This window comes from Zootoca vivipara, chromosome 16 (genome assembly GCF_965207765.1).
Source record: "Zootoca vivipara chromosome 16, rZooViv2.hap1.1, whole genome shotgun sequence".
Taxonomy (NCBI): Eukaryota; Metazoa; Chordata; class Lepidosauria; order Squamata; family Lacertidae; genus Zootoca; species Zootoca vivipara.
Window position 1 is genome coordinate 28,913,322 of NC_142599.1, and position 66,338 is coordinate 28,979,659.

Sequence of the window (66,338 nt, forward strand, 5' to 3'; positions counted from 1 at the left end):
TCTTATTATGGTGGGATTCAGTTTGGTACCAAAGCACTTGAACTTAAATACCTTCTGTTATTTGATAATAATTTAGACAAATTATTACTATTAAAAGTGAGAGAAGTGCTATTTAACAAATGTTGGCAGGCATGTGATGGTTGTTTGCTAGCACCAGAGCACCTGCGATGTTTGAGTGACATCCAGTCATAGCATTTGGTTGTGTAGTGCATGCATACCCTGTGCTTTTGTTGTTGTTTAGTCGTGTCCGACTCTTTGTGACCCCATGAACCATAGCACTTCAGGCACTCCTGTCTTGCACTGCCTCCTGCAGTTTGGTCAGACTCATGTTGGTAGCTTTGAGAACACTTCCAACCATCTCGTCCTCTTTCGTGCCCTTCTCCTTGTGCCCTCAATCTTTCCCAGCATCAGTGTCTTTTCCAGGGAGTCTTCTCTTCTCATGAGGTGGCCAAAGTATTGGAGCCTCAGCTTCAGGATCTGTCCTTCCAGTGAGCACTCAGGGCTGATTTCCTTCAGAATGGATAGGTTTGATCTTCTTGCAGTCCATGGGACTCTCAAGAGTCTCCTCCAGCACCATAATTCAAAAGCATCAATTCTTCAGCGATCAGCCTTCTTTATGGTCCAGCTCTCACTTCCATACATCACTACTGGGAAAACCATAGCTTTAACTATACGGACCTTTGTAGCTTTAACTATACTGACCATAGCTTTAACTATACGGACCATAGCTTTAACTGTATGGACCCTATGCTTAATTTCTAAAATAAAAGATGCCTGGCTTCAAGCTTAAAAGTGAGGCTCTCTGATATGGGTGCCCAGTAATTAATGTTCATTTCAGTGAGGCTGGAGAGAACTTTGCAGTGAGTTGCGGATCTTCAGTGGAGAGGTGGGGGCAGTACTCCTTGGATTTCTCATTACAAGCTCCAAAATGCCCTGATCCACCTTTGAGGACAATATTTCATAAAACGTGTTTCTCCCCCCCCCACCTCCATCCTCTCCAATCAATTCCCAGAAATACATTCTGTTGAAATGCTTGTCACAAAGTTGATAGGGCTAAAGCATTTTAAATCAAACTGGTTCAGTTTAATTCATTTACAGACTGTGATTGTTCGGGACAGCAATAAATTAAGCTCCTCCGCCCCGTCCCCAGGACAGACGTCAGTATATTTATTCCCATTATACAAAAAAGGAAATGGGGGTCACCAATCTGAGAAGCAACATTGGGTGCAGGGCCCAATAATCTTGGCTCATGGTTCTGTTTCTCTGCTCCAAATCACCATATCTCAGTTCCCAGAGCTTAGAAATAAACCTCCGCCCTCATTCCACAGGCCTTTTACAGAAAATGCCAGTCAGTGAGAAATAGACTGGTGGGGAGAGTCACATGTCTGTAAACACTGGGAACAAGTGGAAAGGAATGCAGGATTGTTCACAGAATCCAGATTCAATGGTTGTTATCCCAAAGTTATTATCTCAGAATTCGTTTACTAAGAAAATAACCCCCCATCTACAGGAATTAAAAAATGGCAGAGCGGGCTATCTCTACTATTTTGGATAATCCCGCAGGTCACCGTGTTTCTCTGTGTAAAATTATGAACACCCATCAAAGGCAACCTGTTAGTGTTTACATCAACGATGGTTGGACTACAACTCCTACCATCTCAGACTACTGGCCATGTTCCCTGAAGGGAGCTGGAGTCCAATAACACCTGGAGAGCCTCAGGTTCCCCATCCTTATCAGGTTCCCTATCATCGCTCACCCCAGAATTGAACTAACTGGGAGGTGAGCCAATAAGACTTCCTAGTTTTTTGGCTGGGATTGGCATTTCACCTTCATCAAGCTTGACCTTCTGAATCAACCCTTGAGATGTCTGTGAGATTGAGGCAAACCCCCATATTATTATTTTTAAACTACAGACACAGAGAGAGAGCACTCAATGGGGGTATTCTCCTATCTGAAGTGGTCTCAGTGTGTGTATGTATGTGCACACACAAATCCCCCCCCCCAAATGAAGCACAAATACTTCTAGCAGCAACAAACACATTTGGAGTGAGCAGGTCAGCGAGTTACTATGCCCTTTCCCTCCCTCCAATTGGCACAGGAGTGGGTCTCATCCCGGGTCAGACATTTCTGTTGGGACAGTGTGCAACACTATGCTCCCCTCACTGTCCAGCTAAGAGGCTCCGCTCTGTTTCCACAAAGGTAGACGTGAGGTCAGCACCGTCGTGGTGAACTGGGGTATCTGGTCTTGAGCTCCTGCTTGAACTGCCGGAAGAGCAGCTTGTTGCGCTGATTCTCGGCATCCTTTTGTGCGTGGAACTCGCTTGCCACCTTGAAGCCCTTGTGGACCAGGAAGGCATTGCTCAGCACAGAGAAACGGTACCCAGCCACGTGGAGCTCACAGGCCTGGCGGAAAAGGACAGTGTAAGGACAGCAGCCCGCCACCAAAAACCTAGATTCTAGAACATGCAAGAATATAATTGCACCTCAAAATACCTCAGGGTTATTTATAGTGATATAAGCCCCTCATTGGACCCGTGAAGCCGTTCTGGGCAAGCTATGCCCACCTGACCTACACCTGATGGTGATATACGGTGTTAGGTGTGGAGCACTTTCCAAGGATAGAGACTCTGTCCCCAAAACAATGCACCAACAAGCATGACCAGTGGTGATGCTCAATAGGTGCTTTAGCCCAATGGGCACAGGTAAGATGTAAGACAAGAATGGGGAATCTCAGGTCTGGGAATCAAGCTTCCCTATCTGGTCCTCTGCCCAGGCTCTACCTCCTCCTTGGCCATCCCCTGCCCTGCTCTCAACAGGCCACACACCCCACACCATCCTTGCTCCACCCCCTCCTTGTTGAGTGTTTCTGCCTGGCTGGAACGTGTTCTTGAAGGCATGACTCTTGCCCACCTGCATGGGTAGCCTACCACACAAAGGTAAAATGTACACCTGTTGCTTCACCTGCTTTTGTCTCTGGTTCCACCCACTGCTGACATATGCCCCCCCCCCATGGCTGACCAGAAGCAAATGTAGTCCTTGAATTGAAAAAAAAAATACCTACCCCTGATATAAGGCTCCCCACCTTTTGACTCAAATGCAGCTTTCCCACTACCTGGCTTGGCCTCTCCACCAACAAAGGCGGCATATGCACTATACCTCCAAAGCACACTGAACACATGCCTTCCCCAAAATAATCCTGGGAACTGTGGTTTGTTAGGGGTGCTGAGAATGGTTAAGGGGTAAGCTACAGTTCCCAAGATTATTTGCAGGGAAGCCAGGTGCCTTCAATGTAGGGTGTATATGCTGCACCAAGTCATGACCCCCCCCCCAGTCATGGCAGCTACCTGGCTGATCCGATTGAAGCCGTACTGCTTGAAGCGCTCATCGTAGGGGGGCACAGAACTAGCCCCGATGTAGAAGGGCTCCCAGGGGTCCCGCCACTCCACCTCGTAGGCCACGCGCAGGGGGCCTCCGACGGGGAGATTCAGCCAGTGGGAGTAGTTGGTGGGCGCCTGGCACCGCGGGCACAGTTCCTCATAGAACGGGCGGATCTCGCCCACTTGGTACAGCTGCAGCAGCTCCGTCTTGGTGCCCGGGATCCGGCGGGTGTGGCGGATCTCGAAAGCCGGCACAACGAAGACCCCTGGCGTTTCCTCGGCAGCAGTTCCGGGCAAAGCCAAGAAGTCCTCCCGCAGCCCCTCGCTGGGCACCATGTCCATGTCCACCGCCAGCATCCATTGCCCGCCGACGGCTCCCCGAGCCACGTTGCGCAGCAGGTTGTTCGGGTACGAGGCGTTGGCGGCGTCCAGCGCGTAATTGCGCCGGCCCGCGGCTACCCGCGCCAGCTTGGCGAACACATCCCCGCAGGCCTGCAGGCGGGCGAACTCGCCGCGGTCCTGCAGCTCCGGGAAAGAGGCCGCTTGGTCGGCGTGGCACACCAGGTGGAGGCGCACCAGCTGGCGGACGGGCGCGCACAGGGCGGCCAGCGCGTACACCAGGGCCGTGGCCAAGCGTACCTCGGCGGCGCCCGGCGCGAACAGGGCCACCGACATGGGGCCCCGCCAGCGCTCGGCCAGGCGCTGCGCGTGGTGCAGGTTGCCCAGGCTGGTGTGCGTGACCAGCACCACGTCGGGGCTGCGCTCGCCCTCCCAGGATCCGCGCACCATGTCCCGATACACGCGGTACTGGCCGCTGGTGTCCAGGGTGCCGCCGCTGGCCAACACCTGCTTGAGGCGCTCCTTGTGGACGTCGCGGGCCGCCGGCGCCCGTCGGCCCTGGAAGAGCTCGGCATAGCGGGAGCGCTGCTCCTGGCCGTGCAGCCCCGACAGCAGTGCCAAGTAGAGCAGCTGCAAGCCGGCCACCAGCGCCAGCGCCGCCACCAGCGCCTGGAAGCAGGAGCAGTGCATGGGCGGCAGCCTCAGCGACGGGCCATCCGTGCCGCCGCCCCTCTCGCCTGCCCCTCCTCCTCGCCCGACCTCAACGGAGGCCAGCCTGGAGGGAGCGCACGGAGAAGCCAGGCCCGACGCCGTGCATCCTTCCCCGCAGCTGCTCAGGCTGCTTTCCAGGCGGGTGCCTGGCGGCTCTTGCAAACAGTTTCACGTCTGGGGGCGGGAGGAGCGAGCTCTCCTCGGCGCCCTCTGCTTCATTGGAGGATGCATTGCAAAAACACGCGCAGGCCAGCGGGCAGGTGCGACCCCCCCCTCCCTCCTTTGCCTTGCTCTCCCCCTTGTTTTCAAAGCAAGGCAGATGCATCGCCCCCTCCCTTGCACACACACCGCACTAAGACGTGGGTGCGTGTTTTCTATTATTATTATTATTATTATTATTATTATCATCATCATCGTCGTCGTCATCAGCCATTTATTATTAGTATTATTTTGCTGAATAGGAAATGTGTGGGATTGCATGGAGAAAGTGCAATGCCACGGGAGGTGGGGGGGGAGGAGTAAACAGATCGTTAGGAAGCGGACTAAGGGATCTAGTGGGAAGAGGCACATTTGCTCCGTGTGACGAGGTGGCCGAGTGGTTAAGGCGATGGACTGCTAATCCATTGTGCTCTGCACGCGTGGGTTCGAATCCCATCCTCGTCGGCATCAACCCTCTCCCCTTTTGAGTTTAAACGGAAAAGTGGATCGATTCTGTTTATCAAGCCCACACTCTGCAAGGTGGTTTCCTCCTGGCCTGTAACCGGAAATTCCCCCTTTGAAAGTGTCTAGGGAAGAGACACCCGCATAAAGGGCAACTTTCACTTAATAGGTGGGAACACCCAAAAAAGGGTGACTTATGGTATTCCTCCTGGAGTTGGAAACGGGTTTCGGGGGGGGGCATTCAAAAGTGAATCCCTCCAGGTAAATATTTTACTCCTACTGAAAATCTCATTCATTGTCTATTCAGAAATAACAATCCCTGCTGGATTCAGTGGGTCTTACTCCCAGATAAAAGTAGGATTGGCACCCTAGCTCTGTCAAAGATGTGTGCAAAGGGCAGTTCCTTCTCAGATGCTTTAGTTTACAAGAAATAAGGCCCTTCAAAATGCACCACACAATTTAATAACCAATCTCTATAGCGGGCTTTAGTAGAGTACAACAAGGAACTGTGATCTTCTCTTGTAAATTGAATCAAAAGCGTAACTGAGGAAGAAAAATGACCAAAGTATTACTCAGAAAGACAAGTATATCAAGGATTTGGTTTGTGGGGTGGTCATAAAAATGCTTTTTTTAGTTTCATCCCCCAATTTTTATTTCTGGACTTGCTTCTAATTGTGAAATGTCCTTAGGCAAATGATGGCTCAAAAATACAGCAATTGTTGCTGGACCCCCAAATCCCACCAGTGAGGGATTATGAGAATGGTAGTCCATCAATATCTGGACAGCTACAGGCTATCCCTCATATGCTCTAGGCTAGGATCTGCTATGATTTTTGCCCTCGAGACAATTATTTGTGTCATTGTTATATTTTTTATTTCTGTCGTTTTCACAATGCGCGGGGGACTCATTGCCACAAGAAGATGTGGTGACCACTACAATGGTTTCAGAAAGATAAGTGGGACCTGGAACAAAATGTTGCAGTGTAGTGAGTTGCTGTTCAGGATTCCAGGCAATCATTTTTTTTAATTAAAAAAAGCTTTATTGCGGGTGGGGGGAATGATAAACAAACCAGAATCCCTCCAGGGTAATGGCAATAGTTCAACATTGTACATGCAGCAAGAATATTCTTTAAAAAATAAAAATGTTTGAGCTTTGAATTCATTAAAAAACAATCACCCACAGGATCTGATAAAATGTCCTTCCCACAAACCGTAAAATAAATTGAGTCGTTAAAAAGAAACACAATTTTCCCATTGCCCTTTGATCCTTAATAAAGTTAGTTATTATGCCAGTAAGTATTGAGATCAAGTCTCTGTTTACAATGAAACACACTTAAATATATATTGCTTAAGTAGGTAACAAGACTGAAACCATTCAAATATACCATAATGAATCTTGCAATCCGATCACAGATCATCATTGCGTCTTGCCTTTTCCTGCAGTGCAGGGGGTTGGCTTAGATGACATTTTAGGTCCCTCCCAACTCTACAATTCCATGATCCTATAAGGCAATATCTGGGGTATAGCCGTGGGGTACCCCCCCAGACTGTACTTTTTGCAGATATATTCTGCAACATCTCACTGACGCAATAGTTGTGCATTCGTGGTGGATTTATTCTGGACTGTCCCCACATCGTTTCACTTCATTGGGTGTTCTGCTACTCTTCCTCAATGTTACCCCTTGACTGATGTCGGGAGGGGCACTCTTGTGCTATATAGCGCTGCAAAAGTGGGGTGAAAAACATCCTGGAACATCTGTAGTATGAAAAGTTACAGGATCTCAGCAAGAAGCTACGGGACACGTGCCGATGAGAAATGAATCTGTATGTCCATTCTGAAACTTTTGCAGGCACACACTGAAAGTGGGATTGCACATAACTGCCCTGATACCGTCATAAGCACCAATAATAAATGCACAATAAAAAGGACACCTAGAGCCCTTAGACTGTTTTTAATAGCTGAGGATATTCCATGGGAGCTATTGGATCAGGTCCATTCAGATGGGAGGCCCTCTGCCACATGGCACTGCTTCCCTGTTCTTAGATGCAGGGCCGTCTTAAGCATATCTGGCGCCTTGGCGCGAAGATCCCTCCAGCGCCCCCCGCCCTGTTTCCCAGCACGGTGCCCCCCCTGGCGCCCTGGCGCATTTCGCCAGCCAGCCTTGCCTTAGGGCCAGCCCTGCTTAGATGTTTGTAGAACCTTTGGCAGATTTTCAACCCCCCCCCCCCGCGCCCCTACTTTGGCCAAATTACACCATTTCCCAGCCATACCAGTAGGCAAATGATAAATTAATGCATTAGTCCCGGAGCAGGGGATTTGTGCCCCCCCCAGATGTTTCTGGACCCCATCCTCCCAGACAAATGTTTGCTGGGGCTGATGGGGGTTCAAGTCTAACCACATCAGGAGGACCACGGTTTCCTCATTTCTCTGCTACTCCCTGCAACCCATCCCCTTATTCCGTTCAGAGAAGCATTTGCGACTGCTGAGCAAGTGCAGGAGGTTTATACTCGCATTTCCTTCCCTTTAAAAACAAAATAGAATCCCCACCCGAATTCCAGTACTTTGAAACCTCAAAATTCTGATTGGCCATGGCTCATCGCTATCGCCTTTTCTCCAGATGTGCTTCCTTTTTAATCTCATCACTCTTAGCATGTTATACACAATACAAGCCTCTCTCAAGCGTCACATGGCCAGACCCCCTTACAGGTGCCTTACTGGAGAGCTGAGGTTGGACAGGGTTTGTGGGACAGAACCACAGTTTTCTAGACCATGCTCCATGACGAGGGGAAGTCCAGCCCTTCCCATACAGAGCTGCCCCTTTGAGTTTTAAAATCAGGACACCTGAGAATTCTGCTAGCCCTTCCTCATAAAAAAATAATAATAACTCTCAAGCTTCCAGCCTGCCGCAAAATAGGACATGGCTTCCATGGTTGCATCCATGCTGCAACAGAGGATGGTGTATGTGTTCTGTAAAATGGCGCACGTTAAATGCCCCTGTGAGTTAAAGGTTGGGATTGTAAATTAGGGTGGCTCATTGTAAAGAGATTCTGTACAGAAAGGCCTGACTTTCCATTGGGACATCTGGTTGGCCACTATGAGCCCAAGATCCTGGATTAGACAGGCCACTGGCCTGATCCAGCTATAGAGTTTTCTTCTTATGTTCAAATTTCTGGAAGGTCTCCAATGAATTTTTGCACCAAAGGGCCCATCGAGTTCATAGTGCAGAAGTCCTGAGCAACAAGCTCTGCAAGAAGAAACTAAATACATGTCCAGCTGTAAGGGTAGAAGATGGAAGGAGAGCGGCTCAGGTGTGAGCAGGTGAGGATCAGCCAGAAGAGATGCTGGCCGAAATCCTGGAGGTATCCTATCACCACCATGACTAGTAGCTATGGATCGCCTTGTAAGTTATACTCCTCTGTGAATTTGTCTAATTCCCTTTCAAAGTTGTCCAAGTCGGTGGCCAACACTTGTCGCTCAGTAAAAGAGCACTCACCTTACATGCGAGAGGTCCCAGGTTCAGTCCCCAGCATCTCTGGATCTTACCTCAACACTAAAGGTAAAGGGACCCCTGACCATTAGGTCCAGTCGTGACCGACTCTGGGGTTGCGGCGCTCATCTCGCATTATTGGCCGAGGGAGCCGGCATACAGCTTCCAGGTCATGTGGCCAGCATGACAACACTCAACACTAAATACGTTTAAAAAAACACATGAAAAAACCAAAACAAAACACTGGCAGTGTCCTCCATCACATGCCAGAGGGAAACAGGCTACTTAGGGAAGCAGGGCCTAGCCCTGCTTTGAGCTTAGCCCTGCCATCCTAAATGAGGCTCCTTTGGCCTGAAGAGAAGCTTGGTCAGATGCCAAATCCGGCGGCCTAGTTTAAAGAGGCTACACATGATATTATTTCTCACCAATCCTATGCCTCTTTTTGCAGAGCCTCCACCACCAGTCTTCCAGGTGGTTTGGGCTACAGGAAGTGATGGTTGGGGCTGTTTGTCCCAAAACATATGGGGAACACCTGGTTGGGGAGGCTGGAGGACAGACCCCCCTGGAAAGCAGTACAGTGGTACCTCTGGATGCGAACGGGATCCATTCCGGAGCCCCGTTCGCATCCAGAGCAGTAAGCAACCTGCGTCAGTGCTTCTGCACATGCATGGGTCATGATTTGGCACTTCTGCGCATGACGTCATTCGACACTTCTACACATGCGTGAACCGCCGAACCCGGAAGTAACCCGTTCCATTACTTCCAGGTTTGGCGCGTCCGTAACCCGTGTTGTACGCAACCCGCAGCATTCGTATCCAGAGGTATGACTGTATCTGACATCTTGTGGACCTCTTTTATCTGACGAGAACAAGTTTTAGCAGACAAGTTTGAAGCAATGCAAGCTGAGAAAACAAAACCATAAACCGGGCAGTGGATTGGGGGGGGGCGGGGAGAGCAGAAAGCTTGCCCTATATGGCTAATCTGATGTGGAAGCAACAAACCCAACCCCATTAATGGACTGGATACAGACTTCTCCCTTCCTTACCTACCGTCACCCTCCAGGAGGATGTTCCGTAGAGCTAATGTGCGTGATGCAACAATACTTCCTCAAGTTGAAAGCAAAGGGAGAGCAAGAGTACGTGTGAGAATACTGCAAAAAAACCCTTTGTTGTGCGTCCTCAGCCAGGCACAAGTGGGAGAGGCAGAGTGGCTCCTCCACCTGCAAAGGGACGTAGGAAGGGGGCTTGCAAATGGCCCCTCCGTACCGCAGCCTTCCCTTGGCTTGGTAAAAATCCAGGAATCTTTCAGAAAAGTCCAAGAGTCTTAAATTAAAAAAAAATACATTCAGGCTCCTGGGGATTTAAAAGGGTAGCTGAGCGAACGTGAACTTATGCATATGCAAGAAAGAAAGACCAAAAAGAGCAGTTCCCTTTGTTGGAAGATGGTGGCAGATGCCCACTTTGCTACCCAGAAGGATATTAGCTGCCACACAGAGGGCACACCTGGGAAGGAGAGAAGGGCAACCAGACTCTCTCTCCTCGAGTCTTCAAGGCAGATGCTTTGCTGTTGCCGAGGTCCAGCAAGTCCTGGACATCAGAGCAAGGCCTTGAGGATGAAGGACAGCCCAGCTCCACAAGAGAGACCCAACGCCAGGAAAAACGTCATGATGGCTCCCGCCAATTCACTCTCATGTGGTTGCACCTGCCTGGGGGCGGAAACAGAGAAGAAGACAGTTTATAGTCTGGTAGAAAAGGCCATGGGCGTAGCCAAGGGGTGCCGGGAGGGGTATTTGCCCCCCCAATCAAGTAAATAAATAAAAAATAACTAACTGACCAACTGTATCTCAGATAACTTGGTTCTGCCACCCCAACATAAAGCCTGCCCCCCCCCAATAACATAAATCCTGGCTACACCCGTGGGAAAGGCCCTTCTTCTTTGCCCAACCCAGAGAGGAAACCAGGGCTGGATTTATGTACAAGGAAGCTACAGTTTACGGCCTCCAATTATGAACGGCCTTTAAATACATTTTTTTAAAAAACTCAATTTCAATTACTTTTCTCTCAAAGAATATCACAAAAGTGTCTTAAGCTTTATGTCCTACGCAGAACACTCACAGTGCACTTTGGGATGCTTCTGCCGTTCAGAGGGTGCTAAAATGTATGGGTCACTGCTACATAGAATCATAGAGCTGGAAGGGACCCCCGAGGGTCATCTAGTCCAACCCCTTGCACCCTTTATAAACTACATTTCCCAGGACTCGTTGGCTATTAAAGTGATATAAGAGAGTGCTTTAAGTGTGTGGTGTAGCCTAAGAGGAGCACAACAAAAATGAGAATAATTTGAGGGCCTGCTGTTCACATCTGGAATTCGGGGAATGCCATTTTTACCCGTTTTTCGAGAATGGCGGTGGCTCAGGTAGCCTTGCATGGAGAAGGTCCCTGGTTCAATCCCCGGCATTGCCAGGTAGGGGTTGGAAAGACTTCCCTTGCCTGAAACCCTGGAGAGCCACTGCTAGTTAGTGCAGACCAGGCACTGCCAACACGGTGCCAATGCAAAATAAACAAAGAGAACTAGAGATCCACTTTTGCAGCCCCCCTGTTCATAATGCTGCTTTTGCATGTTTTAGGAGGGGCAACGACGGCCGTCTTAAACGCCCCTGCCGCTGTGGTGCACCGGATCCCAGCGCGGTGGGCGGGTGGGCGCAGCGGCGGGCGGGCAGGCGGGCACAGCGCGATCTCTCTGGCGCCCTCCCGCCCCGTTTCCCAGCGCGGTGGGCGCAGCTGCGCGGCGGATCGGCCGGCCAGCGGGCGGGCGCAGCTCGCAGCGCCTTTCTGGCAGGCCGGCGTCATGGTGCCCTGCGCCACCGGGGGTCTACCTAGAGCCGGGCCTGGGCGACGTTACTCAGAGCACACTCACTTTGGTGCCAGGCACATGGTGAGGGAGACGAAGTAGCCATTGGAGAGCGAGAAGACGACCATGAAAAGGACAAACCAGGCATCCTGGCGGAACAGCATGGGCAGGTATTCCCGCTGGGGGACATTGCACAGAAGCAGGAGTGGGACGAGCAGCAGGCGGAGGCCCACCACCGCAGGAAGCAGGCGCAGGTGCTTCTCTGGCTGGGAAGAGCAAAAAGCAGAGTTCTTGGCTTCATTGCCCTATTTCCTAATAAATGTCTAAAGGTCTCGCTTTATGACGTGATGGCTGTGAAACTCCATACCCACCCACCCACCCACCTACCCGAGTTTTCTTTTTCTTTCTTTTTCTTTCTGGATTGTTATGTTAACTTCATAAGAACGTCTTGATCTTTTTTTTATTTTAAAAAAGATGTCTAAGTACCGTATTTTCCCCATGTATAACATGCTCCCGTGAATAAGACACCCCCTATTTTGGGGGGCTCAAATTCTAAAGTTCAGAGAGACAGCTATAATGGTTCAGATTTCTTATAAAAAGGAAGTATAGTCCTGGAAGCTACTTAGACCTTTAGGAAACATTGTTTCAAATAGATGTATGAATCGAGCTTCCTGTTGAAGGAGTAGTCTGCCGATATCCCTCCGATTGTATAGATCTGGTCTTGGTTTCCAAATAATAAAGAAAGTGAAATCATCTTCCAGGTGCTTATATTATAGTGTTCCACCAATGGGCCCATGTACAGTACAGTGGTGCCTCGCTTAACGAATGCCCTGCTTAACGAAATTTCCGCTTAACGAAAGGATTTTTCGAGCGGAGGTTGCCTCGCTAGACGAATTCGTTTTATGAAAAATTCGTCTAGCGAATTGCGGTTTCCCATAGGAATGCATTGAAATTCAATTCTTGCGTTCCTATGGGCAAAAAAAAAAATTCAATGCATTCCTAGGGGATTCGCTAGACGAATTTTTCGTTATAAGAAAAGACCCGTGGAACGAATTAAATTCGTCTAGCGAGGCACCACTGTACTATACTACCTTTTTATAAGAAATCCGAACCATTGTAGCTGTCTCTCTGAACTTTAGAATTTTCCGCCAACCAAACTTATACCTTTAAGAAGATTGAGAAGCCTGTTCCCCCCGCCCCCTAGAGACACACATATAAGACAATTAGCTTACCTCCAAATTGAAAACGCATAAAAATATTTAGATACACGCTGATCGCCACAAACTCAGGTGAGGAAACATACAACTATTTGGTGCCTTACATTTAATAATTAACAACTTTTATTTAGACTTAAAACATGCATTATTGTTATTTTCAGACACGAGATTTGAAAAACATAGAATTCTACTTCACAAGTCAACACGACCTCATAAATTAGGTAAGGAACCAAATGCTATATAATGCTATGTGATACTATATAACTTAAGCCATGCCAATTGAGAATTTTTATGTAATCTATGTATTATTTGTTATTATTTGATATTTTTTATATTACCAGCTGACGAAGGCGTCCATATCGAAACAGGGCCCTGTTCTGAATTATTTTACTGAATTGACTCGGCATTCCGGCTCTATATAAAACGACCCTTTTGAACACTTGTGGAATCGGACTGACATTTATGGATATTATTAGTTGATAGCACTGTAATGTACTATTATTTCCTAAGTTGTAACACTTTAAAAAACCTTCTTTTCGGTGTATCTACAATTAGAATTCCTGAGCCTGGTGGCTCAAGCCCACAAAAGCTTTCCTTGAAATAAAAATCTTGTAGGTGCCACATGCCTTATCTGCTTTCGTTATGGGAGGTTAACGCTGCTGCCTCTCTGGAATTCATCCAGAGATAGTCATAATAGTCACACTGTTTTTGGACAGCGTGGAGCCAATCCCACTTCAGACACCAAGACTTACCCAGAGGAAATAGGAGGTAGCGCTGCGGCCCAGCCAGTCCATGACGTTGAACAGAAGGAAACAGCAGACAGGAGTGAAGAACTTGCCTGAGGCATAAGAAAAAGACAGAGAAATGGGAGGGAGATGAACGCAACACTAACCTGTAATTATATTTGCTTTAAAACATCTGGTTTTACTTACGTTTTATGTCTACTACTTTTAAAAAGTTTGGTTTTGTTGGGATTTTCCTTACGAATGTTTCATACTGTTTCAGTAAACCGCTTAGAGGGGTTTTGTCGATAAAGTGGTACGCAAATCTTCTTTAAATATACAGTAAATATAAATAAAACTGAAGTTCTCATATGCCAGGTGTGAGCAAAGCCCAGGTGTCCTTGATTCTTCTCTCCACACTTGCCAGCCTCTCCTGCCACATGCCTTTGAGAACCACTGGTCTAGCCCAGGCACCCCCAAACTTCGGCCCTCCAGATGTTTTGGACTACAATTCCCATCATCCCTGACCACTGGTCCTGTTAGCTAGGGATCATGGGAGTTGTAGGCCAAAACATCTGGAGGGCCGCAGTTTGGGGAGGCCTGGTCTAGCCCAATATTGTCTACTCTTGACTGGCAGTGGCTCTCTGGGGACTGAGGCAGAGAAAATTCCTACATGATCCCTTTTTAACTAGATATGTTAGAACCCTTCTGCAAGCAAAGTAAGTGCTTCATCCCTGAGCCTCAGTCATCTTTCTAGGATGGTAAGCAATTGCCTTAGTAGTAGTAGTAGTAGTAGTAGTAGTAATAATTTATTTCTACTCTGCCCGTCTGGCTGGGTTTCCCCAGCCACTCTGGGCGGCTTTCAAAAAAACCCTTAAAAGCAGAATAAAAACTTCCCTAAACAGGGCTGCCTTCTAAAAGTCAGATAGTTGCTAATTTCCTTGACATCTGAAGGGTGGGTGTTCCACAGGGCGAGCACCACTACCAAGAAGGCCTTAGATGTGGTCCGAGTCTTGCTGTCTGTTTTGCAAAGGCAGTGTCTCTCTAGGGCCTCAGACAAGGGTCTCTCCAAGCCCTCTGGCAGTGCCATTGGGGACGTCTGAGCCTGGGGCCTTCTACATGCAAGGCAGCTCTACCGCTGAGCTGTGGGCCTTTCTGTGGGGCTCCAGCTGTCCACTGCCTCTAGCCAGCTAGGACCGGCCCACCTAATCCCTCCACTGCCCCATTAGGTAAAGGTAAAGGGACCCTTGACCATTAGGTCCAGTCACGGACGACTCTGGGGTTGCGGCGCTCATCTCGCATTATTGGCTGAGGGAGCCGGCGTACAGCTTCCAGGTCATGTGGCCAGCATGACTAAGCCCCTTCTGGCAAACCAGAGCAGCGCACGGAAACGCCATTTACCTTCCCACTTGCACTTTGACGTGCTTTCGAACTGCTAGGTTGGCAGGAGCAGGGACCGAACAACGGGAGCTCACCCTGTCCAGGGGATTCGAACCGCCAACCTTCTGATCGGCAAGCCCTAGGCTCAGTGGTTTAACCCACAGTGCCACCTGCGTCATCCCTCCACCGCCCCCATTGGATCCCCCCATTACTCACTCCAGGTTTCGCTCTCTGACGTGCTGGCGACGCTGGCAGTGATGGCGGGAAACACAGACAGAGTGACAGAGAAGACCATGACGATGCAGAGGGCCATCTGCCAAATCTATAACCGGGAGGAAGAGGAAGAGGGAGCAATGTGAGCGAATTGGGTGCTGGCGAAACCAGCACCCTTGCCATTCCATTCTCCCACCCATCCTAGTCTTGAGGTCTCCCATTACTTCACCACTCTGGCCACAGTCCCTACCTTCCTGAGCACGCCTAGGACTGACGGTTTCAGCGGAGGCAGGCCTGCCCCACTGCTCCCGTTCCTAATCTCCGGGAGGCATTCTGAGTCTTCTTGCTCCAGGGAGATGGCAATCCCATTGCTCAAGCTCAGCGGCTCTCCTCCTTGGGAGGCACCCGGCACGGGGCCAAGACCATCCTCTGGGGGCGAGGCAGAAAGAAAAAAGAAAAGAAGAAGACGAAAACTTATTGGACACAGAGTTTTAAAATGCAGGATTATGCCTGGAAAGAGCAGGGCAAAAGGCAAGTGTGGATAAGTGCTCAGTTGGCTTTTAAGATGAGTTGCAGATTATTTAAAAAGCATTCTGCCTCTTTTATGCTGTTATTTTAAAAAATTTCTGTTGTTTTAATTATTACATGTTGCATTTTTAAATACTGAGTGAAGGGTGGGGTTCTGTTTTGGTTTTTTTTGGTAAGCCACCTCAGGAATCCCATTGTTGGGTTGCCATGTACCTTTATTAAATAATAATAATAATAATAATAATAATAATAATAATAATAATAATAATAATAATGTGCTTTGAGGTTTTTGTTGTTTTAATTATTACATTATTATTACATTTGGAGGTTTTTTTAGTATTGAGTGAGGGGCGTTTTTTATGGCTACCTCAGGAATTCCGTTGTTGGGTTGCCATGTAACTTTAATTAATTAATTATTATTAATAATAATATCATTTGAGCTTTGAGGGGGGCAAAGCTCCACTTGATTATTAAAAAAAACCACTTGATTATACATTATACACCACTTGATTATTAAAAAAAACAAAACAAAACCCTGAAAGCGGTTTACGAAAAGTTAAAACTGTCTAGATGCTAGCCAGGTAGAGGGAGACTTAACTGTACACTTGGGGTGGCCAACGTGTAGCTCTCTAGAGCAGGCTTCCCCAAACTGTGGCCCTCCAGTTGTTTTTGGCCTACAACTCCCATGATCCCTAGCTAGCTGGACCAGTGTCTCAGGGGATGATGGGAACTGGAATCTCAAAACATCTGGAGGGCCGAGTTTGAGGAAACCTGGACTAGAGGTTGCTAGGTTACAACTCCCAACATCCCTAATCCCTGGTCATGCTGGCTGGGGCTGATGGAAGTTGGGAGTCTAACAGCCTCTGGAGGGCCAAATGTTCCCCCCCCCCACCCTGCCCTACAATCTCCATTATTCAATTGGTTCCACAATTTGGGAAGAACTCTCAAGGGGGGAGCCCGGCGGACCCACTTCTTGGGAGGCTGCTTACCAGGGGAAAGAAGCCCCGCCTTGGTCTCCAGCTCATGGCCTGGCTCTTCCTGGGCTCTCTTGTGCAGGTGGTGGCAAGCAAAATCCTGGAGAGAAAGGAGGGAGCTGTGGTTGCGAATGGCAGGGTGTTACCAGATTCCCCCATCTCCCCTTCCCTCACCTCCGCAAGGGAGGCTATTAAGGCTGAGAACACAATATGAGCCTCCTAAAGGTAAAGGGATCCCTGACCATTAAGTCCAGTCGTGACCGACTCTGGGGTTGCGGCGCTCATCTCGCGTTATTGGCCGAGCGTACAGCTTCCAGGTCATGTGGCCAGCAGGACAAAGCCGCTTCTGGCGAACCAGAGCAGCACACGGAAACGCCGTTTACCTTCCCGCTGGAGCGGTACCTATTTATCTACTTGCACTTTGACGTGCTTTCGAACTGCTAGGTGGGCAGCAGCTGGGACCGAGCAACGGGAGCTCACCCCGTCGCGGGGATTTGAACTGCCGACCTCCTGATCGGCAAGCCCTAGGTAGGCCCTGTGGTTTAGCCCATAGCGCTACCCGCCTCCCAATGAGCCTCCTAGATCAGGCCAAAGGGGGACCCATCTGGTATCCTGTTTTCTCAGTGGCTAAGCAGATTCCCATAGGAAGCCCCCCCAAGCAGGACCTCCCCACTTGTGATTCCCAGCAGCTGGTATTCTCAGGCATGCTATACTGCCTCCAACGGGGGGGGGGGGGGAGAACAAATTTACAGCGAGTTCATAGGCTTCACTTCCAGACAACCCAGATTTGTTTGCATAAAGTTTGTGGGGAGGTTAGAAAACGCTGGCAATTTATTTACTTCTAATTTGTTTGTGGGGTGGGGGGTAGACAGCATTGCAGTGCAATGCAAAAAGTAGTCAGATTTTTTTGGGCGGGGGGTGAGTTTGTTGCACAGGAGTGCCAAATTGACTTGAATAGTGCAACCTGAATTTGTCAGAATGTGTGAATGAATCCCACTTGAAGATCGCGTCAGTCTGTAAGCGCCCAGAGAGCAGTGAAAATAAGGAGATGTGTGCATGGTGCAGGGGGGGGGGGAGATCATAATTGTCCACATTGCTTTAGCCTAGTTGGGTTCTTAAGTGGATTAGACCATGCCAGCGCTCACAAATCTCTTCCTCCCCTCCTCAAACCCAGTGGAAAGAGCTCTCCTTCTTATTTTGCAAAACCAGGGTGCAGGAGAAAGGGCTTCGTCTCACCTTGTGGGGCAGCAAGATATAGCAGATGATGGAGACCAGGGTGCCAACACAGGGGGTGACAAAGTAGCTCAAAGCAGAGGTCTGAGCATCCACGCCACCTGAAAAGCCAGAGAAGGATGAGATGAGGATGGGCAGACTACGGAGAGCGCTTTCTGGGCTACCCTTCTGGATTCCTTCCTCACAACCCTGCTATGCATCTTGGCATAAAAGCAAACAAACAAGCCCACAGTTAAACACACTGTCTTGTCACCTCCGGACCTCTACCAGTCACCAGTCGAGCTTCTGTCATGTCACGGAACGTTCACAAAATGTTTGGGGTGAAGATGTCTCAAGACAGAACGTGGAGAAGGGTGAGGGGGGCAGTTTTGGAAAGAGAAGTGATAACTCAGTATGCAGGAAGAAGGAATTCTCACATAGGAGGAGGTGAGGGACAGGAGAGGGGTTAGTAGGAAGGAAGAATTAAAGGTAGGAGTGCTGGACAAGCCATGAGACTGAGCTCGGGAGTGGGTGGGTAAGGGGTGCCAGTGCCACAGCCACATTGCAGCAGAGCGCACAGAAAAACACAGAGCATTGCTGCATTTCTCCCAGCGATGCAAGGTTGTATTCAAAACACCAACGAATTATAACTTGGTGCACCTCAGAGGTCCTTTCTTCTTGTTCCTGGAAGAGGCAAAGGCCTGGATGAAGAAAGAGGTGGGGGAAAGAGATGAAGAAGTGAGAAGCCTACAGAGAAAGGGGCGGTTGGGGGCAGGGTGGGGACTTCACACTGGGCCTAAGGAATGCATGCGTGCTTTGGGCAGGAATGAACAGGCGAGTGGGCTCAGAAGGGTGAGGTGTACTTAGGAGGAGAAGCATTTAAGCCCCCTTGTGATCCTTGGAAGATAAAAGGTGGGACATAAATGTAATACCGTAAATAAAACATAAGTGGTATTTTGGAGGGCAACAAAGGCGCTCCACATTAATAAGCCAAAGGCAGGCAATCTGATGTTGCTGTTATTAAAATGCCTATCATGAAAGAGGGCCCATCACTTCCTGAGGCAGCCCGCTGCACGGCTGGGTGCCTCTTACTGTTTTCTCCCCCACCCCTGTAGATCAAGTTTGGCAGGTAGAGACGGGGGGATGCCCAGCTGCCAATCACCTGATGCCACAACGACATCAGGTGACCTGCTTTTGGTCCAGTGCAGCGTGTGACTCTATGAAACGCCAACAAATCAGCTGATTATTGGGTTTCAAAGTACCGTCCGAGGCTCCCTGCAAGCAGCAATGATCAGCTGGTCACCAGCGCTTGCACAGAACTGAGGCAGCCACCAGAATGCCTCATGCTGCTCTCAGAAAAGGGCTGACGGTCAGATGAATGTTGATGCTTGCAAACACCCTGAAGCCCTGATGGTCAGCTGTAAACCTGACCCGTCTGTGTCTTTACCTGCCCCACAGGTAGGGGCATATTAAGGCCCACAGACAGGCTGGCTATTCCTCACCTCTGTCTTAATTTTGTTCAGCAGAAATCTGCATCCCTGCGATTTCCACTGACCCTCTGGAGCAACGGAGAACAGGTTGCTGCCATTTCCCACGCAACACCCCTTTCAGATATTTGAAGGTGGTTCTCCTTTCCCCCCTGGCCTCCTCGATCTTCTCTTCTCCATGCAAACGGTCCCCCCTTTCCAGCACTCTCCCAGCAGGCCCTCAGAGGACTTGCTCTCCAGACCACACACTCCTCATCCTCCTCATGATACTCACTGGCCATGGAGAGTAACATAGCGGTGGCTGCGAAGGTCCCAGCCATTCCTTGGCCGCTCAGGAAGACAGTGCTGTAGCTTTGCGGGAAGGATCCCAGCTGCCCAAAGAGGCTGCCTTGCAAGACGGCGCAGAAGGCTGGCGAGGGGAGAGGAGAGAATGAAGGTGGAGTTTTGGGGGTGAGAATGTCAGCAGCCAACATGCTTAGTGACATTTTACTTCTTTATAAGCTCACACACCCAGGACTGGGACTTAGACCATGTTTTTTTTTTGGGGGGGGGGAGACAAGATTCCCCTTTCCCCCAAGCACTAAGAACCACGATCCCTCAGTGGAGATCATTCCTCGCAGCCAGAGGAAGTTGTGCAACTTCCTCCCTCCGTCTCTTGTCCAGCATCTTCAGGAGACAGTTTCTGTCACAGGCTCAAGATCAGGGGTAGGTAACCTTAGGCCTGCGGGCCGGATGCGGCCCAATCACCTTTTCAATCCGGCCCACGGACGGTCCGGGGATCAGTGTGGTTTTACATGAGTAGAATGTGTCCTTTTTTAAAAAATGGATCTCTGGGTTATTTGTGGGGCCTGCCTAGTGTTTTTACATGAGTAGAATGTGTGCTTTTATTTAAAATGCATCTCTGGGTTATTTGTGCGGCATAGGAATTCGTTCACCCCCCCCAAAAAATATAGTCCGGCCCACCACAAGGTCTGAGGGACGGTGGACCGGCCCACAGCTGAAAAAGGTTGCTGACCCCTGCTCAAGATGCACCTCTTTACCCTGGCCTTCAACACTGGCATTTTTAAATTGTTGTGACCTGTCCTAGGACTGTATGGTAAAGGGCGGGTGAACAGCAGCAACAGCAACTGATACCTTTCTTAGATTGCAGTCCTAGAACGACAGAGTTAGAAGGAATCTTGTAGGCCATTTAGTCCAGGGGTGGAGAACCTGAGGTCTTGGGGTGGAGGGTTTCAAATGCGGCCCTCCAGGTCTCTCTATCTGGCCCTTGGGACTCTCCCCAAGCCACACCCCCTCACTGACCCTGATTTGCACCTCAAGTGTTTTTGCCTGGCCATGATCTCTTGATTGCCTGGATGGAGGATAGAGGGGGGGGGGGTGTAGAAAACTAGCCTTGGTAAAATTGACACTCCTTGGCCCTGTATACCCTAAGGAGTGTCTCCACCCCCATAATTCAGCCCAGACACTGGGGTCCAGCTCCGAGGGCCTTCTGGCGGTTCCCTCACTACAAAAGTGAAGTTACAGGGAACCAGGCAGAGGGCCTTCTCGGTAGTGGCGCCCTCACTGTGGAATGGCCTCCCATCAGGTGTCAGAGAGATAAACAATTATACGACTTTCTGTAGACATCTGAAGGCAGCCCTGCATTGGGAAGCTTTTTAATGTCTGATGTTTCGTTATGTTCTTTTATATTCTGTTAGAAGCTGCCCAGTGTGGCTGGGACATCTCAGTCGGATGGGTGGGGTACAAGTATGGTAATAAATTATCCTCATAATTATGATTATAAAACTGTTCTTGCCATCCTAATCCTCAATCTGCCTTCCTGTAATTAAAGCACATCAGATCCAGTCTGAGCCAGCAAGTCTTTTCCCCTCTTCAGCATGACGGCCTTTCCCCTCAGCCTTTTAAAATTACATCAAAGTTACACTTCTGCTCCACCTTTCATCCCAGAAATTCAGAGCCACAGATCCATGGTTCTCCTCACCCCTGTTTTATCCCCACAACAACCCTGTGGGGCTGTTCAGGCTGAGAGACAGCAGCTGGCCAAAAGTGAGGTTTGAGGCCAAGCATGGATTTGAATCTGGGTCTCCCTGGCCCTAGACTGACTCTCTAACCGCTACACCAGACTGGCTCACGGTCATTCTCTTCTCCAAACTCAAACCCTGGAGGTTACAGATCTGCCGCAGGGCTTGGGAGCAGATGGCAATGGTGTTATTGCTCTGAGAGGGATGGCCAGGCCCCACCCAGGCCATGCAGAACTCACAGTTAATGAACCAGACGCTTGCCATGGTGATGGAGAAGAAACTCTGGGGCGGCATCTCCACCCTGACCAAGACGGCCGTCAGCACAAAGAGGAGCAGGATCCCGATCAGGCTGCTCAGGATTCGCACTTTGTCCGGAATGCTTTGCAGGGATGGAAAGGAGAAAGATGAATGCTTAAAGGTTGCACTGCCTAGATAGAGTCGGAGGGGGCTGAGCAGCTGGGAGATGCGGGGAAGGAAGGGAATTGAACTCACAGCTTCAAATTACAAGAAAAGAGATTCCAACTGTACATCAGGTGTTGGCAGTGGAACAGACTGCCTCTGGAGGTTGTGGACTCTCCTTCTCCTTTTTTAAAGCATAGGTTGGATGGCCACCTGTCATGGATGCTTTAGCTGAGATTCCTGAACTAGAGGACCCTTGGGGTTCCTTCGAACAATACAATTCTGGGATTCAACACTGATGCCAGGAATTGAACTGGGAACCTCCTGCATGCAAAGCAGAGGCTCTACCACCGAGCTATGACCCTTTGTCTCAGAAGGAAGTAGGTTTCTTGTCCACATGGTCCTGGATAAAGGATTGATTTAAGTAGGAAGTTGACTTATACAGAGTCAGGCTGTTGGTCCTAGCTCAGTAGTGTCTAAACGGACTGGCAGTGGCTCTTCGGCATTTCAGATGGGGGACCCTCCCAGCCCTACCTGGGGATGCCAGGGATCGAACCCAGGACCTGCTGCATGCAAAGCAGATGTTCTACCAGTGAGCGGCGGCCCTCAAAACAAAGCAAGTTTCTGATCTCTCTGCCTCAACTTTCCATATCTCCTATGGAATCAACAGTGGGCCGACCTCACAGGGCTGTTGCAAGCACAATCAAGGCTTTGTTGTGACTAACCCCTTAAAGGTAAAGGTAAAGGGACCCCTGACCATTAGGTCCAGTCGCGGACGACTCTGGGGTTGCGGCACTCATCTCGCTTTATTGGCTGAGGGAGCCAGCATACAGATTCCGGGACATGTGCCCAGCATGACTAAGCCGCTTCTGGCGAACCAGAGCAGCACACGGAAACGCTGTTTACTTTCCTGCCGGAGCAGTATCTTTTTATCTATTTACACTTTGACATGCTTTCGAACTGCTAGGTTGGCGGGAGCAGGGACCGAGCAATGGGAGCTCACCCCGTCACAGGGATTCAAACCGCCGACCTTCTGATCAGCAAGCCCTAGGCTCTGTGGTTTAACCCACAGCGCCACCCGCGTCCCTCGACTAACCCCTTATAGAGCAGTTTATAGAGATCACTTTGGACACATAGGTGGGGGGTGAAGTCAAACACTGGAAGGGGAAGCAGGCCTGTACATTTCGCTTCACCTCTCGGGTTCTACAAACTCCAGACACTTGTTTTTCCTTCTTTTAACTGAAAGCTGGGAACCCAGAAAGGGAACCTGGGAGAGTGTGAAGACAGAGGTGGGCAACACCCGTCTTGGGCATGGGATCTGGGCGCTGCGCCAGGATGGAGGAGCAGGAAGCAAGCTAGCTCACCATTGGTAGAGGAGGGAGTTGAGAAGGGTGAAGAGGAGCAGAGGCAGCTGGGAAAGAAGAGCCAGCCAGTTGCTGAAATTAAAGTCGTCGCTGCAGTGGCATGAGGGTTCAAGTCCCAGGCCTGTCTGGTTCCCATCTTCCTCCTCACCAGCTGAGCAGTTCCCCACAATGAGCCGAGACTGAAAATACTGAAAAGAAGGTTATACTCTGTGTGAGAGGTGCCTGTGTATTCAAATTCCCAGGAAGAGTGGGGCCGGGACTCAGACTCGCCCTACACCATTGTTATTTATTAGATATTTATATACCCCCTCTCATCGCAAGATCTCAGGGTGGTTCACAGGATAAAAATACAATACACATTGTTGGACCATTAAAGCTCTTCCCCTCTTAACCCACATGCGTGCAGGCTGATTGAGGCATGGTGCAAGAAGGGCACTTTGCACATGCTCCACTGCACCTTGCTTATCCCTGCCATGCTATGCAATCGATGGAAGTTCCAGGGCTGGCTATGGTGAGCTAAGCCTGCAAATCGACCCGTTTCCTCAAAGCACCAAACAACAGGAAGCCACGCTGTCATCGCAAACTGCCTCCACCATTGCACACCACTGGCACAATGGGGCTTCCATTTCCTCTCCTCCTGAGCACCCCCAAAGTGGAACTGCAGGGTTGGATAGGCAAAGAACAATGCGTATATTTGTGCAGGTGGTTTTTATAAACAAACAATTTATGGACTGATGCCGGAAAGGGATGGAAAGGCATTGAGAACGAATTCATCCATGTGAAACGGAGACTATCCTTTCCGCTCCTGCTCTCAGGTTAAGTGGCATCCAGGGATGCAGCCTAATTCATCCTGGGCAAACAGCTTTAGAGCGGAGCTGGATTCAGAGTTTCCTCTTATTTTGAAGAATAAGAAATGCAAAGAGTGAGTGTGCAACAAGGGCGAAGATTCCTGGCGTGCAGTCAAGGCAATAATTCATGTTCTGCTAGATGGGCACACGACAGAAGATGAAGCTCACAGAGTTTTCCTGCAAGTTTGCTAGAGAGGTTTTCCCACTCTGCCTGGCTTTTCCCACTCTTACTCTTTCCACCATGCCAGTAACACAAGAACATCTGTTAAACTAGACATAAGTATGTCTTTGTGACTGAATTACCATGTTAAATCTGCCTGGACAAAGCTGCTGTATCTGTTAACCCTTCAACAAGTATTCTGAGTGAGTAAATGTTTGGTTTTTTTGCTTTACCTTTTACAAGACTGTTTGTGTGATTGTTATTTTAAGGGATAGAAAAGGGGGAAATACAAGGGAGAAGACAGTCTGCCTTAAAGAACCTTGGATTACTTAAACTTAAACGGCTAAAACGAGCCTATCCAAGCTTCCCTCTTAATCTGGAAAGGGATGCATTCTGCAGAACTCACAAACATGAAGGAGGAAGGATCATCTCTAAGCATCAATTCATATCCCAACACTGTGCTGGGGCTCAGCCCTGGAAACGTGTAACCCCCCACCCCCCGATGCTGAGAGAAGAAGGTGCCTAAAGCAAAGGACCCACCGGTATGGCCGTGATGAAGAAGTTCCAGGGCAGGAGAGTTCCCAGGCCAAGGAGGAAGAAGATGATCCCTACACAATGGAACCTGGGGGTTTGGAGAGGAGAAGCAGCCATTAAACAGATGCAGCCATGAGCAAATCAGGACACTCGTCCATCTAGCGCAGTACTGCCTGCTCTGGCTGGCAGCCGCTCTCTAGTGTCTCAGCCAGCAAGGGGATCTTCCCCCATCACCAGCTACCTGTTGATCCTGATCCTTCCTAACTGAAGGTGCCCACGATTGCGTAGCAAGCGGTCTTAACCAGGGGTCAGCAACTTTTTTCAGCCATGGGCCGGTCCACCGTCCCTCAGACCTTGTGGGGGGCCGGACTATATTTTGAAAGAATATATGAACAAATTCCTATGCCCCACAAATAACCCAGAGATGCATTTTAAATAAAAGCGCACATTCTACTCATGTAAAAACACCAGGCAGGCCCCACAAATAACCCAGAGATGCATTTTGAATAAAAGCGCACATTCTACTCATGTAAAAACACACTGATTCCTGAACCATCCACGAGCCGGATTGAGAAGGCAACTGGGCCGGATCCAGCCCCTGGGCCTTAGTTTGCCTACCCATGGCAGAGCCACTGGCAGAGGAAGAGGAATGCGGGGGGAGCGCACCGCCCCCGGCAGCGCGATCCTGGTGCAGTGCCATCGCAGCTGCCCCCCCGCCTGCTCTCCGCCCCCCCCCCCGGTGCTGGAGGATGAAGCTCCGCCACTGCATTGAGCTACAATCGTTCTGCTTAAAAAGAGTGATAAAGATTCTAGCCCTCAAGATTCTGAAATCAGGGCTAGATCAGGCTCAGTACTGCCTGCTCTGACTTGCAACAGCTCTCCATGGCCTCAGGCAGCCACCACCTGTCTCTTGATCCCTTTTAACTGGAGATGCTGAGGGTTGAACCTGGGACTTTCTATAAGCAGAGCAAGCATTCTACCACTGCCCTCCCTCTCAAGAAGGAGTTAAAAGCAATTCAGGCCAGGCGGGTGGGTCATAAATACCACAATCCAAGCCGGCCGGTAACATGATCCTGCAATACTTCCCCTCCACGAGAACACTGTGTAACTGTGGTCGCAGTGCTCAGAGTAGGGCTGAGCGGCTGGGCCTAAGCACCCTTTGAGTATCCTGCAAGTGCTCAAAGTGACACTAGGTGAGGGAGATCAGGGGAAGTCGAAAGGGTACTTAGGTCCTGCTTTTGGGGTTTCTGGAACAATGCAAGAATCAAAACACAGCTTTCCTTTGAAATCTGCAATCTTCCCAATTTTGCAGCGCAGTTCCCCAGCCGTGTGTACAGAAATGCACATACAAATGTGCATTAAAGTGCGCCTCTAAATATAATGCCCCATGTGCATTAGGTTAGGGCAGGCATCCCCAAACTGCGGCCCTCCAGATGCTTTGGCCTACAGCTCCCATGATCCCTAGCTAAGAGAACCAGTGGTCAGGGATGATGGGAATTGTAGTCCAAAACATCTGGAGGGCCGAAGTTTGGGGATGCCTGGGTTAGGGGAAACGGCTTTGAAAAAAGTGTCTCTTATTAGGCAAAACTAATAGGCCTACAGAAATACGCCCATGAATTTTCACAAGGGCTTCCCACCACCAACGTGAGGACTGAGGCGGAAATGTGGAGAGCTCAACTCCAGATCGGCAAAAAGTTGAAAGGAAACTGATGGTTTCTCCCACCCCTGCCTCCCGAAATTTTGGGCCACAACTCCCATCACTGGGGCAGACTGAAGTTGTAGTCCAAAGTGTGTTGAGCGCCCCAGGTTACCAAAGGCTGGATTTGAAGCAGAGAAAGAGAAAGAGAGCAACAGATTTAATCCAATAAGCCGAAGGCATGTCTACATTACAAGGCCTTGTCTGGTACCGGTTTCTGCCCTCCTCCCCGCCAATCTATTTAGCACCCCATCTTCTTATTCTTCTCCCACCTGGCACACAAGCAGAGCGCAGCGCCAAGAAGAAAGCGTTCCCACCCACCCACCCCCCGTGTTCATTTCTGGACAGGAAAATCAGGTTTTGAGGAACCGATTCCTTTGTTTGCTGTTGTTGTTTTTTTAAAGAAGGGAAGTGGAAGATTTAAGCTGCCAGTGCACTTGTGGCAGCACCGGTAAACTCAACACTTCTTTTTTCTAAAAAAAACGTATTTTTTTATTAAAGATTTCTTGGTTTACAAAAGTATGTGCAATGTCTCTTTTTTCAAGTTGCATTTTCTAGAGATCAGCTTCATTTGTTGAGACATTAGTAATAATAATAATAATAATAATAATAATTTTATTTATAGCCCTCCCTCCCCAGTCAAAACCGGGTGGGCTCAGGGCGGCTAACACCAATAAAATTACAATAAGACATAAAAGAAAAGAAAACAGATTAAAATACAATATTAAAATTTAAAATGCAGCCTCAATTTAAGTAGCCCATAAATCAAAACCATGAGGGAGGAAAACACAGGGGTCAGACTGAATCCAACCCAAAGGCCAGGCGGAACAGCTCCGTCTTGCAGGCCCTGCGGAAAGATGACAAATCCCGCAGGGCCCTGGTCTCCTGTGAAAGAGCGTTCCACCAAGTTGGGGCCAATACTGAAAAGGCCCTGGCCCTAGTTGAGTCCAATCTAGCCACCTTATGGCTCAGGATCTCCAGAATATTGTTGTTTGTGGACCTTAAGGTCCTCCGCGGGGCATACCTACATTAGGAAGAAAAGGGGGAAAGAGATGGAGAGGGGAATGGAGAGCGGGGGTGGGGTCGGGTGGCGATGTTTCTATTTTACTTAATGTATGTGTGTGTTTTTGTGTCAGCGTCGCTTATGCGGGTTCTCTTTACTATTCACTTGTGTTCCTTTGGTGGTGAGAGAGGTTGGGGTTGGCCTAGGGCAGGCATGGCCAAACTCGGCCCTCCAGATATTTTGGGACTACAATTCCCTTCATCCCTGACCACTGGTCCTGTTAGCTAGGGATGATGGGAGCTGTAGTCCCAAAACATCTGGAGGGTCAAGGTGGGCCATGCCTGGCCTAGGGTATGGTTGTTTGTGATTGGCTGTGGTGAACTTTGCTGTCATGTGTGAGTGGTGTGTGTGTGTGTGTGTTTGAATCAGGTTAGCCATATTGATTCGTAGGCTTTTGGTGGATTCTTGTCGTTGTATTGTTGGGCTGTGTATGTGATAAAGGGGAGCCATACCGGGGTGGAGGCATCTTCTTCCATTTGTCCCCCACGTCAGTTTCAGTATATTGGTTAGTTTTTCTAATAAGGCTGTTTCCCATACCATTTGGTACCATTGGTCCATGCTTACTCCTGACAGGTCTCTCCGGTGTCTGGCTATGATGTTTCTGGCTGCTGAGTATCCCGTAACTCAACTCCTGCAACTTGACTAATCCAGGTGTGAAACATTCCATTCCCTCCTCAAACACATACCTGAGTATGCAGAGAAGAAAAGGAAAACCCAAGAGGGCAAACCTAGGCAGCTGCATTTTGTAACTAAATATAACTGGGGAGGTGAGGCTTATATAACTGGTCCAATTTGGAGTTAACGAAAAACGTGTTAGGTGCAGAGCAGAAATAACGGGCTGCATCCAAACTAACTAACTCATAATTATTTTTATTGTTTTATTATTCATATGCCACCCATCTGACTGGGTGGCTCTCAACAAAATATTAAAAACACAATTTCGTTATACAGTACTCAAAGTATAGCCATTGAAATGAATGGACCTAAGTCAGTCATGCCCACTGATTGCAATGAAGGGTCCCTCTAGATGTCGCTTTTATTGTGCATTCATGATGGTATCGGGGCAGTGAGACACAATCCCACTTTTCAGTACTGTTTGCACCTGCCAGCACTGGCCAGAGCAGGGCCAGCTCTACGGTCAGGCTGGGTGGCGCAGGGCGCCACGGCGCCGGCCCGCTGGGGGGGGCACCACGCAGTCGCACCTGTCCACCCGCCGGCTGCTCCGCCGCGCAGCAAGCTCGCCCGCCCGCCGTGCAGCAGCGCCCTCGGCGATCGCGCTGCGTGCTGAGCCCGCCCGCCGCGCTGGAAAACGGGGCGGCGGGGGGCGGCGATCCGTCGCACCACGGTGCCAGGGCACCAAAGGTGCTTAAGACGGCCCTGGGCCAGAGTCAGGAAGGATGGGATTTAAAGCCCAGAGATATTAGGAGGGCTGCAGGTCCCCCCAATCCTGAACGAATACAATGAATCTGAGATGCATTCCACCACAATCTGCCCAGTGGCATGGGTGGGGAAGGGTGGAACGGGACCAAAGGGGTGGGGGAATGAAAACCTTGCAAGTGGTGTCTGGAAACACAGTCTCAGTTAGGAACGGTTGAGGGAGTTGGGTAGGTTTAGCTTGGGGAAGAGGAGACTGAGAGCTGATACAATGACAATGAGGGGATTCCAATTAAACATTAGGAAGAAATTTCTGATGGTAAGAGCTGCTTGACAGCGGAAAGTGGTGGCCTCTCCTTCATTGATGGTTTTTAAGCAGAGGTTCGATGGCCACCTGTCGGGGATTCTTTAGCTGTGATTCCTGCATTGTGGGGGGTTGGACTAGATGACCCTTGGGTGGACCTTCCAACCAGTGCCAGATTTACATATAAACTAAACAAGCTATAGCTTAGGGCCCCACTCTCTTGGGGGGCCCCACAAAAATTTAAAGGGGGAAAAAACCCTGGATGTACATTTCCAAAATATAAGATAAAAAACATATTTTGATATGTGCAAATGGCTTTAGATATCTATTAGGTCCATAAATTACCATATAGCATACATAGTCAACACAAAAAACAGTGACAATTTGTTGTTGACAAAGGACAGCTGGACATATAAAGGGCCCCATTACTTTCAGAGGCTTAGGGCCTCATCAAACCTAAATTCTATGATTCTAAGGTTCATTGCAGTTCTGCAAACGTGGGCAAATTTATTATTATTTATTGCATTTATATCCCACCTTTTTTCTCCAAGGAGTCCAAGGTCATGTACATTGTTCTCCTCCCCACAACAACCCTGTGAGGTAGGTTAGGCTGAGAGGAAGTGACTGACCCAGAGTCACCCAGTGAGCTTCGTGGCCAAGTGGGGATTTGAACCCTGGTTTCTCAGGTCCTAGTCAGACACTCAGGTGTTTTTTTTAACCACCTTTGTACCCTACAAATCCCCTAAGAAGCTCATGAGACCATCCCATTTTATCCCCCCCATAAGCCATGATGGGCCAAAGGAAAGCTTCACGGATTTTGAACCCAGAGCTCTCCCCACTCCGGCCCATCACACTCGACTACACCCCACAGGCTCAGGGGCAACCTCTGCTTGAGAAGGGATTCTGTTTAACTCAACAAGAAATAAATAAACCACCCTCTAACATGAAAAATAGTAACTCGTCTATGAGGGGGTGTCACGTTCGGGAATCTTGTTTATGTTACAAAATCCCTACCCAAAACGTTCAGGAAGCAATGTGCACTTGCTCAAAGGCACCCCAGGTATTATTCTCACATTCAGTCTCAGCAAATGGTTCTGAGGGTTAAGATGCTTATGATCCCGGCTCTTTTCGAAGTATATTTCCCCCAAGTCAGATCTCACGGGGCTTTGATACTTACGAGTCCTTGGGGGTCACCTGAGAAGCCATCGGGAACCAGTTACCCCCCTAAGCGGGAGGCTGGAACAGTGGCAGGAGTCTGGCCCCTGTCAAAGCACAGCTGCACCTGAAAGGGAAATGAAAAAAAAAAGTAGTAACAGAAGGCAAAACTCTGCCTCCATCCACAAAGGGCGAAAAAGCTAATAAATTCGGATTATGCCCATCTCAAGCGTTAGGGAGGTTCTGAGAACTCCAGCTTTCAAAGAGGGGATTTGAAAAAGCAATGAAAGGCAAGAACACAGCAGATCTATGCAAAAAAAAGCACAAAAAGCACCCCAAGGGTCGACAGGACCCTGCCTCACCCCGTAAGAGAAAGACCCCCAGACCAGTGGTCCCCGGGAACTGCTGAGATGCCTGCTTCCCAGCTCTCGTGACATGTGTGAATCAGATGCAACTGCTCACTGCTGCAGTGTTAGGGAGTCTTTTCCAGCCCAGTGGCGACATGCCAGCAGTTGGCAGGGCCAGAGGCAAGAATGTGCAAAGCAACAAATGCGAATTTTACCCTTTTGCGCACACCCCCCTCTGTCCTCCATCCAGGCAAAGGAGAGGCATTGTCAGAGTTCAAGGACATTTTGCAGACAAGCAAACACAGCGGAGGCCAATGAGGGGCATGGTCTGGGGGGGGGAGTTCGAAAGACCCAATGGGGGAGGCTGGAGGGTCACATTTGGCCCTTGGGCCTGAGATCCCCCACTAATGAGAGAAAGGCACTCTGCATGCCCTCAGAGGCACTCTTTTCTGTTGCTACTTCCTGTACTCTGTCTTGATCATGTAACTGTCGAGTTGGAAGGTGTCCTAGACCAGCCCCCTGCAATGCAGGAATATGCAGCCGTACCCACATTAAGGATTGAACCTGCAACCTTAGCGTTATCAGCACTACTCTCTAACCCACTGAGCTATGGCTCTAAGGCTGAGTCAGATGAAGGCCTACAACCGTTATCCTGCCCACGCCTTCAGCAACTCAAATGGAGGCCCAAGAGTGTCCTCAAGTCACAAAACAGAAGGGAGAGGCAGGGTCTTACTCTTGCACATGCTCAGAGGCACTCTCCTCTTCGTTACTGCTTCACACTCTGCAGGGATGGACCTGTGCAGCCAGACACAAAGTATTCAAAGATCGACAAAGGAGGAAAGACAACTGACCCACAGCACTGAATCGGTCCTAGTTCAAGCCCAAACAGGCATCCTGGAAAATTGCATAGGCCTTTGCTTTGGGGCTTGTCTTATGTTCCAAGGCCCCAGGTCTGTTCTGAATTCCAGGATAAGCCCTGCACAATGTGTAGCAATGACAAAGGCGAGAGTGTCTCTGAGAATGTGCAGAGTTAGACCCTGCCCCTCCTCAGTGCCTGGGCTTGCGGGGCATAGAATTTAACCACTAGTGTGGAAGAAGTGAGTAAAATGGAAGGGAATAGGTTATTACAGCATTTGCCTAGGTGGTGTTTTCCAGACCTAATGGACTACAACACCCACCAGACCCAGCCAGCAAAAGTGTGGTGGCTGGGGCTGATGGGAGTTGTAGTCCAAAACATCTGGAAGGCACCCAGGTTAGGGAAAGCTGGGTTATTATTATATCTAGTGCCGGACACTTGTGATTGTAATTATTTGCATGCTAGTTTTAGCTGGTTTTCTCCTGATTTTAAAACAACTTAAATAGATACATTACAGACATATTTCTACAGCACTTTAGGGGTCATTTTGGCCAAAAACCTATGTATACATTTTAACTTGCTTTAAAAAAAAGCACCAACAAGCAATCCAGTACAAAACAGAATAATCTGGCCTCAAATAGGTAGGCGGCAAAGAGTTAACGTAAATTCCTGGTTATTTTGCAACAAGAAAAACAAGGAAGTAAACAGAATAAGCATAACCTCTTAAATCCAGGTGCCCAGACTGGAATTCACCCTGGGAAAAGGTATCAAGGGAATTATTGTTTTTACACACAGACACACGCAGAGCCGTACTCACATTGCTATCAGAACCTCCAAAGACTTCAGCCGACTGCTCAGGTAAGGTCTGTTAGTCACCACATAATACACTTCGAACAACATTTGGGATTTCCCAATCAGGAATTTGCAAAGGCCTGGTCAAAGGCCATGGGAGGTTTTCACCCTTGCAAATGCTTTTGTTGACAATAGCCTCTGGTTACCCTCCTCCTCTCAAATTCCACCCCCTCTGCAGTTTTCTTTTTAATTAACTGTTCCTTTATCTTTCACAGATAATACAAGGCAAGGAACAAAGGAAACAAATAATATTCCCCCCTCCCTCTGGAACAGTTTCAAAAATATGTCCAGCAAGAAAGAAAAAAGTTAATTCCACCGTATATCAAGCACCAAATAAATGTATCTGTCAATAATTGCCCACGGGCCACGGGAGGTCTAAATTTGTGCTTTTTTTTTTTTGGTTACAGCATATGCAATAAAATGAAGCCATTTTTGTCTGCCTTTTTGTTTTTGTTTTCTACAAGTTATTCCCCTTTTCAGGTTTAGCATCTGTTGGCATTGGGAAGTTAAAGCACCAGGAAGTCGAACAGAATACAGGAGCCCAGCTGAAGTACGGTAACACTCTTTCCCTTGCACATAATCATACCAGGACTCTGAATTGGGGAAAATAAGAAAGCTACATTTATTGCAGGAAATAAGTTCTTGAAAGGAAAGATCCTAGTTCTATCTAACCAAGGGGGAGATGCAAAGAGTCAGCCAGGCTTGATCTAGGTCAGGTATCTCCCTATAGTTTTTGGCTGAGATGAGGTTTGAATTCCCTATTATCTTGTGAGTGACAACCGCAGGCATGCCTTGGCCCTTGGGTTGTGGTTGCTTAGATGAGAATGCTGCCCTCCTATGCCTTGGGTAGCTTTAAGAGTACAGTATTCCCCAAATTCTTGGAGGACAGCGATATCAATGGGCACGAGCCACAATGGCTATGTTCTACCAACACTGGGCAGTATGCCTCTGAATGGCCATTGCTGGCCATGCTGAGCAAAAGAAGTCCTGCTTGCAGGCTTCCTGGAGGGATCTGACTGGCCACTGTGGAAAACAGGGTGCTGGACTAGATGGAGGTGTGACCCAGCAGTAGCCAGGCTCTTCTTATGAACTGGCTCATAGTTCAGGGCTCAAAAGACCATTATAACACGAGAAGAGCCTGTTGGCCCATCTAGTCCAGCATCCTGTTCTCACAGGGGTCAGCCAGGATTCGTGCACAAGAGCGCTCTCCCCTCCTGTGGTTTCCGGTGCCTGGGATTCCACCGAATAACCTCTGGTGGCCCAGGGAGAACGTTTGGAAGGGTCAGTTTTGAAAAACGGGTTCAACGCATGGCAATCTTCCCTCTCCCATCCTAGGTGTGTAGGAAAGATACAGGCAGCGATGGGAAGGTGCTCTGCGCAAGTTCAGGGGCACAGCTGCCCCTTGCTAGTCACTCAGTGGTAGAACATCTGCCTTGCATGCAGACTGCCCCAGGTTCAATCCCCAGGCATCTCCAGGCTGGGCTAGGTATGTCCACCACCTGAAACCTTGGAGAGCTGCTGCCAGTCAGTGTAAACAGTACAGAGCTACACAGACCACGATAATGTCCTGTGTACTTATTTGCCCTAAAACTGCACCCTGATGTTGAAAATGTCCCCGACACCCTGTCTCTGACTGATCTCTCGAGAAAGACATTTTTGTTTTAAAAAAAGAGGCTGGGCTCGAGTCCCTGCACATGTTTTGGCCTCCCCCCTCCCCAGGCCCTCGAAATCCTCTTCTTAAGCAACCCTCCTCCTCTTCCAGAGGCCCTACCTTGAGCTCGGACGGGTCATATTCCTATGTAATCCAGAGTCACTTCGCTTCGGATCATGGGAGCATGCTCGGGCATCCTTCTTCCCGTTCCCCCCCAGCCGCGCGCTGCACCCCGCCCCCCAACCTCTTCGCGGCGCTCGGGGCCGCTGCGGGCTGGGCGCTGCAAGGGGCGCCGAGACTCACCTGCCTCTGCGGAGCTCCAGCCCCCGAGGGCGGCGGTCCTTGCCGCCGCTGCCGCCGCTACTGGTGCTGCCCAGTCTCGCCTCCATGAGGCTGGAGATGCCGGCGACACAGACGAGCCTCTCTGCCGTCGTCGCCCTTGGAGGGTCAGGGAGGAGCCGGCCTTGGAGTCTGCGTACAGGAGCGCGCCTGGGAAAGAGGCCGCCTCTCCCCACCCCTCTCTCCGTTTGTCTGTCCTCCAACACCCTGAGAATGGCCAGCGGAGCCAACCGGCAGGGAGAGACCAAGGGGGAGAAATGGGGGGATGCGGCGGCCGACGGAGCAAAGTGGATCTCTGGGGGAAATGGGCCTTCCAGTTGTCACCAGCAGGGCCGGCGCTAGCATTAGGCCAACCCGGCAGCTGCCTATCTAGGGCGCAGCGCTGAATATTGAGGGGCGCTGTTTTTACACAGGCTCGCTTTTATTGCATCTTATCAGCTCCATCTGGTACGCAGGCTGAGACCCTACCTGCCTGTAGACTTTCTCGCCAGAGTGGTGCATGCTCTGGTTATCTCTCGCTTGGACTACTGCAATGCGCTCTACGTGGGGCTACCTTTGAAGGTGACCTGGAAACTACAATTAATCCAGAATGCGGCAGCTAGACTGGTGACTGGGAGCGGCCGCCGAGCATAGCTGCCAAGTTATCCCTTTTTTAAGGGATTTTCCCTTATGCTGAATAGGCTTCCTCGCGAGAAAAGGGAAAACTTGGCAGCTATGCTGCCGAGACCACATAACACCGGTCCTGAAAGACCTGCATTGACTCCCAGTACGTTTCCGAGCACAATTCAAAGTGTTGGTACTGACCTTTAAAGCCCTAAACGGCCTCGGTCCAGTATACCTGAAGGAGCGTCTCCACCCCCATCGTTCTGCCCGGACAGGTCCAGCGCCGAGGGCCTTCTGGCGGTTCCCTTGCTGCGAGAAGCCAAGTTACAGGCAACCAGGCAGAGGGCCTTCTCGGTAGTGGCACCCGCCCTGTGGAACACCCTCCCACCAGATGTCAAAAAGAAAAAAAACTACGTACCAGACTTTTAGAGGACATCTGAAGGCAGCCCTGTTTAGGGAAGCTTTTAATCTTTAAGAAATTAGTGTATTTTAATATTTCTGTTGGAAGCCGCCCAGAGTGGCTGGGGAAACCCAGCCAGATGGGGTGGGGGTATAAATAAATTATTGTTGTTGTTGTTGTTGTTGTTGTTGTTGTTGTTGTTGTTGTTGTTATCTGTTCCAGGCAATATTTTACTTTTATTTCAGATCTTCAATGCTGTTTCTCAAAGCTCAGAGAATCAGCACTTTACTTGACGGAATGGGTGGCAAACTGAAAAAGAAGACTATGAATCAAAAATGAAGATACCATATGTCCTTTTCCTTGTTTATTTGTTTGTTTTGCGACACGAGAAAAGCTTTAATAAAAAGCTAATTTAAAAAATGGCAAAGTAAAAAAGGCACACAAAGTAAAATCTGGATTGGCCCAAAATTGAAACTTTTAAGAAATTTAAATGTTGACATCGCAATTCACAAGTTGAATCAGAATGATTTGCATGCCAAAGCATGGTCTTTGGTCGTTGATGATTGGAATTGGCGTCATACAAGTCCACGCGGATGTCCTCTGGTGGCCGTGTTCCAAAATAGCTGAAGGTTCTGGGCAGCCCTCCATGGAGTGCACTACAGCAGTCTAACGTTACTAGAAATTTCCCGTAGCAAATCTAAATGGAACTTCCATGTCCAGCAGCACTCTTCCCTTAAAAGCCTGTGGAGACAGACGATGGACAGAGCGCTGTTGCCTCCACACCTTGTTTCTGGGTTTCTCATTGGCATCTGTGGCTAACTGAATGTGTGATCTCTGCGGGCTTTTACAGCTGATCCTACCAGGGCCAGCTCAATACATTTTGGCACCTGAGGTGGACACCAAAATGGCACACACACCCTCCCTGCCAAGGAAGAAGGGGTGAAGGAAGTTCTACATCAGGAACAAAGGGGTGGGTACATCAGGATCTGCTGCCCTGGTGAATCCTGCCACCTGAGGCAATCACCTCACCTTGCCTCATGGGTGGGCCGGCCCTGGATACTGCAAGCCTACTTTCTTACGGAGAACAGGCCGGAACTCCTGTTCAACTCCTTCCCCACTCCTCACCCCTTGGTGAGTCTTTTACATCACAATGTAATATTATTAGTATGCTCATAGGAGTGTTTGCATCTGAGCCCCTCATTGCACTGACCCCTGCCCTGGCCTTTCCGCTGCTGAGCTCTTGGTTGCTACTTACCATTTCCACAGTTCCTGGAGTGGGGGGCACTCTATGACTGTGAACACACTATGCATTTAAACCTACCCTGCTCCAAGAATCCTGGGAACCATAGTTTGCTAAGGGCGCTGGGAAGTGAGGGGTGAACTACAGTTCCCAGGATTCTTTGAGGACTCACAGGGGCAGAGAATTGCTGTTGTGCTGCTGAGGTCTTGCTTTCAGGTTTCCCCGCTAGGGTGTCTGGTTGGCGTTGGCCACTGCGAGAGCAGTCAGGCTCTTCTCGGCTTATTCACTTGTTCTCCCTCAGGCTAGACATGCCCTGCTCTTTTAACCAATCTTTATAGGGCTTGGTTCCCAGAACCACCCACGCCATCCTGGTCCCCTCTGGGCATGCCACCAGTGCAGCCAGTGCAGAGTACAAGGAGGCAGGTGGCCTCTGCCCTGAGGATCTTACAATCAGAAAGTCTGGCGCAGAGGAAGGAACAGAGGAAGGAGAAGGAAATGGAGCAGGGTTAAGCATGGAAAGAGTCTGCAGTTGTTTCAGTTGGAGGTAGCCAGGCTTAGCTCCAGGTTTGGCTACTGCAGGAGAACGGAACTTATGCAATTATGAAACAAGTTGCACAATTTAAAACAAGCTGAAAGGAGGTTATTTGCACACTTACTTTTCAGTCACCTCTGGAAGGCAAAGCAATGTATCTCACCATTCGCCATGATTCCTTGGTAATGGCGCTCTCTGCATGCCACAGCCACAGCTGCGGTGAGAGAAAAGGAAGTTATTCCGTTCTTCTTGAAGTTTCCGTTTAAGTTCCCGCCAAGAGGCGATGGCTGGGAGGCTGTGACTCCTTGCAAAGTCCTTCTCTAAGCCAGCAGAGGGCACTAAGAGGCCTTATTATGCAAAGGAGGAGGGCAGGAGCGGAAGAAGGGGGGCAGCTTTCAGCTCAGGTTGTTCTTTTTATTTTAAATTTGTTATTGATTTATCATAAACACTTGTATAAGATAAGACATAACCACCATACATGGAACATCTCCAGTATAAAAAAGAAATTACAGAGCTGCAGTGACATATAGCCAAGTTTTTAAGATGCAGCCCAACCACAACGAGGAGTGAATCATCGGAGGAGCACCTGTACGACTCTCCCTATTTATGTAATAAGAAATGGAGACCAGTTTGCATCAAAACTGTACGACTGGGCTTGACTCCAGACTGCATGTCTTATGTCTGGTCAGGTGTTCAGCTAAAGGCATGTTCCACACACTGTAAACCATTCCTCCTGCAGAGGAACTGTAGGTGATTTCCAGTATGTTTCTCAAGAACGTACTGGACTTTACATCCTGAGGATACAAGAGTGGCCCTGCTCAATTAGATGACTGGTCTGCCTAGCCCAGCATTCTGCTTCAATGCAACAGCTAGCCAAATGCCCACGGAGGCCCACAAATACTGTGTGAGAGCAGCAGCATTAGCTACTGCTGCTGATGCACAGTAACCGCCTCTGATCCGGAGGATAGCTTGCAGCCGTCATGACCAGTAGCCACCGATAGCCTGTGTCTCCATGAATTTACTTAAAACCTTTTATAAGCCGTCTTCAGCTAGAGGCCCATCTTGTGGCAGTGAGTTCCATCAGCAAACTATGTGGTGTGAAGAAAAGACTTCCTTTTGTCTGCCCTGAACTTTCTGCCAATCATTTTCACAAGGTGCCCCCGAGTTCTGGAATTATGGGAAAGGGAGAAAAACTTTCCCCCACCCGGCACATATAATTCTCATGACCCTCCACCGTGTCTTCCCTTTAGTTGTATACTTGTAAATAAAGCAAATGTTGTCAAATGTAGGCAGGCACCCAAGGCAGATCCTTGGGTCAGTCCATCTAGCTCAGGGTTGTTCCCACAGACTGGCAGCAACTCTCTAGGATTTCGGAGCAAAGGCTCCCCCTTAGCCTACCTGGAGATGCCATTGGGGACAGTGGCATAACGTGGGTTGCCAGTGCACGGGGCAAGTCAAGTATCGTCAGCACTGCCCACTGATAGGCTGTAACACGGGGCAATAGCTCGGCGACCTACCCGAGTGGCAGCCGTGGCGCCCTGTGAGCATCAATCATGGTGGAGAGCAGGATGGGGGATTTGTCAGGAGCAGGTATCTTTCTAAAGCCCGTGCAGAGGGCACCCTAGCAACCCACCGTCACCCAAATCCTCTCCTTAGTCTGCCCACGCAAACATGGGGGGATTTTCTGTGTGGTGGGGAGGGTACACTCTTTTTTATTGATTATTTTTGCTTTCTCTTTTTTTCCTTTTGAAATTTTGTACCCCTATGAATTTTGCACCCAGGGCAACTGCCCCTGTGATTTCGCCCATGCTACATCATTTCTTGGGGATTGAATCTCAGCCCTCCTGCGGTTAAAGATCATGCTGTACCACTGATGTACAGCTCCTCCTCCAATCTCCAGGACTTTCTCAAATCAGCCATTTTAAAAAAGAATAATACTTGAATCTTTTTTTTCTCCTCCTTGGTTTTATATTTCACTTTTATTCCAAAGTGCTCATCACATCAAGACCCAACATAGGGCCAGGAATTAACAAAACACAAAAGAATCTATGTACAGGACAGAGTTCCACCAATGTACACATATAGACATATCTGTGTTTGTCTTTTAAAATGAAAAAGCAAACCCAACCATATATAATTATGTATATAGATATAGATATAGATATATGGTACAAATGTACATTATTGGTTTTGGGTTTTTACAACATCCCACATTTCAACAATGTGCGAATTCATAAAAAGGTTCAGAGGATTCAATCCTGATACTTGGTCGTAGATAATTCTACGTGGAGTGACAACACCACCTCCTATCAAACGATGGGGAGGTGGCGCATTTTTTAATTTGAAGAAGAAAGAAGCATGAGGAAGAGGAGAAAGAAGCACAGATCTCCATGGCCTGGCCAACCCATTCTTGTTCAGAACCAAGTCTGGGACTGGATCGTGGAGAAATGAGCAACCTCCCTTACAAAACCATTGGCTTTTTAAAGGAAAGAACATCTAGATAGTGATCCGTATTTATAGCTATAAACATTTGTGTTCTGTACCATTGTCTTCTAGACCACTATGTCTCCTCTACCACAATACACCCACTGCCTTATACCAAGTCCATCTAGCTCAGTATTGTCTACACTGACTGGCAGCAGATCTCCCGGGGTTTTGGGGCAGGGATTCTTTCCAATCCCTACCTGGAGATACCAGGAATTGAACCTGGGGCTTCCTGTATGCAAAGCAGATGCTCTACCACGGAGCTACAGCCCCTCCTCACTTGAGGGTGGTAAAAGGAAAGTTTGGGATTCTTTTAAAAAAAATTATTTCAAATAGCTCACACTGTGATCATGTATATTATGGCAGATCCTGCTGTGGCAGGAAATGCGTTGGTCTGACAAGAACAGATGGGATCATGTTTTATGGGGGGTTGTTGTTTTTAAACTGGAACAACAACAACAACGAAAGAAAGAAAGAAAGAAAGAAAGAAAGAAAGAAAGAAAGAAAGAAAGAAAGAGGATTTTGCTGAAAGCCAGAAAGAAACATTTAGAGAGGTCAGAGACCTTGAGACCCAGATTTCCAATAAAATGATTTAAAATGAATTCAGCTACAAACATCTGCTGCCATCCACAAGATCACCTCTGGATCAACAAGCCTGTACTACCAGGCTGCAAATTTTTAATTTGCCCCATTGCTCTAGCTGAGAGCAAATAACAGATTGTGGTACTCAGATAATAATTCAGGAGAACAGCCATATTTCCTTCTTGGCAAGGCTCCCATCATCTCCAGCTGGTATACTCAGGGATGATGGGAGTTGTATTCCAAAACATCTGGAGGGCATCAGAGTTGTTTTCGTTATAATTATAATAATAATAATAATTATTATTATCAAATGCTACTCGATCTTTGCAATAGGTGCAATGCAGGAAATCTCTGTCAGGTCCGACACTCAGCCCAACCCCGGAAATGGATGAGATGGGTGCTTAACTGGTAGAGGTGGAACTAGAAATGGCTAGGTCTCCCTGGGCAGTTGCGAGAAACTTAGAAACCTAATAATATCAACAGTCAGAGCAGCAGCAAGAACAATAGCCCCTTTAGAACTGGGCTAGTTGAATTTGAATTTTAAGACTCCTCTGTGAACAGAAATGCAATTGGTAAGACAGCAGGAGCAAAGAACAAAGAAACAAACAAAAAAAAAGGAAGTAAAATATCACATCACCAGCCATTGGCCCTTACTATAGTAGGTTCAAGTACCACCTACACGTTCTGTTCTCTGGGGTGGGGGCAGATTAGAAGAGGAGGAATCCCCATATCACGCACAAACTGGCTCCACAAGTGCTTCGTTCCAACTCTGCGTTGAATGGCGATTGGGAGCAGCCTGGCGCTAGGCCCCGCCTTAGATTTCTTAGTAAATTACATACAAGATTACTCACTACGAGTGAATACGGTAACGTATGTAAGTCCACTTACAATGGTCCTTCCCTTAGCTCTGATATCGGTTATCTTAGCTTCGATGTCTCAGAATCAATATATATATGTATATATGTATATTTGCTTTTGTTAATTTTTTTTGTAAAAAAACAACAAAAACAACAAAGTCTTTCTTCCGAAAACCCCATCCTGGGATGCTGGGTTTAATACATCCTCTTGCTTCGTCATTACAGGGTTTCGTCAGAAGAAGGTCCTTGGGATATGACAATATGCCATACTCGGAGAAGTAAGTCACAGACTTATTTCAAAACGAAGGGTCACTTTCGCTTCCATCTGTGGGAGAAGGGAACAAAGGAAAGATGTGGTTGGTTAGTGGACAGGAAGACCTCCCCCGAGACTATCCTGGCATACTTTCAGAAACATATTTGGAAAGCCCAGGGGCTATAAACCCGTTTTTGAAATATTCTCAGGGGATGGGATATTGCACCAAAATAAAATGGTGTAACGTGGTCACAGAAGAACCAGAGTATTGACAGTGCTGACTCCCTACCTGGCAATTATTGCTCAGTTGTGGCTTTACTTTATTTGACTTTTGCTACAATCTTAGGACTACAGGAAGAGGCCTTTGACCGTTGGCCTATCATCTAAACCAGGTTTCCCCAAACTTCGATCTCCAGCTATTTTTGAACTACAATCTCCATCATCCCTGACCACTGGTGCTGCTTGCTAGGGATGGTGGGAGTTGTAGTCCAAAAACAGCTAGAGACCCAACTTTGGGATACCCTGGAAACTGAATAACAACAGGTCTCCAGGTTTCAGACAGGAGTCTTTCCAAACTCTACCAGAAGAAACCCCTTTTGCATGCAAAGAAGGTGATCTGCCAGTGAACTGCAGCCTTTCTCTAATCTGCACAGTTGCCCCCCTCCCAGAGCCTGATCCCCAGTCTTACCTTCATGGAAGCCTTCTTGCATGTGGCTCTGGAGTTGATACAACTCATCTAACCCATCACAGGGAGAGTTTGAGGCACGTGTCTCAAAGGCTGTTTCATAGGAGGCCAGTTCTTCCAAAAAGCATCGCTCTTCTGGAGGTAGGTCCATGCTGGGAGAGGCAGCCAAGGCCCCTTGGTTACTATCTTCGGTGTCCAAGCTGATTGGACTACTGACATTCCCACCGCAGAACTGGTGGTGAGGGCACCTCACACCCGCCCCACCTTTCTCAAACAGAGAGGTGGACAGGTCTTGGAGAAGGGTCTCGAGAGCATCCTCTTCTAAGAGGTCTTCCTCTGGGCAGGCCAACAAGGAGAAGTCAATGCTCCTCCAGTTCTTGGAAGGCTGGAAGTCCAGGCACAGTTCGGGGACGGCGCCCAGTGCAGAATCGCCGAGGGTGACATGGCTGCTCTTGACAAGCTCTCTGGGAGCAACAGAGCTGAAAGCCTCAGCCAGGCTGCTGATCTGCTTTGCCAGCAGTTCAATCTCGCCCTTCTCTTTTTCAGAATATCTGAAGAATGTCTGTTTGATGGGCGAGGCCTCCGGAGTCAGGATCCCCTCGGGCACCATGGGCACATCGATATAGAGGGGACCTCTGATCTCAGGCAAGGTCATGACGGTACAGTCCCCATTACCAGGGCTGTCCGGGGTAGGTGGTAGCTTCTCATAGAGAGCACTGCATTGGTCCTGGGTGTAGAACAGCTCAGAGGTGGTGGTGGTAGGAACAGTAGTGGCAGGAGGGGCAGCGGCGGCAGCGGGCGGGGTAGTGGTCACAGGAGGCGAGGCAGTAGGGATCGCGCTTGGAGCGTAAGTCTCCTGGGCTCCAAAGAGAAAGGCACAGCCCTGGTGTGGGGTATATGGAGGGGTGCAGACAAAGTCTTTGGAGGAGGAGCCGCAAAGGTTGTCTTGTCTTAAGGTCTGTTCATAGTCTGTCGGGAAGACCACGTAGCTGAATGCTGGGCCTTTGTCGAGTAGGCTGAGGCTGGAACCTGGGGTGGGCTCCTCCACGGAGGAGATATCTCTAGGCTCCGCCACCTCCTGGGGCAGACTGGAAGCGCTGGTCTCTGTGAACGCAGAGGGGCATTCTGCTCCACCAGTGGTGCCAAAGTCAAACGATGGTGCAACAATGGTGCTGGTCGGGGTGCCAGCTACAGGTGTGAAGACTTGGTCAGGGCTGGAAAGTTGCCCAGGAGAGAGGAGGCCTTCCAGGAAAGCTGGTGCGCTTCCGAGGACATAGGCCACCTGGGTTTCTTCTGCTGAGAGCTGCTGCTTGAGAGACCAGGCTTCAGAATCACTGTGAAAAGCAAAGGAAGAGGACGTGAGACCCAGCTTCAACAAAGCAGAGAGAACTGCAAATAACTGAACTTGACACATTCATTCCTGTCTCTCTTTTCTTTCTTTCTTTTTTGCTTCTGAAACCCAATGAATTCCTAACGTACAAATGACAATAACCTTTTAAAAACAAAGGCCTTATTCCCAGCCACCAATTCCTTCCGATCCTGTTTTGCTGCTTGATCCTGAGCACATTTTATTTATTCTACTCCTGCGGCTTATTTTTGTTACTATTCGCCCAGAAGCAACTTCCATGGCTTCTACCCAATGCTCGCCATACTCAGAGCCTACCTCTTAAAATTAATGGTGGTGAGTAATGTAGGGCCAGTCATTTAAATAGTTGGCCTTTAAAATATATATATAAAGGCAAATTCATTGGGTGCCATTAAGGGACACAAACAGATTGACCATGAGGCACCATCCATCAGAGAAGCAGTGGCAGTGCCGAAAACACCTTGCACTGTTGTGGCCTTCCTTATTCCCAACTTGCTGGGCTTAGTAAAATCTTTTAACAATCCTAGGCACATCCCTCTCCCCGCCTGTGTTTCCTTGAGGACCAAAAGTTGCCCCTTAGATGGCACATGAACACTCCTGCTTGTGGCCTACAGAAGGCAAGAAGTGGTGGAAGGGAAATCTCAACATTTCTACTCACTACTAAACTGATTAAGAAGCAAGGTAGATCTCAGAGCCACCCACCTACAGCTGGAGACAAGTCTCTCAGTATTTACCTGATTATATAGTTGTGAGACGTGATAGGAACATCAGCATTCTCCATGTGGAGCAGTGAATAGGTCCATATCCAATCCATGCCATCTTTGGTTTGGAGCCGGACGACCATTTCCGCTTGAGTTTCACTTGTGTCACCCACTGAGGAAAGGAGCACATCGGAAAAGATTAGATCAATAGTCCCACCCAAGGAAACAGCTCTGCAAATCAGCAAATGCGGTGGGAAACTTGGACAATAGAAGGGACAAGATACTTACACAGCCTGTAATGCTGGGTTGACGCATGGCTCAGATCTTCTGGATGGATCAGGCTGTACCATGACTTGCAAAACAGCTCACTTTTCTCAAAGCCCAAATGGAAGATCACACTAGAAAACAGCAAAGTTGGGAAGAGAGATGAGTACTTTGGATTGTAATGGTTTATATTGGTCAACTAAAACAGTTCACCACCACCCCTTGCTAGACAGGGAACTCCCATTGTCAACATTGTGGCTCTCACTAGTCAATTCAAGGCCCTTCCTCAAACTTTTCCAATCCCCTCCAAGGTCCCAAGATTCCCTATTCCCAGAACACATGCTTACCTTTCAGAGATGTCCACAATGGCCAAGTCTTTTGTGTGGCGACTCTCAAAAGAAGTCAAGAAGAAGGAATTCTGGCTGATTCTGGGCTTGGGGTCCAGAGGAGTGCAGAAAGCAGTGAAGACAGGATTAGTGGACCAGTAAGAGCCAGGTGGGGGCTGGTGGAACCTCCCTCGGATAAGGACCAGCTTGTTCCCAGAACTTTGCCGCCGGATTGTCTTGGAAGTGTTGAAATGGCACCGGAAGAGTCGGCCTGGAGTTTTTGTAAAAAGTAAAGAAAAGAGCATTGATTAGTTAGAGGAGCCACAGAAATATCACCCAGTTGGCATAGTCACACTGTTAAGCCAATCTCAAGCATAAAACATGAGACAGTTCTACTCTCATTGGCTCTGAGGTCTAGGCGAGTTATTGTCATTTCTACATGGCATTGCATTTCTAGGCTTCAATTTTGAACTTTTTTTGGGGGGGGGGAAGCAATGGGGTTTGAACATTTCTGGATCAAGCCCTGAGCCAGGGATGGGCAACCTGTAGCCCTCCAGTTCTTGATGAACTACAGCTCTCATCATTCTCACCATTGGCCATGCTTCTTGAGGCTTATGGGAGTTTGAGTCCAGCAGCATTTGGGGGGTGGGGCTTACAGGTTCCCTATCCCTCCTCTAAGACCCAAAGTACAGGTGCTTGCTCAGCTACTATATGCTCAAAGGCACTCTAACTTCTGCTATTCTTTCATGTGCTCTAGGGCTAAGTGAAGCTTATGAAAAGGTTTCTTGCTTGAATTAAGTCCTGCTGGGCACCATCTATTCTAGGACTTGCAGGCCAACTTTTAATCTGCCATCTCTCTACTTTAGAGTCATTGCACAGCTACAGTTCCTCCTCCTCCTCACATGTCACTGAGCACACTTTCACAAAGGGACACCTACTTGTATCTATTGGAGAAGTCAATGCCAGCTGGTTCCTCATCACAAAGTGATCTGCTGGATCAATGATGTCGTAGATGCTGTCTCCTTGGGCAACCAAATCCACCTGCAGGATAGTGAATCAGACGAGGTTCAGGTATCAGGTTTCATATTAAGCATTATAGAATGCTGCTAGCACCACAAAGTTCCCAGTGTCCAACAGATATTCATGGTCAGATAAATAAGTGATACCATCACATCAGGGAAGAATTATAAAGGCTAGAAATTATCTGTCTATACTATAAGGGGCATAAGATTAATTTAAGGGCTACCAAGGCCTGAAGGAATTAAAAGGAATTTATGTAACTAAAAGATTGTTGCTTAACTAAGTACCCATTCCGAGGATTATTCAGTCTCCCCATTTAAAGGCATTTCCCTTTCCACCCACAAGCCGGTCAGATACATACCATAGAGTGCCCCAGATGTTCAGCAACGTTCTCCGACACATAGATGAGTTTGCCTTCTCCAGTGAATGCCAGAAGGAAGCCTGGAAGCGTCTGCATAAAATCTTCCAAGTCCTGGGAAGAAAGCAAGCTCTCCAAGCCTTCTAGAGTTGCTCCTGTTGAGGAAGAAGAGAAGGGAAAATCGGTCATTTCGGTAAGCACACACATATTTTTTATTTAAACAACAGCGACAACCCATTTAGCTCTTTGCATCAGATTTTTAGTTCAGTGAGTAAGGCTGCTGCTGCTGCGGCGGCTAGGATTTCAGCACCGGGGACAGCAACTGTTGCTGCCCTGCCTCCGCAAAGCTCGCCCTGGCTATATCAGGACCACGGACAGCAGCTCCCCGTAGCTCTCTTAATAAGAGACATTGGTGCTTCAGCACCACGGAGAGAGACCTGTTGAGTCCAACCATCCCGAAGGGGGACGAAGGACCGACGCTGGAGACAAGAGCCAACTTCAGGTGTCCTCCCACCCACCCCGCATCCTTGCACTTCCTGGATTCCCCTCAAACCTCGAGATCTTTCTGAATCTGTCAGGCAGTTAGTTACCTTTGGAGAAGAATATGGATTTCCGCGTGTAGATGCACGCCAAGGACATGATGTGGAGGTACGATAGCCGGAGCTTATCCCCTTCCGCGATGGGCAACAGGTCCTTCAGGTTCCTGATCTCCGCATTTATCTGGTCCCGCCGCGCCTTGGAGGCTCCCTTCGTGGACCGATACATCTCGGCTGCCGAAGATCCTTGCGGCTAGCGCTCCTCCGTCTCCTCTCCTCCTCTTCGCTCTCTCTCTCTGTGTCTCTCCGGTGTCTGCCTGTGGATCTGTTTGAGAACCACTGCCTGCCTCCCATCTTTTATAGGCTGTCGGGAGTGTGGGCACTGGCATGCTAAGGAAAGTGGGGCGGGAAGATTTGTTCAGATCAATGGAGGGACACGGCTGCAGAGCCCTCCCCCCTCCCTTTCTTGGGCTTGGGGGAACCCTACGTCACTGGCTCCTGAATGACGCGGTGAGGAAGGGGGGGTGGAGGAGGCAGCCAAAGAAACGCTGCACCGAATTAGGAGATGAAGCAGAGACGTTTCTGTTGGAATCACACCTCGGCAGCGTCTGAGCCCAACGCCTTCTCTCCTCTGTTCCTCCCTTCCCTCCAGCTCAGACTTAGATATTCACTCTGGCGCTGGAGTCTCGCTTTTCTTTCTTCCCTTCTCACGAAAAGGACTTGCTGTCTCAACTCTTTCACAAGCTTTCATTTTATTCTGGCTTTCGAAACTTCACTTCCATATTTTTCCCTTCCCTTCGTGTTTCTTTCTGGGTTTCCTTTCTCAAAACCATTTGCCATGTATTCTTTCCCCACCCACCCACCCACTCATTCATTTATTTGTTCATTCTTTCTTCCACCTTTCCCTTTTCACACATGCACAAAAAAAACCCCAATGTACCTTTCCAATCTCTTCACTGCTGATCTAAAACAGAAAACCAGGGAGAAAAAGTGAGGTCAAAATCGTGGGCTTAGACCTGAATTGCATGAAAAGCAAGTTCAAAAAGGTGTGTTTGGATTGGGCTCTCAGCCTGATTGTCTTTCATCTCTCTCTGTGTGTGTGCTTATTTATCTGAGTGTACGTTTTGTTTTAGTGTCTTTAAGAAAATGTACCTTATATGGTCTTTTACTAATTATAATGACAATAATAATAGTAATACAAACATTGATCTGTGGGGGAATCATTTCAAACTGTTTTGTTTTTCCTTTCTTGCTCCCCCTCTTTTTTTCCTTCTTTGCCTAGCATAATTCTCACTGTTTGGTTTTGGTTTTCTTTCCCATTTTCATTTTAGTAAAGAAACCTTGTGCTAAGCACACCTTTATACAGGATTTCTCTCCAGGAATTCTGGCTTCTCTCTCATACAGCAATCACTAGTGGGTGAGTTTCTTTTCCTTTTCTTTTTTGTTATAAAAAACTTCCTCAACAAATAAATAAGCCAGGTCTTAAATAACACCTTCTTATATGAAGGCCAAAAATAGACTTCGAGAAAGAAATGAGAGTGGTGCCTCCCCCCCCCTCTTCTTCTTCTTCTTCTTCTTCTTCTTCTTCTTCTTCTTCTTCTTCTTCTTCTTCTTCTTCTTCTTCTTCTTCTTCTTCTTCTTTTTTGTTCCATGGTTGCCTGAGCAACGGACTGAAAGGTGACAGCTTTCTGTCTCCCATTTTGGGGTGGTTCTTTTTCTTTCTTTCTTTTCCTCCCCCACCCCAAGAGGTAACCTAAATTAGGTACCTTTCTTTTGCATAATCTCTCACTCCATATAAGGAAAAGAAGCTGATATGGTGGGAGGAGAGTAACTCTTTCTAGCCTGGATGCTTTTTCACCTGTTCTGCTCAGGGATAGTGCTTGCAAGCTGTCCTTCCTTGAGATGGGATCCTCTGCTTCAGGAAGAAAACCCATTGGGACCGCGTCTTGAAGGGGCCCCTGTGTTTGTGTGCTTTGTTTAAATCTTCTTCAATTCAGTGCTTTTCATTTAAGAAGACAGAGGAAAGCACAACTGAAACAACCTCAGTCATGGCTCCAGGAAACAGGATTTTCACTGTTATGCAATGATAGCTTTCTGCAATGCAGACAGCCTGTTTATGCAATCCAGTTAGCCTGAGACAACAACTCCTGAAAAGTTCTTTCAAACTCTGTTGGGTTTTTACATGTTCAATGTATAGTGTGTCTGGAAGGGTGGAGGTGGAGGGAGGGGTGCATGTTTAATCAGAGGCTGAAATGACCTGAAAGAAATTTCATAAGTATCAGCAAGATCAAAGACCCATTGGCTCCTTCCCTTCCCAGGATAAGTGATCACAGTAGTGATCACTTACCAGTTGATCATTTCCCAGGAGTGACAAGGGGCATTACTTCTCAAGTGCAGAGCTGTCTGGAGGGCAGGGTTCCTTAGAGAGCTATGGTGACTTGCGGATAACTTAAGAAACTCAGCTCGCTTAACATTTTTTTGGCTGCATAACAGGAGCTGTTGGCTCGGGTTAGCAGCCCTGGGTGGAAAAATGTTGGATCCCTTGAAATCTGTATGGCAGGGCTGGGAAACCTTTTTCAGCCCAATTCCTTTTGTGTGGCCATATGGCAATGGGAGGCACCAGAGGCAAAATATGGCTAGCAGCAAACATGAATTCTACCACGGTGCAGTAGGCTACCTTCTCTCTACACAAACACACACACACACACACACACACACTCCATTTGACCCTCCATCTATCTAGGCAGGCAAGAGCAAATTTAAGTACACATTACAGCTAGGCCAAAACTCACAAAGGGTGTATGGAGCCCGATCAGTGAGTCATGTGACCTGGGGAATGACTGCGACCCAGGGGAAACCCTGATGGCCAGACAGAGAGGCCTAGAGGGTCACATTCAGCACCCCCACCTCTGGGCCTAAGGTTCCCCTCCCCTGCTGTATGAGGGGACCTCATCTCCATGGCAGCCTGGATCTCTACAAGAGCCTTAAGGGCTAAGTATCAACAAGTGGGATGATAACAAGTGGCTTTAGGGCAGAAGCCTAGTAAAATATATCCTGTGAGGATCATGAATAGGAAGCATGCTTAGGCTTTACTAGGCTGTTTCTTTGGGGGGACTCTTCATTCTTCCTTTAATTTGCTAATGTATGTACCTAGAAGGTAAACAGCTGCCTTGTTTTGGGTTGGCCTCATTTTGCTTCCAAACCAATAGGGCAATGTCAGGTGGACAAATGTCTAAGTAGGTACAACAATGGGGACCAGCAACAAAATGTGGCCATGTGAAGTGCTATTGTTTGGGGTTTCAGCCAGCCATGCCTCCTCCAGGTTACTCCATTCCATCCCTTCCCCCAATTTCCCATCCTCTATCCCCTCCCTCAACCAGCATTCTGTAGCCAATAAGAGGACTCAGTCCTCTCACTGGGCTTTTGAGTCGTCCCCTTAGAAGGGGGTTCCCCACCTCGAGGAGAGGGGGTTGTCCTTCTGCAAACTTTGGTGTTCTCCCAAGCCTGCTTGAGACCCACACCTGGAGAAGGAGTTTGCCATGAGTATTGTTGCACGCCACCCCAATCCCCAAGCGCCGCGAAATTCCAGGGGTTGCAGATGCTTACCCAGGGTTCGTGTTTGGAATGATGGATAGTGGAGACTGTGGTGTCTTTATAATATATGGTTTTATTTACACATATATACAACCTGAGCCTACGATGGAGGCGCTCACAGCATTAACACCCCAAGAGGGTCTTGTTTCTCCCATTGCCACAATCCTGGATTCAAAGGGGGAAAGTCAGGAATGAAAGAGAGAGAAAGGAGAGAAAGAGGAAGGGGGAAACAAGGAAAGGGGAAAGCTTTTAAAAAATGGAAAGGAGGAAAGAATACAGGATATGAATCCACTGTGTTCTTTCAACGTTCTTTTAGACACACAGTGTTATAAATAGGCCCTGGGAGTCCCCGGCTTTTCACTGTGGGATTTTTCCTGCCAGCATCCTGTTTCCTCAAGATGGGTCCTTTCCACAGCTCTACAGCTGGGATTCCCCCTCCTGACGCAGCCCTGAGCTTGAGTGGGAAGGACTTGGGAGAGCAGAGAGAGTCTGTGGATGCAGGCAAGGGTGTCCTGGATGAGAGAAAGTAGCGGCTGTCTGCGATGGAAAGGCATCTACTCCTGTAGCAGCAACTGAGCCTCCTGGGTGCTTAACCCATGAGGAATCTAAGCCTCCCTGCACACATTTAAAGCACATCCCCCACAAAATAATTATGAGAACTGTACTTTGTTAAGAGTGCTGGGAATTGTAGCTCTGTGGGGGATAAACGACAGTCCTGAGGATTCAGGGAGGTGAGGGAGGTGCTTTGAACGGTGCATATTCTGGCTGCATTCAGACATCTCTTTATTCCTTTCCCCCAATGTTTCCCTATCTGATCATTGCCACATTTTAAGTGATCTTTCACAAGGTGCAAAAGTCATTTCTGTACCTATATATCTGCTTAAGCTGCATGTGCAAGTTATACTTGCAATAGTGACCTGCATAATTTCCCCCCCTGTAACTGGGCTGTAGGTGCAAGTTATAGGCGCAATAGTCACCTATCAAGTGATCTCGGCTAAGATGCTTATGTGCTCAGACGGAGCCACTGACTTAGCAGGTGTACCACAGTGGCTGATGGCCCTGAGATTTAACTTGCACCTTGAGATTTCCAAGAATGATCCCCACAAATACTTTTTATTTTTATTTTCATTCCCCCCCAATCTGTCCTAAATAGGATCATACCATATACAGTGGTACCTCAACATCTGAATGACTCGACTTCCGAAGGCTTCGACTTCCGAAGTCGCCAAACCTGGAAGTCTTTTCGCTGTGCGTGCGGTCGGCGCATGCGCAGAAGCGCAAAATCGTGCTTCTCACATGCGCAAAACGGGCGCTTCGACAACCAAAGACTTCGACTTACGAAGAGCGCCGCGGAACGGATCGCCTTTGTAAGTCGAGGTACCACTGTATTTCTATAATGCCATTGCAATACTGGCAGGTGTACCTTATATTTTATCCTATTCCTATCAAATCCGTGCATGCTGGGTCAATGTTCTCTTTCAGTATGTCCAGTCCACCATGACTCCAAAATCTCTTTCCTGGCTAGTTACCACCAATTCATACCCCATCAGAGAAGTGGGGGGTCTTTGCTGCATGGTAAATAATAATAATAATAATAATAATAATAATAATAATAATAATAATAATATATTTATACCCTGCCCATCAGAGCCTAGGGCTCGCCAATCAGAAGGTCAGAGGTTCAAATCCCCTCGATGGGGTGAACTCCCGTTGCTTGGTCCCAGCTCCTGCCAAGCCAGAAGCGGCTTAGTCATGACTCGGAAGCCGGCTCCCTTGGCCAGTAAAGCGAGATGAGCGCCACAACCTCAAAGTCGCCTGCGACTGGACCTAATGGTCCTGGGTCCCTTTACCTTTTACATCACACTTAGGAGGAATTCAACCTAGACATTTAAGAATGGGTATTATTTGTTCACTCACTTTCCACAGGACGGCATCATCCCATTTCTATCACCCTGCCACTTCTTTCATCTTTTTCCCCTGACTTTCTCCAGTGGGCTCAGTATTGACTGCACTGACTGGCAGCGGCTGTCAGGCAGGAACCTTTCAGAGACCTGCAGGGAGATGCCAGGGACCAAACTTGGGTGCTGTGGCTCAAGCCTCTCCAAGCCTTTGACCCAGAAGCCCTACCCTGGGCTGCACATACGAACTGGGCCAGGCGAGGAAGAGCTCCCTCGCTGCATGCAAAAGGTCTCGGGTTCAACCCCTCCTATCTCCAGGTAGGACTGGGAAAGAAAGACTTGGCCTGAAACTCTTGGGAGCTGCTGCTCATCAAGCTTCTTCTCCGCTGCTCCGGAGGGAAGGACACGAAGCAACGGATCCAAAATGCAAGAAAGGAGATTCTGCCTAAACCTTAGGAATAACATTGTGACGGTAAGAGATGTTTGACAGCAGGAACGGATTCCCTTGGAAGCTGGTGGACTCTCCTTCATTGGCGGTTTTTAAGCAGAGGTTGGATGGCCATTTGTCATGGGTGCTTTGGCTGAGATTCCTGCATTGCAGGAGGTTGGATTAGATGGTCCGCGGGGTCCCTTTCCAGTCCTACAGTTCTATGATTCTACAAGTAGAGAATACTGAGCTAGATAGACCCAAGGGTCTGTCGCTTGGTGGCAAATGCTCCAGCAACCCAGACAGCTGCCCACTCCCACCCTGGCTTGCCTTCTTACTTGCAACCAGCCCAAGGAATGGTCCTGCCTGCCAGCTTCCTCCTCCTGGGTCTCAATTTCCCCTTTTTGGAAATCAGCAGGGAGGAGGATAGGGACAAAGCCTTTGCCTCTCATTGGCTCTAGCGCCACCTACTGACGGGCTCCCTTGCCTTCCTCCCAATCAGTCCTAATAGGCTCCACCCACCACTAGCTCCGACTTTATATAAGGCCACTTCCTATGTTCTTATGCTACAAAGCCCCAAACACTTTTTTTGGGGGGGGGATGGTGCTGATATATAACCAGGACTCGGCTTCAGCACAAATGCTGGGTAAAGTTATGCCCCCCGTGGCACTGGCAGGCCTGCGTTTCTTTGCCCCTAACCCCAGTTCCGGGTGTGTGTGTGCGCGCGCGCGCGCGGCGGGGGAGGGGGGAAGAAAAGGGGGAAGTCCCAGCAAGGCGGAGGAGAGTCTGCCTAAAAGGGTGGCAGACAAGCAGTCCGATTTGCTAACAGCTTAGCCTAAATCTAAGTGAATCACATTGCATTGTGACAGTGACTCACTGCCCTGCTAGCATCCACTCTGTGGGGTTGGGGAGGGAAAGGGGAGAGGGGTTATGGTTAGGATTGGAGGAGGGGGTGCGGTGTTGCCGATGCCTGCAAAGCCACTCACCACCCCGCTGCTTCCCAAAGCCGCCCCTCCTCATTTCCCCCACCCCACCCCACATACCTCCCCAGCAGCACCCCTGCTCAGGTCTCTTAAGATCCTTCCTGGGCCTCGCCCCTCCCACCCTTCACCTCTTTGCTGCTAATTTGAGTTCTGAATCAAGAAGCTAAAAACAGCAACCCAGGGCTAAATATAGCCAGCCTGGAGTGCGCACACACGCTGGCGCTCCTTTGCTTTGCCATTCAGAGCCTGTAATGCACAGTCCCTCTGCTGCAGCGTGTGGGGGCGGCCAACAGCGTCGCTCATCATTGCGAAGACTGCAGTGGGGGGAGAGGGAGGGAGGAGAGAGAGAGAGCGAGCGCAAAAGCGGGGGCGGAGGAGGCATCCAAGCTGTACTTTTATCCCAATAAGGGATGATATAAATATCTTTTGGCTCAGAGAGCTGTTTGTAACAGAAATGGCACAGATACATTCAGATACCCTGCCACCTATAAAGCAGGAGGCGGGGGGGGGGTAGAGAGGTGGTGCTGAGCATGTATGTAAAAGGCAGCCTGCACATCATAGAATCGTAGAGTCGGAAGGGACACTGAGGGTCATCTAGTCCAACCCCTTTGAGATGCGGGAATGTTAAGCTGTCCCGTAGGGGATTGCACCTGCAACCTTGGCATTATCGGCACCATGCTCTAACCCAATCGCCTTTTCAATCCGGCCCACAACCTGCCCGGGGATCAGCGTGTTTTTACATGAGTAGAATGTGTGCTTCTATTTAAAATGCATCTCTGGGTTATTTGTGGGGCATAGGAATTCGTTCATTCCGCCCCCCCCCCAAAAAAGTCCGGCCCACCACATGGTCTGAGGGACAGTGGACCGGCCCACGGCTGAAAAAGGTTGCTGACCCCTGCGCTAACCAACTGAGCTATAGGGCCAAATCATGCTTTTCTTTCTTCTTTCTTTGACTATCACTCACAGCCAAGTAAGATTGTCTTCCATAAATACGGTTTTAACAGTGAGTCTGTAAGTAACTGTGGAGGCCAATTCTGGATCCACACGTCCTTCCACAGCGGGGACATAGGTTTCCAGGCAGAAGTTGATCATGGTGAGGGTTTGCCAAGCGTGCCTTCCTCTTAGTACGTTTCTCCCTTTCGTCCTGATTTGCTGCGTCTTCAAAGCCCATGACACCTTTGGTAAAGGCTGGTCTCCAATTGGAGCACTTGCAGGCCAGTGTTTCCCATTGTTGGTTGTGCAGTTGTCCCAGTTGTGCAGGCTGTTGGCTGTAGGAGTGCCAGGGATGCTGTACCAGCACTGGACACTGCCCCCCCACATGCATAGGATTGTAATGCAACCCCAAAGTGCTGCCTTATGCCAAATCTTGCTATTGGTCCATCTCACTCAGTATTGCCAACACTGGCTGGCAGTGGATCTGGGGGTTCTGGGGCAGCAGGCGCTCCCAACACTACCTGGAGATGCCAGGGATTGATCCTGGGCCCCTCTGTGTGCAATGCATGTGCTGTGCTATGGTCTTTGCCCTAAGCAAAAAAAAAAAAGTAAGTTTCTAGTCCTCAACATCCTGGATGAAGGGCTGATCCGCTTTGGTATTTTCTACTCTGACTGGCAGCGGCTCTCCAGGTTCTTGGGAAGAGGAAGTCTCCCCCACCAACCATTCCCTGACCATTTTTGAAAACAGGAGATGAGGACCGCCTGCATTGAAAGCAGGTGTTTCACCAATGAATTAAACACTGCAGTTTCCACTAATAATTTCCTTGCCAATGTTTGTGCCCTGCTCCCATTGGAATGGTCTGAGAGGTCATTCATGGGGGTTCTCCTCTCCCGGGGAGAGGGGCAGAGCGAGTCTGCTAGGAGGCCAGGAGAAGAGGCCTTCCTTTCTCCAGTGGGGGCAACTGAGCCATGGATTGGTTGGTACTCCACATTCTGGTGCTAGTCATTGTACAGGCGGTGACAGAGGAGGCCCATAGGGTCATATTATCTAATCCTCTGCCAGATCCTTCAGTGGAGGTTTTTAAGATGAGGATGAATGACCCCCTGTCAGGGATTGTTTCACTGCAATTTCTGCATTGGAGGGGGTTGGGCCAGAGGACCTTTGGGGTGCCTTCCAGCTGTGCAGTTCTATGATTCTATGTAAAATCAAGATTAGAGACATAGCCATGCATTCTCCATAGCTATTACTTAATTTAAAAAACAAAACATCTGGTGGCGCTCCCCTCCTTGCATAGCCAAGGAGAGTGTTCAAAACTTAAAATAAATTCAAAAGCAAACATTGTGAAAGAAGGCAGGAGGAGGAGGAGGAGAGATTCCCAGGGTAAGAGTTCGAACCGTGCATCCTTGCGCCCAAAGCAGCAGCTGAATATTTCGCTGACAAATTACAGGAGAGCACCAGGGCTTCTTTAATAGTAACAGCTAATGAATTGCCTCCTACCGTAGCCCAATGGGGAATAAGAAAAGAAATTGCTCTGCTGTGTGTGTGTGTGTGTTTGTGTTTGTGTGCCTTCCTTATGTGTGGGAATGGAAGGTGATATTAATTAACAGAAAGGGGACAGGAAGAGGAAAAAGTGGGAAGGCAGTGAAATTAATTATGAGGGGAAATGGGGGATAGAAATTGATTTATAAACATGAAAGGGAATTGAACTTAGTTATGCGGGAAAGGGTTGTGCAAATGTGTTCTTATTGCTGCTTAGTGAATTACACCAGTTACAAAGTGAGGAATTAATAATGCAGTTTCTTGATGAATCATTCAAAGCGTTAATAATACAACTGAGTATAGTACAGAAAAGGGATACTGTACTTTTTCATTCCCCCCCACTTTGGCCACACCCATTTTGACACGCAGCTGCAACCCTTGAACCCCCAAAAGGTTAGGCAGAGTGTGAAGGTGTTTGAGTGCAACATCGGCCTTTGCAGCAACAGATCTACTTCCACCCATCAACGGGGTTGGGGGGTGGGAGCAGGGTGGAATCATTTCCTGCATGTGTGGTGAGAAGCACCACATTGAAAGAAAGAAAAAATAATAGTCCCAGGGAATTTTGATAAAGAAAAGAGATTGAGTGAATACATATCACTGTACTGTTTTTAATATTCGGTTGGAAGCTGCCCAGAGTGGCGGGGAAAACTCAGCCAGATGGGCGGGGTATAAATAATAAATTATTATATTATAATAAATTATTATTATTACAAGTGTGAATTTGGTGTTAAAATTTGGTGCCTGAGGGCCAAATCCAGCCCTCTAGACTTCTCTCTCAAAACTTTGCACAGGCTACATCTGCTCAGCCACATGTTCCCTCCCCAGGCAACGCTCCTCAACACCCCTTACTTTGTACCCTCCTTGAGTGGTTTTGCTGGGTTGAATATGTACAGAATTCAAGGTTGTTTTTGTGTGTGTGTGTGAGTGTGTGTGAAAATCCTGCAGGCATGCTAATTTGAATAGGACAATACCTTTGTGTGGGGGTGGGGGTTTGCCTCCAGACTGTCGACATTTTGCAGGAATCAAAGTGCACACCGTAAATTTAAAGTGGATTAATGCACTCTGTTTCTCTCCCTAATGAATTTACTTAACAACAACAACCCAGACTTTTTGCAGTTAGGAAAGTGACAGGGAAATGCACTGCAAAGTGTGAATGGATAAATGGTTAAGAGGAAGATGTGTAACCACCATGCAAGCAAATGCAGGATGGTTGCTGATTGTTGCATAACTGCCCCGTCAACAAAGCAGGACAAATGCTCACTAAAGAGCAGGCACCGTCCTCTGTGGAAAAGAAGCTAGGATTGCCATATCCCCCCAAGTGAAAATCCAGACAAAGTTATTGAGCTTTTTTTGACAGCCTGTCTGGAGGAGTCTGGAGGGAGCGAGGGTAGCATTGGCAAGGCTGGCACCAAGGGTTGACAACACCGGGCTTCTGCTAGCGCCCATATCCCAATAGTAGGCCCTTTGCCAATCCCTGGAACTTGGCCCTCCCAAGATAGCAAACAGGGAGGGAACTAAGGAGGAGTAACCCCAGCATCCCCTGTCCTCTCCCTGGGAAGTGGGGTGGATTGGGCCCCAGAGAAATGGGACAATGAACAGGCAGCAACAGCAGAGAGGAGGTAGAAGAGGCAAGCATCTTATTCCAGGGCCGCTAAAAAGATGGAAGTCTCACCATGCACGTTTACACTGTGGTCATTCTGCTGTGTCAAACACTGGAGGAGATTTTTGCACAGGAGCAGGGAACTTTTTTCAGACTGGGCAACTTTCTGAAGCCTACATGCCAGTGGCGGGCAGAGCCAGGAATGCTAATATTACCTTTAAAAAGTAGGCTTCACACTCACACGCCCCTCCCTGTCCTCTATCCCCACAAGCAAGAGGCATTCTCAGAACATCCCGGCCAGCCAGGCACAAACATTTGGGGTGCAACATAGGGCCAGTGAGCGGTGTGGCCTAGCAAAAGCCCCCAGGACCAGATACAAAGACCTGGGTCCCCCTTTCTCTGCTGCTAGGGAGGAGGACAAACTCAAGATTGAGCACACGACACTGATCTTTTACCCTCGACCAGCCCTTAGCAATGGAAACCTGACAGTGAAAATATCTCTGTGTCCAAGTTATCAGCCTCCTTGCTGCCCAGTGATTGAAAGCGGGGGTGGGGGGGTGTCACAGATCTTGCCGTATCTTGAATTTTACACAGCAGAGCTGCTTCAAGGTTTGAGAGACACCTGAGCAAAGTGTCAGTTTATTTGTTTATCTCAGTTTATTTGTTTGTTGAGAAATATTTCTTCTTTGTTTGGGGAGGAGCACAGGGAAAAGGGCGGGGGGGGGGAAGCAAGAGGCAAGGTTTATCCTGTATCCTATATCCTGTATCCCAGTTGCTGAATTGTTCGCTGTCGTTGGAGCAATGTGTCTATCTGCCTATTTTAATTTCATTATTATTACCGAAGAGACAAAAGCCCTTCTGATCCATTCTGGCAAAGCATCGCCGCCACTGTGCCAGCACTGGGGGAATTGGCTGCTGCAATGTGTATTAATTTAGTCTAGGAAACGGGCTGCGGGGCAGGAAGAAAAGGAAATAATAAATTCGGCGATGGGCAAGGAGGAACAGAGGAGGCGCTCATGGCGGAAGAGAAACATTCCAGGGGTTGACACCTTGTTACATAAAATAGCCCCCTCACTTTGTACGGCCTTTAATCTGTTGCTTTTAATAACCCAGGAGAACAAGCTATTTATATTCTTCCACCTAGCCAGGACAAATAATAATAATAATGTAAAGTGGAGGGATGGAAGCCATCTAGAAAAAAAATACCGTATGTGTTTTGCAATCATGTTTTCAACAAGGAGATTGCATACAACAGAGGCATTTGGAGAGAGAACCAGAGGAAGAGAGAGAAACCAATTATCTAGGCCTATATTCGGGTCGCTTGTGTGTCCGGATGTGAAAATGGCTATCGTCATGGGGGTCCTTTTGCTGAACTGTCTTTGCCCCTCACTACTGCTGGCCTGGTGACCCATATATGAAATCTGTGTCTGATATTGGGAGAAACTGTAAGGCTATCCAATCCAACCCTCTTCCAGAAGTCAGGACAGTCCTCTTATTAGCTCCCACCTCATATCGTAACTGCCTAATTTCCAATATGATTTGGGCTCAAATCCCCGCAAGGGACCCAGGTGGCGCTGTGGTTAAACCACTGAGCCTAGGGCTTGCTGATCAGGTCAGCAGTTCGAATCCCTGTGACGGGGTGAGCTCCCGTTGCTTGGTCCCAGCTCCTGCCAACCTAGCAGTTCGAAAGCACCTCAAAATGCAAGTAGATAAATAGGAACCGCTACAGCGGGAAGGTAAACGGCGTTTCCATGTGCTGCTCTGGTTTGCCAGAAGCGGCTTTGTCATGCTGGCCACATGACCAGGAAGCTATACGCCGGCTCCCTTGGCCAATAATGCGAGATGAGCGTGCAACCCTAGAGTCGGTCACGACTGGACCTAATGGTCAGGGGTCCCTTTACCAAATCCCCGCAAGGTGTTGTTTCCCTAATAACTATGTTTCCCTATGCAGTGTTGCTCAGAAGAGACCGGGGGTGTGGCACTCTGCACATGCTTAGTTCAATCCTGTTCTTTCCCATTACTGCCCATGATCCAATGCCGAGCTTTTGCACATGAAAGATAATAATAATAATAATAATAATAATAATAATAATAATAATAAATAAAAAAAATCTGGCTGGGTTTCCCCAGATGCAGATCTGGTCATCACAAACCGGCCTACCATCAAAATGCATTTACGAGCAGAGTCAGATGAAATACAGGAATAACCCACCACCCTATGGTCCATAGGAAAAGGCCCAAAAATGTTCTCGTTTTGTTTAGACCCCCTGCAATGCCCCCTTGTACTTTTCTGTGGTTCTGAAATCTATTTATATTTCATCCCACCTACCCACTTCATTGCCTTTCCCCCCCCCCAATCTCCTCTTGCAAGGTGGGGGCCAGAAAGAGTGTGAGGAGCATATTGGAGCTTGATCCCCCGTCTTCATCGAAAATATCTCAGCCGTTGCCATGGTGACCCACCCACGGCTTCACCAAAAAGGACAAGGAGCTTCACAAGAGAGGGAGGGAGGGAGAAGCAGCTTTTTATAGAAAGAAGTGTGTGTATCTGATGGGGTGGGGGGAGCAAACCTGGAGAGGGGGGTTCAGCCCCCCCGAAAGAGTTCAGGGTTCACACAGTTTCCTGTCAACAAGGCCTGTGTATTTTCCCTGCGAGGGAAAAAATTGGGCCCACCGGTGCTGAAAATACATGGCTCCTCTCAACTGATGTAGAATTTTGCACAGAGACCGACTCTCCCCCCCCCCCCCGGGCTGTGGTAGCCTTCAACAACAACACGGGACAGGCAGAAATCCAACAGGTCTAGATCAAGGGAAGTAATAGTACCACTGTATTCTGCTCTGGTCAGACCTCACCTGGAGTACTGTGTCCAGTTCTGGGCACCACAGTTCAAGAAGGATACTGACAAGCTGGAACTTGCCCAGAAGAGGGCAACAAAAATGGTCAAAGGCCTGGAAACGATGCCTTATGAGGAACGGCTTAGGGAGCTGGGCATGTTTAGCCTGGAGAAGAGAAGGTTAAGGGGTGATATGATAGCCATGTTCAAATATATAAAAGGATGTCATATAGAGGAGGGAGAAAGGTTGTTTTCCGCTGCTCCAGAGAAGCGGACACGGAGCAATGGATTCAAACTACAAGAAAGAAGATTCCACCTAAACATTAGGAAGAACTTCCTGACAGTAAGAGCTGTTCGACAGTGGAATTTGCTGCCAAGATGTGTGGTGGAGTCTCCTTCTTTGGAGGTCTTTAAGCAGAGGCTTGAGAGGCGTATGTCAAGAATGCTTTGATGGTGTTTCCTGCTTGGCAGGGGGTTGGACTGGGTGGCCCTTGTGGTCTCTTCCAACTCTATGATTCTATGTGCTGCATCTTCCAACTCAGGGGTGAAACGTCGCATGTTGCAGCTGTTACCTGTCACATCACTGTTCAAATGGGTTGCCAGTTGGCTGGCAGGTTTGACTTACGTAAGGTGCTCATGCTAGTGTTTGAAGGCCTAAATGACTTAGGGTCCAAATATCAGAAAGACGGCCTCCTTCCCTACAGACCCTCTTGGGAGCCCCACCCAACCCACAGAAGTTGGAGGGAAGGTGGCCACAGCCCTCAACGGAGCTTTGTCTTGTGACACGTCCTATAGCCTGTGGACTTTAGGTCTTTTTCTAATCTAAAAGGAAAGGCAAACATAAACAGCTGAGCATGCTCAACTGACTGACTTCTAGGAGAGAGGAAAACGTAAAACCAGCAAGAAGAGAGGATATGCAATGGAGTATCTTGGGAACGGGAATGACTGGCACACCTCACTGCAATGTTTTGTTGCCAGTCACACTTCTTGCCTCTAACAGTAGAGATGGTGGTCATTAAGTGGGTGCCATTTTTGCAGTACCACCACAGTTCTTTATACAGGCTAGTTCCCACGTACACATTACCTTATTTATAGAGCACTCCTATGAAGGAGAGTTCTCAGCCTTCCAAGGTAGTTTGTAAACCACAGAGCCTAGGGTTTGCCGATCAGAAGGTTGGTGGTTCGAATCCCTGCGACGGGGTGAGCTCCCGTTGCTCGGTCCCAGCTCCTGCCAACCTAGCAGTTTGAAAGCACGTCAAAGTGTAAGTAGATAAATAGGTACCGCTCCGGCGGGAAGGTAAATGGCATTTCCGTGCGCTGCTCTGGTTCGCCAGAAGCGGCTTAGTCATGCTGGCCATATGACCCGGAAGCTGTACGCCGGCTCCCTCGGCCAGTAAAGCGAGATGAGTGACACAACCCCAGAGTTGTCCGCGACTGGACCTAATGGTCAGGGGTACCTTTACCTTTACCTTTACCTTTGATTACTCAACTAGCAGCTGAATGTATGAATAGCCTCCACTGAAGTTTGAGTTTGGGCTTGAAACTTGAATGAATGTTATTCAAGAGACTTATATCTGGCCCTGAAGATAAACTATTAAATCATTATGTCTATGTATTCAGCAGAATGAGTCCATCCAGAATGAACCTGTTAAGATAAAATAAATAAATGGATCTCAACATTAACATTAACAACAACAACAAATACGGTAATAATAATAATAATAATAATAATAATAATAATAATAATAATAATAATTTCAGATATTTAAAATCTAGCATTTTGGAAATAAAGCTCAGCTTTCAGCTCAGTCTTCTCCTCACTGTGCAAGTCTTCCACTAACAGGGAAGACATAACACAGCTGTTATGTAGAACAGGTGGTCAAAAAGATTATTCCCTTGCAGTCTTCTTTTTAAAATTTGAAATCTCAGGACAGATATACCTCTTTATGCTATCTCACACTCAATGCCCCTGCTTTGCACACCAAGAATTTTTGCCTGGTTGGAATGTGTCCTTGAACGCCAATCGTTTTATTTTTATTTATTTTACACAATTTGTATACTACTTCTACTTGGCTTACATAAAATGCAATAATTATGCCTCTTAGCTGCCTGGATGGAGGATAGAGACAAGTATGTGAGTTAAAGTAGCCCACTGCACAAAGATAAAATTCACACCCACTGCTCCTCCTACTTCTGCATCTGACCCCACCATTGGCCCACAACCAACCTCCAGAAGGTTGCCAAGAAGAGAATGTGGCCCTCAGGTCCTAAAAGAGCTCTTCAACCCTGCACTAGACTGCTCCAACCTGGTTCCATTGCAAAGTGAGTATATCTCTATTTTGCATTCTGGGGCTGGGAGTAGAATAGCTTACACCACTGCAAAACCAACAGCAATTGTTGCTTCCACATCAGGGGAAGGTTCCTTACACCACAGCTATCCAACAGCACTGGAACAAATTTAGAACAGTTTCTGACCTTTTCAAATGGTTCCAAGTTCTCACCGCTCAGATAGACTGCTCCTGTTCAGAAGGTGCTGTGCAAAAGACTTGCTGCCTGCTGTCCAATGCCACATCTTCGATTTTCTCTTTCCCAGCATCCCTAATTGGCTGATTGGAGCTTTACTGTGAAAGACTGCAAGCAAGGACTGATAGGAAGCGGCAACAAACCCATCCCACCTGACCTGCTGCCCTTACTAAGCCTCTGAGCGAGCCAATATATTTCTCTCTCTCTCTCTCCTCAAAGATGTGGTTAATGGTTTCGTTCTGCAAAGAAGCATGACATTGTTTTATATCAATTCTGAGAATGTCCAACTAAAACAAAAATATCATTAAAAATAAAATTAAAACAAATGTCTAGTATATACCAATTACATGCCCTCATCCTATGGCATAGGAGAGGCAAGCAAGAGAGGGATGGGAATCAAAAGGGAAGAGGAAGACAGGTGGGGGGGGTTAGGCAATAAAAGGGAAGGTGATAAAAGACAAAATGAAAAATCCAGCAAAGCCTGAACACCATGTGTCTCCAAGCCAAATTTGGCCCTCCAACCCTGTATGGGCAAGATAAACATTCTGTTTTAGCCAGTGGAGTACAATTCATTGGGGTGAAGGGGCAACCACTGACACCCCCCACAGTTGAAATATGGCCCCTCTCACAGAAATCGATACATTTGCCTAACCCACTGTGCAGCGCGCACACAAACACACACACACACACACACACACACACACACACACACAATATTTGCCCACCTCCCCATCAACTCAAAACACAAAAGCTTCACTCTGTATGCAAGTCTTTCTCTCTCCCTCTCTCCTGTTAAGATCCCAAGTTGACCATTCTGTTAGTCAACCCTTGATGACTGGCTCTTGAGTGTGTGGACCACCGTCTGACTCCACAGAGAAATGTTATATTTGACGTCGTCTGCTGGATCCGTTGGTGCCTCATTCATACATAAAACAATGTGCCCATTCATCACTTGATGCTGCAGTCATCAGATGATGGGTCAGGCGCATGGAGAGAGGACCACTTTCAGAGAGCACCCCAGAGAGAAATGATGTGTTGTGTTCATGCCTGATGGCTGGGCAGCTAGGTGGGTTGAGAGGCATTTGAAAGGGAAGCCTCCCTCCCTCCCTCCCTCCCTGTGTGTGTGTGTGTGTGTGTGTATGTCCAGTCCTGGGACCTGGATCAGAAGGTCGCTGGCTGCTGGGCTCTGCGCCTTTAAAGCTGGTGGAGAGCTTGCGTGCCGGGAGGGGGAGAGGAGCTGACGCAGCTGCATTCTGCCTTTTGCTGCCAAAATAGGGAAAAGGGCTGAAAATCTTGAAAAGGAAAATAAGCACCACAAGGCAACCCAAGCTCTGGCGTCACTGCCTCTGCTCTTTCCCCCTCCCTCTCCAACCCCCCCCCCCAGCACCTTGCAGCCTGCCTCACGTTGCCACAGCAACAGCATACAACCAGCATCCAGGGCTGGAAAGCTCTTGAGTGGCAGCTCAGGGATGGGAGGAATGTTCCTAAGTTTGAATGGCATCCTGTCCTGCTCACTTTGCAACGGAGCTGAGAGAGGCAAGTGGAAAGGCTCTGCTGGAAGCCTGGTGTTTGAACCCGTCGCCAGCCCAAAAACTTCATAGGACCAAAGAAGATAAGGCATTTGAGATTCCTTTTTTTCGGAAGGAACATTGGTCACTATTGCCAATCTGGCTCTCCCAGCCACGATGGCTCTGTTCTGCCCCCCACTGTGGGAGTCAGTATGCCACTTAAGTAACAGTTACTTAAGAGTCCCAGGAAGAGAGCGGCTCTGCTGCTGTTTTAAAATATTTTAATTCCTGGTGGGTTTGTTTCTTTTCATTCTGCTGTTCATAAAATGCTTTATCCTTCATTATCGGTGGCCCCCACTTCTGTTTTGCAAGCCACTCTGGATACTTATTGGTAGAAGAACGGGATATAGTTAAAAACAAGTGTAGAATCATGGAATCATAGAGCTAGAAGGGACCCCCAAATGTCAACTAGTCCAACCCCCCTGCAATGGAGAAATCGCAGCAAAAAAAAATCCAAGATGGCTATCCAACCTCTGCTTAAAAACCTTCAACGAAGGCGAGTCCACCACCTTCCAAGAAAGTCCATTCCACTGCCAAACAGCTCTTAGTGTGAGAAAGCTCTTCCGAGAACTGCCATGATCTTCCCACCCTCTTCCCCCCCCCCCTCAGCACCTCTGTAGTATTACTGGTTGTCATTTGGACTGGACTGGAATGTGTCAAAACCACGGCGAACAGCTAAATTGTGAAATTCCCTTCCACAGGCTGTATCGTTGGCCACTAACTTGGAGAATGTAAAAGAGGATCAGACAAATTCTTGGAGGCTAAGGCTACAGGAATCTCAACTAAAGCATCCATGACAGATGGCCATCCAACCTTTGCTTAAAAACCTCCAATGAAGGAGAGTCTACCACCTCCCGAGGGAGCCCATTCCAGTGTCAAACAGCTCCTACTGTCAGAAAGTTCTCCCGGATGTTTAGTGGGAATCTCCTTCCTTGTGCCTTTTTAATGGCAGGACAGGCAGACTTTCAACAGGTGAAATTGGTCGCCACTGTAGTACCTACCAAACTTCTGCCTATCTCAGTTGCAGAAGGTATAAAAGTTTAGCCAGGAGTGAGGGGGTGGGGAAATGGGAGAGCCCAATCTTAGCTTATGAAGGAGGTACCTTCTTAGAATAAAGGGGTAGTGGCTTGACTAGCACTCTAGATGGTTGGTTTCCGCGACTGGAATGGGGCAAAGTGCACAGGAAACCAAAAGGCCTTTGAAGATGAGGTGTGTGATTTTGAGAGTCAGTGGTCAACATGTATATCCCCCAAGTGGCTGAGCTTGGTGGTATATTGCCATCATCTGTTGGGGAAATCATTTGTACTGCATTGGCTAACATGCGGGGGCAGTTGAAAGAGGGGATCTCTGCAAGACGGCAGGCTTTTTGCTCAAAGCGTCTTCCATTTCAGGGGGCTGGGGTCCTGTGGATGGGACCCTCTCCCCAAGAAAGCCCCCAATTTGATCCGCTGCCCCAAGCAATGATGCCTACACCTCTCTTTCCTGCCTCCCTCCTTCCCCTCTGATGCAATCCTCTGCCACCCAAGCAGCCCTAGTAACACGAAGGTGGTGCCCTGAGCAGTATCACGCGTTGCTATGGAAATTCTGGGTACCAGACAGGGAGATGCAGCCCATCACTCTCGGATGCAAAGCAACATCAATGTGTGGCTGTTGCAGGATGGCACCCTATTTGGGGGGGCTGGGGCAGAAGCCTATTAAAATGAACTGTTCATTTTTATTTTGATATTCATATTCATATGAGAGGTGCTGGGATTTGTGGTAGTTTCTACAAAGCACCACAGAGCCCTGAATAAAGTGAGAGGGATGCGTGCATCAGTGAATTGAAAGGGCTCAAAAAAGCTGAGGCATAGCTCAGCCCTGACACCTGCTGGATACTCCATATAGCAATTGCTGTACATTACAACAGTGTTAGGAGAGTCCCTTTAAAACCAGCAGCAGCCATGGGGAGAGGGTAACTTTTGTTTGGGAAGAAGCCTCAACTTAAAGTTTCCGAGCACAAATCAAAATGTTGGTGCTGACCTTTAAAGCCCTAAATGGCCCAGTATACATGAAGGTGCGTCTCCATCCCTATTGTTCCATCCCTATTGTTCAGCTGGGGGATGATGGTTCAGCT

At 48.4% G+C, this 66,338-nt stretch overlaps 3 protein-coding genes, 1 long non-coding RNA gene and 1 other non-coding gene across 10 annotated transcripts; 2 read left to right on the plus strand and 3 right to left on the minus strand.

The window, feature by feature from the left end:
• Positions 1 to 1,061: 1,061 nt before the first annotated feature.
• B4GAT1 (beta-1,4-glucuronyltransferase 1) lies at positions 1,062 to 4,723 on the minus strand. Its single transcript, XM_035098240.3, has 2 exons — positions 3,346 to 4,723; positions 1,062 to 2,404 (listed from the first exon to the last, which is right to left on the minus strand). The coding sequence occupies exons 1-2, from the start codon at positions 4,405 to 4,407 to the stop codon at positions 2,213 to 2,215; spliced, it is 1,254 nt and encodes a 417-aa protein (XP_034954131.2). The 5' UTR covers positions 4,408 to 4,723; the 3' UTR covers positions 1,062 to 2,212.
• A 286-nt stretch (positions 4,724 to 5,009) lies between these two features.
• Positions 5,010 to 5,091, plus strand: TRNAS-GCU (transfer RNA serine (anticodon GCU)). The gene has a single exon. It is a non-coding gene; the product is annotated as a tRNA-Ser (tRNA).
• A 1,013-nt stretch (positions 5,092 to 6,104) lies between these two features.
• SLC29A2 (solute carrier family 29 member 2) lies at positions 6,105 to 37,041 on the minus strand. 5 transcript variants are annotated; one of them, XM_035099045.3, is made up of 14 exons: positions 32,097 to 32,172; positions 31,157 to 31,218; positions 30,099 to 30,203; positions 24,491 to 24,572; positions 22,943 to 23,130; positions 21,419 to 21,558; positions 19,433 to 19,567; positions 17,696 to 17,793; positions 16,475 to 16,559; positions 15,208 to 15,386; positions 14,961 to 15,066; positions 13,395 to 13,480; positions 11,492 to 11,691; positions 6,105 to 10,280 (listed from the first exon to the last, which is right to left on the minus strand). In XM_035099045.3, the coding sequence occupies exons 3-14, from the start codon at positions 30,125 to 30,127 to the stop codon at positions 10,169 to 10,171; spliced, it is 1,440 nt and encodes a 479-aa protein (XP_034954936.2). In that variant the 5' UTR covers positions 30,128 to 30,203; positions 31,157 to 31,218; positions 32,097 to 32,172; the 3' UTR covers positions 6,105 to 10,168. The 5 variants fall into 5 exon arrangements, with proteins under 5 accessions (XP_034954936.2, XP_034954939.2, XP_034954938.2 ...); XM_035099048.3 differs by lacking the exons at positions 31,157 to 31,218; positions 32,097 to 32,172 and adding an exon at positions 37,021 to 37,041; XM_035099047.3 differs by lacking the exons at positions 31,157 to 31,218; positions 32,097 to 32,172 and adding an exon at positions 34,086 to 34,488.
• On the plus strand, positions 32,002 to 32,568 carry LOC148683139 (uncharacterized). The gene is made up of 2 exons (XR_015947540.1): positions 32,002 to 32,137; positions 32,347 to 32,568. It is a non-coding gene; the product is annotated as an uncharacterized LOC148683139 (long non-coding RNA).
• A 4,074-nt stretch (positions 37,042 to 41,115) lies between the features above and the next one.
• NPAS4 (neuronal PAS domain protein 4) lies at positions 41,116 to 46,557 on the minus strand. Of its 2 annotated transcripts, XM_088659756.1 has the most exons (9): positions 46,383 to 46,557; positions 45,796 to 45,947; positions 45,353 to 45,455; positions 44,436 to 44,685; positions 44,113 to 44,222; positions 43,858 to 43,996; positions 42,215 to 43,091; positions 41,761 to 42,142; positions 41,116 to 41,144 (listed from the first exon to the last, which is right to left on the minus strand). In XM_088659756.1, exons 1-9 carry the CDS (start codon positions 46,555 to 46,557, stop codon positions 41,116 to 41,118), a joined length of 2,217 nt encoding a protein of 738 aa, XP_088515882.1. The 2 variants fall into 2 exon arrangements, with proteins under 2 accessions (XP_088515882.1, XP_060125827.1); XM_060269844.1 differs by having other exon boundaries at positions 41,761 to 43,091.
• Between the last annotated feature and the right edge of the window lie 19,781 nt (positions 46,558 to 66,338).

What these genes read in the sequence shown, in the direction of transcription:
- B4GAT1 (XM_035098240.3), bottom strand. Translation starts at nt 4,407, where the DNA reads ATGCACTGCTCCTGCTTCCAGGCGCTGGTGGCGGCGCTGGCGCTGGTG. An exon ending in GCTTCAATCGGATCAGCCAG is followed by an intron (nt 2,405 to 3,345) that starts GTAGCTGCCATG and finishes CTTTTCCGCCAG; the next exon opens with GCCTGTGAGCTCCACGTGGC.
- SLC29A2 (XM_035099048.3), bottom strand. Translation starts at nt 30,127, where the DNA reads ATGGCTTCTCAGGTGACCCCCAAGGACTC. An exon ending in TATGTTACTCTCCATGGCCA is followed by an intron (nt 17,794 to 19,432) that starts GTGAGTATCATG and finishes CTGGCTTTTCAG; the next exon opens with GTGGCGTGGATGCTCAGACC. An exon ending in CTACCTCCTATTTCCTCTGG is followed by an intron (nt 11,692 to 13,394) that starts GTAAGTCTTGGT and finishes TGCTCTTCCCAG; the next exon opens with CCAGAGAAGCACCTGCGCCT.
- NPAS4 (XM_060269844.1), bottom strand. Translation starts at nt 46,557, where the DNA reads ATGTATCGGTCCACGAAGGGAGCCTCCAAGGCGCGGCGGGACCAGATA. An exon ending in ATCCATATTCTTCTCCAAAG is followed by an intron (nt 45,948 to 46,382) that starts GTAACTAACTGC and finishes CTTCCTCAACAG; the next exon opens with GAGCAACTCTAGAAGGCTTG. An exon ending in GACTTCTCCAATAGATACAA is followed by an intron (nt 44,686 to 45,352) that starts GTAGGTGTCCCT and finishes CAAAAACTCCAG; the next exon opens with GCCGACTCTTCCGGTGCCAT.